This window comes from Chenopodium album, chromosome 11 (assembly GCF_948465745.1).
Source record: "Chenopodium album chromosome 11, dcCheAlbu1.1, whole genome shotgun sequence".
NCBI classification, from domain to species: domain Eukaryota; kingdom Viridiplantae; phylum Streptophyta; class Magnoliopsida; order Caryophyllales; family Amaranthaceae; genus Chenopodium; species Chenopodium album.
Window position 1 is genome coordinate 49,853,092 of NC_137844.1, and position 72,089 is coordinate 49,925,180.

At 35.9% G+C, this 72,089-nt stretch overlaps 6 protein-coding genes across 9 annotated transcripts; 4 read left to right on the forward strand and 2 right to left on the reverse strand.

Annotated features, from left to right (window-relative positions):
• The first annotated feature begins 8,443 nt into the window (after window positions 1-8,443).
• LOC145566765 (uncharacterized) lies at window positions 8,444-9,409 on the forward strand. The gene has a single exon (XM_081626082.1). It carries the CDS (start codon window positions 8,444-8,446, stop codon window positions 9,407-9,409), a length of 966 nt encoding a protein of 321 aa, XP_081482208.1.
• Window positions 9,410-9,493: 84 nt separating this feature from the next.
• LOC145566766 (uncharacterized) lies at window positions 9,494-10,216 on the forward strand. The gene has a single exon (XM_081626083.1). The coding sequence runs from the start codon at window positions 9,494-9,496 to the stop codon at window positions 10,214-10,216; it is 723 nt and encodes a 240-aa protein (XP_081482209.1).
• Window positions 10,217-19,507: 9,291 nt separating this feature from the next.
• LOC145567674 (kinesin-like protein KIN-UA) lies at window positions 19,508-33,841 on the reverse strand. 3 transcript variants are annotated; one of them, XM_081627021.1, is made up of 19 exons: window positions 33,401-33,841; window positions 31,416-31,516; window positions 31,210-31,332; window positions 30,876-31,061; window positions 30,481-30,702; window positions 30,220-30,373; window positions 28,580-28,729; window positions 28,310-28,398; window positions 27,790-27,993; window positions 26,111-26,257; window positions 24,181-24,306; window positions 23,952-24,083; window positions 23,162-23,303; window positions 22,975-23,067; window positions 22,770-22,895; window positions 22,553-22,678; window positions 21,576-21,719; window positions 20,547-20,675; window positions 19,508-20,460 (listed from the first exon to the last, which is right to left on the reverse strand). In XM_081627021.1, exons 1-19 carry the CDS (start codon window positions 33,615-33,617, stop codon window positions 20,300-20,302), a joined length of 2,772 nt encoding a protein of 923 aa, XP_081483147.1. In that variant the 5' UTR covers window positions 33,618-33,841; the 3' UTR covers window positions 19,508-20,299. The 3 variants fall into 3 exon arrangements, 2 of the variants coding, with proteins under 2 accessions (XP_081483147.1, XP_081483146.1); XM_081627020.1 differs by having other exon boundaries at window positions 19,509-20,460; window positions 24,181-24,315; XR_014095729.1 differs by lacking the exon at window positions 19,508-20,460 and having other exon boundaries at window positions 21,576-21,708; window positions 24,181-24,315.
• A 9,246-nt stretch (window positions 33,842-43,087) lies between these two features.
• On the forward strand, window positions 43,088-43,789 carry LOC145566768 (uncharacterized). Its single transcript, XM_081626084.1, has one exon. The coding sequence runs from the start codon at window positions 43,088-43,090 to the stop codon at window positions 43,787-43,789; it is 702 nt and encodes a 233-aa protein (XP_081482210.1).
• A 942-nt stretch (window positions 43,790-44,731) lies between these two features.
• Window positions 44,732-51,823, reverse strand: LOC145569057 (uncharacterized). Of its 2 annotated transcripts, none has more exons than XM_081628433.1 (6): window positions 51,690-51,823; window positions 46,738-47,036; window positions 46,527-46,653; window positions 46,127-46,411; window positions 45,328-45,909; window positions 44,732-45,233 (listed from the first exon to the last, which is right to left on the reverse strand). In XM_081628433.1, the coding sequence occupies exons 4-5, from the start codon at window positions 46,385-46,387 to the stop codon at window positions 45,796-45,798; spliced, it is 375 nt and encodes a 124-aa protein (XP_081484559.1). In that variant the 5' UTR covers window positions 46,388-46,411; window positions 46,527-46,653; window positions 46,738-47,036; window positions 51,690-51,823; the 3' UTR covers window positions 44,732-45,233; window positions 45,328-45,795. Both variants share the same exon structure in this region, with proteins under 2 accessions (XP_081484559.1, XP_081484560.1).
• Window positions 51,824-54,199: 2,376 nt separating this feature from the next.
• Window positions 54,200-55,140, forward strand: LOC145566769 (uncharacterized). Its single transcript, XM_081626085.1, has 2 exons — window positions 54,200-54,296; window positions 54,632-55,140. The coding sequence occupies exons 1-2, from the start codon at window positions 54,200-54,202 to the stop codon at window positions 55,138-55,140; spliced, it is 606 nt and encodes a 201-aa protein (XP_081482211.1).
• The last annotated feature ends 16,949 nt before the right edge of the window (window positions 55,141-72,089 follow it).

The window sequence follows — 72,089 nt, forward strand, 5'->3', positions numbered from 1 at the left end:
TTACAATATTATTGGAACGGAAGTAGTTAAGGGGCTCTGAATTTGTTAAGGGGGAAAAATAAAAGAAGAAAGAATAGAATGACTTGATCTTGAGTTCTTGACTTCGAAAGGGGAAGATGAATGAAAATACGCAAACACCCATGCAAAAAGATGCTCTTTGTCGGGCTCTCCTTTAAATCTGGCTTATTTCCTTTCATGGTAGGCCCCACTTTATTATTTTTCCTTTCATTTTTAGCCAATCTTATCCTAAATCTCAATTCTCAAACTCCCTTGATTTTGACAATAATTAAATTTAAGTATTGCTTACACATCCTCAAATGAAGGTCATGGACTTTTGCTCCCCACATCAAACATACATTTGGATATGTGCATGCATATATGCATACTTACGATTCACTTGGATAAGCATCGTAAGTCTTTTGGTTTGTTATTGCTTTTCACTAATATTAAAATGATACATATTAATCAGTATTATATTGAGTTATATATATATAGAGAGAGAATGTTATTCAGCTCCCTATGTTCTCGTGAGTTCTTCATCCCTGTTATCGTAACAAGTTAAACGAATAAACTTTCCCATGTTACAATTTTATTAGTAACAACTACGAGTATCTTTCTCTCTTTCTTTCTTTTTTATTTTTTTATTTTTTATTTTTAAAAACTTCTTTTAATATATAGGACGGTGAAATTAGTCGAAAAAATGGCCTAAAACGAAATAATAAATGAATGCGAACTCAGATTTTGACATATCAAAATAAGTACGTGAACGAATTAAAGATTATGAATTTTTATAAATAATATAGAGTGCAATAAATAAGAAATCAAAGAAACGATTATTTTGAGCAGAAAAAGGAATTAACTCAAAGAAATCAAGGGAGTGCAGAATACACTTTATGGACAGACATTACTCACATTACCTTAATTACATTGGATATAGAACACTGGGGAATTGAGGGTATTAGTTGTCTCTTAACTAAAGATAAAGCATACTATAGGGCATAATAGACTAAAATCACACATTTTAACAAGATAGAAAGATTATAGAAAAGCTACTTTTTTAATTTGTAATGAAAAAGCTAAGATTGTTCCTTTTGATAAACATTTTATAAAGGTAATCAAATTGTTACCATTCTTTTTAGGTAATACCTTATGTTTTAAAATATTATGTTGACTCTCATATTCAAATATAGTTGACTTTAAGCAGTGAGCTAGTAAGCATACTTCGATTGATTGGAAAGATGTTCCTATCAAGCTGATTGATGTTATGATGGATAGATCATGGATATAGCTGGAGTATAGTTGCTATTATTGTCTTGTATAAAAAGTAGGTTATTATCTTATTAGCTATGGTTGAATTATAGGCAGTCACTTGGATCAATAAATCGAACTAAAACTTATTCTAATAGGAGTATCGTAACAAATAGCCTGATAGAGAATATATACAAATATTTCTTTCAGTTTATAGACTGTATATAGGATGAGCTTCATTACAATTTTTTTTTCTAGTCATAATCAAATTTAATCTCGAAAATTAAGCTTAATTCCAAAGTGAACGATTGTTAGTTGTAGACCAGTAGTAGTTAGCTAAAATCTAAAATTTGTTAAGTTTAGCGGTTGGAGCCTTGTTAATTATATGCCTTGATAATAGATTAATAAGTTTAGGAAAAGTTGACTAAAGAAACCGAATTCCAGGAGAGAGCAACCAATAAACAAAGAATACAGTGATAATGATGTGTCACCAATTATTTTCATATCATTCCTTATTATGCACCAATAATATTCCTGGAAACTGTATACAATAAAGTTTTTATTCATTTCAATGTGAACTTGAATAGTGTACGTTACAATTTTCTTCTGGATGGTGAAACCGTGATTTGAGGGTCAATTTCTCTCTCCAAATCTCGTATAATTATATAAGTATCCAATATTAATTAGTGGCCAATGGACACCAACATCTATCCTCAACAACAAGACAAAAAACTCATAAGAACTCTCCTAAGTTTTAGGAAAAAAAAAATTATGTAAATGTCAACTATCTTTATTAGTAAAAATTTTGAATGATTTACATGACAGATTTTTAAATTATATTATTATAACATTGGAATAAAATTAATTATTTTCTAATAACTTATTGTTTATGTAGCATATGGTATGATAACTTTTTTTTTTTTTTTTTAATTTTCAAAGAAAAACCAGTGCTTAAGATAGCGGATTAGTCGCAGTTATACAAAGTAAAATCACTATTTAAGTGAATTTTTACCTTTTTAATAATTTACAAATTTAATTAATCACATTTAAAAAAAAGTTACTAATGTAAATGACAAGTAAATCGCTTTTTAGATAGCGGTTTTACCATACAAAAAAAAAATGAAAATGAACTTCATAACGAGCCTATGCGGACAATAATTAGTTTTGAAATTGAACTTCATAACGAGCCTATGCGGACAATAATTAGTTTTGAAATTAGTTTTACTCCATAGCACAAACGGAAATCATTTTTAGAAGGACACAATTCCAATAATTCTAAGGTTTTGGGGTATGTACGTATGGCATTAACATGAGATTGAATTCCGTATAAATAATTTCTATTATGGCGTATTTTAATTGTCAATGCAGATTTTTTTCATTATACGGAGTAATTTGCAGTACTAAATAGTAAATACTTCGTAATTATTTCATTTCCTCTTGGTTCTCACACAATGGCATAATCTTGATCACAATTTATCATTGATGACAAATAATTATTTTCTAATGGTGATCACACAACTATCATGGACCTATGGATGTCTATAGGCTATGGTTATAGTTTTTGAATATGAAAATCAAGTAAAAAGAGTGTAAAATAAGTAGGCGTGAATCGCATCATAATATTTTAGACTTAATAATTACAAGAATTTACAAATTACAATGAGAGTCAATTGGATTTTTGGAATCCGACCTACTTCAGTATATTAATTAAAGGATAAAGCAAGCTACATCCTTTTGGATGTATAGAAAGCTGAAAAAAAAAAAACTTGGTCAATATTTACCTTCTAAAAATGGCATCAACAGCAACATTGACCAGCCGATTGCCAATCAACATACGTAGAACAAGTATTGTAATAGAATAGTTTCTTCATTTCAAATTAATTGTTATAGTTGGACAATATAGGTATCACCAATACTCAAATTTGACCATTGAATGACCTAAGAATGCAACTATAGGATAGTCTAATTTATTGAAAGTTGATTTATGAAAATATGCATCAACACTAATTTAACAATATTATACTTAGTAATATTCGTTTTTATAGTATGTAAGGTCCCATTCACTTCACCTTATTTTTGTTGAACTAGAATATTTTACTGAACTGAAATTATTTTTGCTGAAATTAAATTATTTTTTATTGAACTAAAATTAATTTTACTAAACGGAAATTAATTTTGCTGAACTTAAATTATTTTTACTGAATTTCTATTATATTCCTTCTTTAAACACTACAAGAAAATAACCTTTTCGTAGCGATTATTTTAACCTTTAGTATCGATTGTAATTGCAACAAAAAGCTTTCCTAACGAATGGTCATTTGATACAATATCCATCGTTGCCTTAGCCTTTAGTAGGTTTTCAATATCGCTGGGGTTGGCCTCAATAATCGATATGAAAAACTACATCTAATCATGGTGATTATTGTAGCAATTATAATCGCTATAAATGTTGAACACATTTTCTTCAAAAAAAAAATCATACATATGATATTTACAAGATTCGAACATGCAACCTCAACTTATATTAAAATGTTTCACCAATAAGCTATGACATATTTTATGTATTCTTTGTCAAACAATATTTATATATCTAATGTAGAAAAGGCTTTTTGTATTGATTTTTAGGATTTAGTGGCGATTGTAAATGATACGATTTCTCATAATTTTATAAATGTGCAAAAATAGTGTGGATATGTATTATTATGTTTTCCGTATCGATTTTATATGGGAAAACTATGGCGATTGTAAAATGATACGATTTCCTTAATTATTTACAAACATACTTGCATATTGTAGCGAATGTACAATCGCTACGAAAAGACAATTTTCTTGTAGTGAAAGTTACTGATTTTTACTGAATTGAAGTTATTTTTACTGAACTGAAATTAATTTTACCGACCTGAAATTATTTTTACTGAACTAAAATTATTTTTACTGAACTGAACTTATTTTTACTGAATATTAAGTTTTAAAGATGAAGTGAACAGGGCCTAAGTCTAAAAAATATAGTCAATGTTAAAATATAAATAATGTAAAAATTATTATTATATGTCGGTAAAGCCTTGACTTTTTAATTTGGGGGGGGGGGGGGAGATTGTGTTATATTTGGACCATCACTTATAAAATCATACGATATTCCATCTAAAACCAATTATTAGTATGAGAAAATAATTGTTATTTTTCTACCATTTTCTTATTATAGATATACACCTGTATGTATAATTATTAAATAATTATAATAACAATACATTCAAAATAAAATAAAATATACATAGTGAATCGACTCACCCAGTATTAAAAGAATATGAAATATAATAATAAAAACAAAGAGTACGAAAGAAAATAATTAAACGTGTAATAGTTATAATGGACAACTTGATAGTTTAGAAAGTTTACTTTTAATTTATAGATTAAAAGTCATAATAATATAGATGTATTATGTATACAATGAAGCTTTGTAAGTATTTAAATTCAGAGGAATTTTTTTTAATATTACATACGTACGTTGTTAAGTGTCTCTCTTAAGTTTCTCTTTAGTAGTAACAGTATGTAATAGCGCAGCCTAATTAGTATGTGTAAAGTTCATATAAGGTTATTACATCAAATATCTAATATTTTATGTAAATATCTAATATTTAATGTAATAACCTTATATGAACTTTACCGTATCAACTTGTACCACTAGTTAGATTGACACCAACTTTGATTAAAAAAAACGTAAATAACATTAATGATACTTGAGTGGGATCTACTTGCCAGAAATTTATCATTTACTGTATGAAAATCATTTTTAGTGTATAAAGCGGATTATTAAAAAAATAATTAAGTTTCATGTGTTAATTGTTGTTTTACAAAAAAAAGCCCCAAATTAAAATAACAAAACTCCAATTTTTTTCTCTCTCCTCCTTTCTTCTGTCAGTCATCTTCTTTGTTGATTCTTCTTATATTTCCTCTTCATTTGCTTATTTTTCCCATCCTTCATCATCTATTGGTAAAGATTTGAAGTCAATGATAGATTATTGTAAATTAGTATGCTATTTTCACCAAATTTTGAAAAAAAAACAATTTTTTTTGAAGCTGATTATTAGGCTCTACTGCTTTGTGTTTTAAGTTTACATTTTTTTAATTCATCAAACATTGATGAAAGTTTGGTTATTTTAAGTGCAATTGTGAATCTAACGTCCTAAGTTACTACCTCCATTAATGGTTATCTGCAACTTTGGAATATTTTATATCTCACAAATAATACCCCAAAGTTGCAGATAACCATTAACGGAGGTAGTACTTTAATTTGAGGATTTTTTTTTTAAAACACTAAAATTTTTTTTACTGATTATATAATCTATTTCAAAATACTAAAAAAGATTTTAATACATAAATTTCAGGCAAGTGAATTTCACTAAGGCATCATTAAGGTGGGTTTTTTTTTTTTTTTTTTTTCAAAGTTGGTGTCAATCTAGTTAGTATTACAAGTTGGTGTCAATAATTGTAACACCCTTTAAAGTTGGTGTCAATGGTTGTAATTTTGCCTTGATAATAAACATGCATGAATTTGGTTCATACATCACATTTAATTAATCTTCCATCATCTTATATGTTTATCTAACCTACTTGTATTGAATTCTCATATTGTATATTTGTATACGTACATTTATCACAATACATAAGTTTTTAAATCACATTATGTCATTATTCATAATGCAACTTCAACCTCTTAATCATTAAAAAGATGATCACCTTTTCGAATAATACCTAAATTATAAAAGCACTTCAATAATTAATTTGCTTTCCTTCTAAATTTCTGTAAAATATATCTAAATTAATCAATTTAAACAGAAATAGAGGCAGCATTAGCTGTTTTAGTTGGTTAATTAATTTTATATAAAACCAATTGCGTGCAATTGACAACCCTCTGGCATTACATCGATTCAAGGCGGCTTAATTATTTCGTACACAAAAAGGTCAAAGCTTCACAATATATATCAATAATATCAATAATTATTCTATGGGTTTAAGGAACAAGGTTTTTACCTACCAAATTTACAGGTTATTGAATTGACTTTTTCAAATGTTTATATTCAAGTTAAAGCTCACGTTATATACTTTTATTATTTTAATCCTAAAGTTAATTAAGCTTATGTGCGTTTACTTTTCTTGCATGTAGGTTTAACCTATGCATGCATGCTCAATTATGCTTCATTTTTTTTTTTTTTTTAGTTAAGAGGGTTTGTTCCATCTATATTATACACTTCACTTTGCTTTATTCCTCATTTACTTTACATTTTCATTTAAATTTTTGCTTTAATCTATTCGCTTTCTCTACTAAAATTGTGCGCCTATTTCTAAATCTCATTGGATGTGTTGTGTGCATGCCCTAGGTATACATATATTATATCTAGTACTATATTAGTTGCAATTCTGGGTATTATTTGTGAGATATAAAATATTCCAAAGTTACAACTAATAAGAAATGGAGGTAGTATATAATGTCTTAGGGTCGATTCTGATTGACTGAAGTGAGCTGAACTGAACTGAATATTTTATGAGAAAAGGAAATTAAGATAAGAACTGAATTGAACTAAACTGAACTGAACTTATTGGAATTAAACTGAACTGAACTGAACTGAAAATAAGCTGAAGAGAACAGACCCTTATATAATGCAATTTTTTGACCAATTTTTAGGTGACTTATGTCTCATATCAGGATTACTTTTGATAGCTTTTAGAATAATTTTAATTAGACCCTTCTTATATATTGCAACATTTAATATTAATGTACATCCGCATGCCTTAATTAAGAGTTTGTGTAGATTGTGATGTAAAAGGTGAAACTTACTAATAACAAAGATGTATGTATCGATATCTAACTAAAATAAAACTTCTCGAAAAAAGATGCATATATATGTTAGCTAATAAGCTAATAAGAAATTGTGGTGATATAGTACATATAACAGTAACTCATGAATTACACATTGTCCACAAGGTAAGCATTAACTCTTATCTACGTAGAATATTTATTACTGTTTAGCAACAAATTTTAATTAGTTTATTAAAATAGAATCGTTAATTAAAGATTATTTACTTTTAACTAATTAATCCTAATCATCAAATACTTTTTTTTTAAATTAAAGGAAACAGTTAAATCACCAATTTTTTTAATTATTATTACTCCTGTTTGGGCCAAGTCCATTGTTTAAGCCCATTGACTTGAAATTACAAAAATGCCCCTCCATTGATCCGGCCCATCATTGATCAGAGTAAAGTACGGATTTACCTCTAATTTGTCCAAATTAGTACAACTTATGCCACCTGAAAGTACATCTATAAATAGCTCTTCAATTATTAATAATAAGGACTTTTTTTCCTAATTCTCTAACCTTCTCTCTCTACTTTTTCTCTCTAGAAAATACATTTGTTGACTTAAGCATCGGAGGGGCTTTCCCGGGTCACACCCCCGGGGTAGTTAACCTTCTCTCTCTTTTGCAAGCCTAGCTCTCAGACAACCCAGACGTAGCTGAGGGAAATTCAGACATTCGTTAGACTTAGGACATCTTGATATCATTACCTTAACACCGAGGAGAATTTTGTTTCCCGAAACAGGTGGCGCCGTCTGTGGGGATTACTAACAAAAAGTCATGGTGAACACTAGGCGTCCCCGCAGCACATATCAAGATGCTACTAGACAAGCTCCAATTCTCTCGGCTAGGCATGCCCGTATAGTCGAGGAGATAGAGCCCCAAGCTCGTGATGACCTCGCTGGAGAGGTGAATAGCCCCCAGGTAGTCACTCGCCGAGACTTGGATCAGCTGGCGGCCCAGATCAACAGAAACCTTGAAGAAAGCCTAAGGGCACTTGTTAACCAGGGTGTGGGGAAAAGCAGGCAGGGGAACGCTCCACAGCCTAACCCACCACCTCGCGTGTCCCATCTCCGTCAAGCCTCCTCTCAGCCTCAGCATCAGGAATCCCGTCGCTCTCAACCGTATCAGTCCCCAACCCCCAGCGGGAGACAGGGCAGCCAAGCCGACCAAGAGATGCTAGAGAGATAATCAATGATCGAAGGCTGAGGGAGGGAACTCTAAACGCTCGAGAGATAATCAACTCCAGGCGGGAGAGCTCCAAGGAAGAGAATGATTCCCCCTAGAGAGGTCGAACTAGAGTTCACTCTCGGCGTGGATCAACAAGGTATAGGGATAGCATGATCCACTCAGCCACCTCCAGGCCCAGGAGGAGGCCCGCTCAGCCCGCTCGTTCAGCAAGCAGAAGTCCCGAGCGTCCTTCCTCCCCCAGGCAAGGGAGGCTTGGGATTGTCAAGAACATCACCCCTTTCAACCAGGAGATAATGAATACCCCTATTCCTCCTAAGGTTAAAGTCCCTACGTTGGACCCTTATGATGGAAAGACAGACCCGACGGACCATCTAAACGCTTACAAAGCACAGATAGGAGTCCAAACTGGGTGTGAAGCCTCATGGTGTAGGTTCTTCCCCACTACTCTCAAAGGCATAGCTCAGACATGGTTCAACAACCTTACCCCAGGGAGCATAAGAACATTTGACATGTTAGCTACCCAATTCAAAAAGCACTTCATTGCCGGGAGTAGGCAATCAAAGACTAGCGTTCACCTGATGACGGTGAAGCAGGGAGAGAACGAAAGTCTGAACGACTATATCAAAAGGTTCAACACCGAGTCCCTGCTTATCCCCGACCTCCAAGATAATGTTGCTTTTACAGCTCTTCTCTTCGGGCTCAAGTCCAACAAGCTGAAGTTTGAGCTCGTGCATGACAAAGTAAGTACCTTCTCTGAAGCCATGGATAGAGCTGAGAGAATCATTGAGGCAAGTGAGGTGTGCAAGGCACCCGTGGCAAACAATAAGGGGAAGAGAAAGCAAGAAGATAACTATCATGAGAACAAGAATAGAAGGCCGAGGAGGGTTGAGAGTAATGATGAGGGACTCAAGTACAATGCTGATAGGCGTGAAATCTACTTGGACATAAAGAACAAGGCTATCCTCCCTAAGCCCAACCCAATGAACACGCCGATAGAGCAGAGGAACAAGAAGCTCTGGTGTGAATACCATATAGAGTGCGGTCACACCACCCGCAACTGCAGAGAACTCAAGAGAGCCCTGGATAAGCTAGCAGAAGAAGGAAAGCTTAATTGATATCTCAAGTCCCTCCCGAAGGATAAATAAAGGAGCAAGGCTTCTAAGGTTGTGCAGGAAGCTCATAGCTCAGCTGACACCAACATGAGCATCAATGTCATAGACGGAGGATTTGCCGCCGAGGGTTTGTCTAACAGGGCACGTAAGAGTCATTTGCGGTCGCTTGAAGAACCTATCTACGATATTGGTACTCCATCATCCCCCCCGAAAGACCCTCTCATGGTGTTCGGTGATAACAATTCTAAGAAGATTCAAAGGCCCCATGATGACCCTCTAGTGATTCATATGAAGGTGGCCAACGCTAAGGTCAAGAAGATCTTGGTGGATAGCGGGAGTTCAGCCGACATTATTACTTGGAAGTGCATTAAGAAAATGTGTTTTGGCAAGGGAGACCTCACACCCTTGGAGAAGCCATTAGTTGGCTTTGGAGGGCAACATGTTTACCCCCTAGGAACGATCAAGCTACCTGTCCGTTTAGGAGAAAAGAAGAAAGGGAGCTTGGTACATACGTACTTAGTGGTGGATACCCCCCTGCCATACAACATGATTATTGGCCGGCCACTACTCAACAGGGTCAAGGCCGCAATCTCGACCTATCACTTGCTCCTTCAATTCGAGACCGATGAGGGCTCGGTGGGGAAGATATATGGAGATCAGTTCGAGGGGAGAAAATGCTATGTAGATAGCTTGAGGCAACCCGGGAACTCAGTCAATCAGGAAGATAAGGGGGCCAAGCGGAAAGCAATGGATGTTGATAAGCCCCAACTCCCCATAATGAACATCTACATGGCTGAGAACCCTAAGTAATACGGTAGGCCTCGGCCTATTGAGGAGGATGAGAGCATACCTCTGGGGGATGACCCTGCTCAGACTGTGAGAGTGGGAAAGAACCTAGACCCCCAGCTCAAGGAAAAAATCATTCAAGTACTCAGAGAATTCAAATACATCTTCGCTTTTACGGTAGATGAAATGCCGGGCATACACCCCGAGGTGATGACCCACGAGCTGAATATCAAGGAGGGATACAAGCCTGTCAAGCAGAAACTCCGACACGCCGGGCCGGAGAGAAACAAAGCTGCAGCCACTGAGGTCAAAAAGCTTCTCGAAGCGGGTTTCATTCGAGAATGTCAATACACTGAGTGGCTATCCAATGTCGTGCTTGTTAGGAAGCCAAATGGCTCATGGCATATGTGTGTAGACTTCACAGATTTGAACAAAGCATGCCCGAAGGACGACCATCCTTTGCCCAAGATTGATAGGTTGGTGGATTCGACCGCTGGTCACGCCCTCCTAAGCTTCATGGATGCCAATGCGGGGTATCATCAGATACCCATGTCGGAGAAAGACCAAGACCACACGGCCTTCATCACTAGCCAAGGGGTGTACAGCTATAACGTGATGCCATTCGACCTAAAGAACGCCGGGGCTACATACCAGCGACTGATGAATAAAATCTTTGAAAGACAGTTAGGCCGGAATGTTGAGGCCTATGTTGATGATATGATTATTAAAAGCAAGGAAAGCCCAGACCATATAGCAGACCTAAGGGAAACATTCACCACCATTAGGAAATATAAAATGAAGCTTAATCCCAGCAAGTGCGTCTTCGGGGTACAAGGTGGAAAGTTCCTGGGCTTCATGGTTGATCAGCGTGGCATTGATTCCAACCCGGACAAAATCCAAGCCATTCTTGATATGGAATCCCCTAGGAATGTGAAAGAAGTGCAACGCCTTATAGGTTTCCTAGCTGCTCTGGGACGATTCCTATCCAGGTCAGCTAATAAAATTTTATCCTTTTTCAAGGCGCTCAAGAGACCCAAGTTCTTGTGGGATGAGGAGGTTGAGAAAGCCTTTCAGCAATTAAAGGAGCATTTGATGAACACCCCAAAACTTGTTAGCCCCCTCCCCGGGGAAACATTATTTGTATATTTGGCCATATCAGACTATGCCCTCTGTGCGGTCCTTGTTGCTGAGAGAGAGGAAGGTCAAATACCCGTCTACTTTGTCAGCCATGCCCTAAGGGGGGCTGAAGCACGATATAATATCATTGAGAAGGTGGTGTACGCTTTAGTGATGGCCAGCAGGAAGTTAAAGCCATACTTTCAAGCACACCCGATCAAAGTTCTTACCAGCCAACCAATCAAGAAAGTGTTAGAGAGCAAAAACCATTCCTCCCGGATGACTGATTGGTCAGATCAATTAGCTGAGTTTGGAATTGAATTTGAGCCCCGGAAGGCCATCAAAACCCAAGCCCTGGCTGACTTCATAGCTGAATGCGCTCACAGGCCTATCCCAATAGACACTTCCACCCCCTGGGCTTTTTACGTGGATGGGTCGTCTAGTAAGGCTGGAAGTGGGGCCGGGCCGGTAATCACTTCCCTAGAAAGAGAGAAATTTGAATATGCTGTTAAGTTTGCCTTCCATGCTTCCAACAATGAGGCTGAGTATGAAGCACTCATCTTGGGGCTAAACTTATGCCAATACATGAAAATCAAGTCAGTTCAAGTATGCTCAGACTCACAGCTCATAGTGGGGCAAATGGCAAAAGAATTTGAAGTGAAAGAGGAAAACATGAAAGCCTATTTTGAGAAGGCCGAAAGCCTAGCAAAATGGTTTGACAATTTTGAGATCAAGCACATTCCCCGGTCAGAAAACCAGCAAGCTGATGCTTTTGCCCGCCTAGCAAGCTCGGCTGAGGGGATAGCCCCCCGAAACATCATGTGGGAAGTCCTAGAGAAACCAAGTACTCTAAGGCCCGCCATCATGGAAATTGATAGAGGCGAGACTTGGATGGACAAAATCATTCTCAGCTTGAAGGGGGAGACTTGTTTTGGGGTTTTTTGTACGTACCCGAATGGAGGGTGTGTACGTCCCTCGGGAGACAGATCCGTAATGCAACACTCGAACGACCCGATCACCTGCAAAACAACGGACCCCGGGGGGGCCGGAGGTCCGCCTCCGACGATCAAGTTAGTGACCAAAATAATGTATTTTAGAGAGAGAAGGGAGAGTAAATGTGGGGGGCATTGCCCTTGGAGAGAGAATTGGATCCCTTGAAACTGATGTAATGATCAGTATTTATAGAGCATTGGGATATGTGCCTCTTAGGTTATTTAACCTAAGTAGATTGGCTTCACACCGTTTTACGGTTTCTAGGGTTGTGGGCTTAAAGCCCATTTTCACCCTTCTATCATTGAGTGACACGTGTCATGCTCTAATTGGCTCATTGAGCGCTGAGCTTGCGGACACGTGTCGCGGTGGCATTGGTCCATATATAGGGGGTATTTTTAACCCCAAACACCCCCGACTTCAAGATGATTAAAAGCGGGCTGAATGGTTCTTACTTCACGACGGAACCCTCTATAAAAAGTCTTTCACACACCCGTTGTTGAAGTGCATAACCCCGGAAGAGGGGAATTATGTACTTAGAGAGATCCACGAAGGGGCATGTGGCAGCCATTAGGGCGGGAGAACTATAGCCGGAAAGGTGCTGAGAGTTGGATTCTATTAGCCCACCCTGAGGAATGACGCCATGAAGATTGTCAAGAGATGTGAGAAATGCCAAATGTTCGCATATATGCCTCATGTCCCGGCCAATGCCCTCGCAAGTATTCAGTTGGTCTTACCCTTTGATCGTTGGGGCATGGACATCTTAGGGCCATTTCCCGTGGCCTTAGGGCAAAGGAAGTTTCTGATAGTAGCAGTGGATTATTTCACTAAGTGGGTTGAGGCCGAGCCAGTAGCAACAATTACCGACAAACAAGTCCAAAAATTCATCTGGAGGAATATCATTACCCGCTTCGGGGTACCCTGTATTTTGATCTCAGACAATGGCCGACAATTCAATACCGGTCCAACTAGGGAATATTGCGGGCGTTTTGGGATCAAGACGAGTCATGCCTTCAGCAAAATACATGGAGTTCAGCCTGGGGAAAAATATTCTGAAAGGGGAATGGCCCTCGGCATCTATAAGCCGTCATCAAGCTTAGCTCTCAAAACTGCTCAATCATCTCAATTAAAGTACTTTCAAGGCATTGCTTGGGGCTGGTTTTCACCCTTGCCATTCTCTTGGGGCTCTTTTTTAGCCATCAGATATACTTGGGGCTCGTTTTAGCTCTCGAGTACGCCTCAAAAATCGCCCTGGCATATGTGACAGCCTCTCTCATCTTCATTCCGCGTGATACCCAAACTTCATACGATCTTGTTCCCACATCACGCGTGGGGCTAAATGTTTGGGCCAAGTCCATTGTTTAAGCCCATTGACTTGGAATTACAAAAATGCCCCTCCATTGATCCGGCCCATCATTGATCAGAGTAAAGTACGGATTTACCCCTAATTTGTCCAAATTAGTACAACTTCTGCCACCTGAAAGTACATCTATAAATAGCTCTTCAATCATTAATGATAAGGACTTTTTTTCCTAATTCTCTAACCTTCTCTCTCTAGAAAATACATTTGCTGACTTAAGCATCGGAGGGGCTTTCCTGGGTCACACCCCCGGGGTAGTTAAACTTCTCTCTCTTTTGCAGGCCTAGCTCTCAGACAAGCCAGGCCTAGCTGAGGGAAATTCAGACATTCGTTGGACTTAGGACATCTTGATATCATTACCTTAACACCGAGGAGAATTCTGTTTCCCGAAACAACTCCGTATTATTTTTTTCATTTCACTGGCCTGTTTATCAAATCAAAGCCTGAAAAATGGAGTTTCAAACTAAATCACTAAGATTTGCTCAAAGCTAGGGTTTTGGCATTACCATGTACTTGTATTTGTCATACCTAAAAACCATCCTAGACTTTTAAGGTTTTGATGACCCCAAAAACTTAAAAGATGTAACCTTTTCCACAAATTTGACGTTTGAAGGCTTCCAAGAACGGAGAAACAAGCAAATTGCCCAAATTGATAGAAGATGGGGACAATGACAATTATGATTGAGACTTTGCTGAAAGTGATATACATGAATTTGTAGTGAATTTTAGCTTGTTATTTTGGAAGACTCATAATCTTTATTTGACCCTTTGTGACTCTAATTAAGAATCAATAATATAATGTATTTTGTCTTAATCCTTACCATTTTTCCTTATTAATTATGTAAAACCCTAATCAATAATTAATATTTTCTGAGTACAAAATTAATTATTATTATAAATTTTTATATGTGGCTGGTCACATGGCGTGGCAGGGATTACTTGTAGGGTGTTACTTGTATTCTGGTGTTATTTATAGGGTGTTACTGGTTTTGGTCAGGGTAGGGTGTTACTTGTAGGTGTTACTTGTATTCTGGGGTTACTTGTATGGTTTTACTGGTTTTGGCCAGTTGTTACTGGTTTGGTATGGGGGTTTGATCATACAAGTAACACCTACAAGTAACCCTAAAATACAAGTAACACATACAAGTAACACCTACAAGTAACACATGGTGTGGCAGGGGTTACTTGTAGGGTATTACTTGTAGGTGTTACTTGTGTTCTGGGGTTACTTGTAGGGTGTTACTGGTTCTGATCAGGGTGTTACTTGTATAGTGTATTATAGGGTTACTTGTATGGTCTTACTGCTTTTGGTCAGGTGTTACTAATTTGGTATGTGGGTTTGGTCAGGGGTTACTTGTAGGGATTACTCAGAATACAAGTAACCCCAAAATACAAGTAACCCCAAAATACAAGTAACACCTACAAATAACCTTTGACAAAACCAGTAACACCCTACAAGTAACCCCTGCCGCACCATGTGGCCTGCCACACTGAAATACCTCTGAATTATTATTATTATTATCATTGTCTTCATCATAATTAATGATATTTAATTAGGCTAAGTATGAAACTAAACTATATAGAGGCTGGACCATTTTTATTGGACTTAAGTCCTTCCCATGTGACATACTGACATGCACCTACCAAAGTCTCGAATCTGCCAATTTATCTGTTGTGTTTTCTGCCTACAATGTCTTTACAAACTCACAAGCTTAATAATTACTTTATTATCTTGTAATTCCCTTAATTACCCTTTTTAACAGTTTGATTAACCAATCAATTAAACCCAATATAGTAGGGATTAAGAGAGATTAATTACGACTTTTAGTATTAATTAAATAAAAGTAAAGGAGATTAAGCTAAGCGACAAATATATAACTGTGGTAACCCATGTGAAATTAGCGATTAATAAGTTGATAATCATGTGTCTAAACTTTGTTTTCTTCATTGACTAGATGCTAATCCAATTAGGATCTTGTTCATTAATTATTTTGTTTTGTGGGGACTTCCTGTCTCTCTCCAATCACCATATTCCAACTATTTTTAATAATACACGAAACGTTTCAACCTCTAATTTGGCGTTATGTAACCCAAGTTTATAGATCATGTTTAAACCAAAGTTTTTGGCTAGAATACATGTACATTGTCCTACCTAGAGTTCTTGGTCAAACTTAGCTTATAGATCATGACTTATTATGCCACATTTTTTAGAGATCAACACCCATATTTTGAAATGCCTAGGAAAACACAATCAATTTGTTTTTCCATCTCTTGCAAATCTTACATGTATTCTTGTCAAGCTATGAAAATATTGAACAAAGAACATATAATGTGTCACCTTTCTTGCCACGAGTTCAGTATCACACTGCTCAAGAAGTCTTGTATGCTGAAATTAATCCCACGACTCGACATGGTTTAGATTCCCAATTACAGATTAATTCAAAAGAGATATATCTAGATTTTATCATCATGATATGCATTTTTTGTTAACCATCTATAGAAACACATGACCACGGCTCATTCTTGATTTTGTTGTAAAATCATTAAATCCTCACAATCTTCCACATTACCACGGTGCAAGCAATAGAATTAAGGTATCTGATAATACCAAAGTTATCCATGATTAAGGCACTAAATGTTATAAGAAGTTATGAATGATTGAAATAGCAAAACTAATACGGAGTACATTAAAAATCAAACTTCTCCCTTAATAAGACCTTTTATTTGTTAAAAAAAATAATAAATAAATAAAACTCAAACTCGTTTGAAATAATAATTTCGAACTTTAATTTCATGCTGTAGGATATTAGTAATACAAGTACTGAAATTGTAAACCTTGAAACTCCATAGCATAATTTGTTATATATTTGAGAAAATTAAGAAAATACGTACTATATAATATGAGATCGATGGAGTAAAGATTTTAGAATTGACCACTAATAACTTCAAATTACAACAACAACAATAACAATTAATACTTGCACACTATTTAACCTAATTTTTTTCGAAACACAATTAATAATTACTACGAGTACATTGTTTTATACGTCTCTATTATTGTACGACTAATTCATTTTCTAAGACAATTAAAAAAACAAACATTGTAAGTATAATTTAAATGGATTTTTCCACTTAATTAAAATGAACTTTTGCAATGAATCAGCAAATTTGATATGAGGCACACATCCCTTACTTATGCTATAACCTTATAAGCATGTACAGTACATAGTTATTAATATAATCCATCAACTATAAAAAAGGTGATCAAATATTGTTATTGATGGATGGATTGAAATACTACCTCATTAAATGTTATGTGCAACTTTGGGGTATTATTTGTAAGATATAAAATATTCCAAAGTTGTACATAATATTTAACGGAGGTAATAAGAGATATGAGTGTTCTCGTCACATTCAAAAGTTGAGAAAGTTGGTACAATTTTTTTTTTTTTTGGGGAACAATAATAATGTAATCTTTGATTAAAAATACAGAATAATTAAAAATTAGACGAACTTTAAGTAATAGCCTGAAACGCAAAGTGAAAAGAGGTTTGTCGAACAAAGAGAGTACGTATAACATAATTATAAGTCCAATCCATATCAACTAAGCTAACTATTAAAACACTCAAAGATTGTTAATTGAGATGAGATAAGATCCTATGTATTAAACACATTAAAAAGTTGGAGCATATCATACCACTTAGATTAGTAGAGAATATTAATTTCCCACTATCTTAAATTAATTAGGTATTTATAGACATTATTCCAACTTACTTGGGAGTGAATCTTTTCTTTATCCTTTAAACCAAACAAATTTAATTTATTTCTCTTTCTAAGAAGCAATTTTAATCAACCAAACACTACACCTATGTTGTACGGACGTGATTAAAAATTGTAGTACGAGATTGAAGTTAGCATTCTTTAATTAACAACATAGTTATTCATATAAAATAACATAATATAGCATATACTCTTACATTATAAACTAATCTATGCAACTTTAAACTTCTTTAGTGAGGGAGAGGGTAGTTTAGAGGGATTCTGAGGTGTACAACCTTCGAGATAATTTCGTTACTCGTGTTTGTTTGTTTTTTTTTTTTTTTTTTTTTTTTTTTTTTTTTTTTTTTTTTTTGGGAATAAAAATAAGAAAAAGGTGTACTATGCAAATATAAATTGTCCAGGTTCTTAATCATTTTGTATAAGATTGAGTGCATCACAAATTTGTTATTCCAATGTTATTGACAACAGAAGATTCATAACTTGGTCATCACAATTTAGTCACCCTATTTATCCTTAATTGAATAAACAATCAATTAACATGACTTTGGGTTTGGGTTTTGATAGCTTGGAATTCCATGGCTTTTAATAATTAGACACTTATTATGCCATGATTTTGGGGTATTATTTGTGAGAGATAAAATATTTCAAAGTTACAGATAACTATTAACGGAATTAGTATATATATATATAGGGGAGGGATCCGGTGAGAATAGGTCCATATGTGAGAATTCATACTTATATGAGAACTGATTTAAAATTTAGAACATGTGAGTAAAAATTTAGAACATGCGAGTTAAAGTTTAGAACATGTGACTCAAACTAAAATTCTGAACATAAATGAGTAAAAATTTAGAACATGTAAGTAAAAATTTAGAACATGCGAGTTAAAATTTAGAACATATGACTCAAACTAAAATTCTAAACATATGAGTAATAATTTAGAACATTTGTGTGAGTAATATGTTTAGAACATCTAATTTAAGAATTTGAACAAGTGATTAAAAATTTATAAAATTAGCTGTATGAAATTTTAAACATATGAGTAAAATTTAGAACATTTGATTTAAGATTATGAACATGTGAATAAAAATTTAGAACAAACTGATATAGAATATAGAAAGTGTGAGTAAAGAATTTAGAAGATACGTGTAAAAAAATAGAACATACGCTTTAAAATCTGGAACATATAATTAAAAATCTTAGAACACACGTTTTAAAATTTAGAACGTATAAGTTGAAATTTTGGAACAAGTTATTTAAAATTTATGACATCAAACTTAACTAATTTATGGTTTAGAACATGTGAATACTAAATTAGAACATTTAATTTAATTTAGAACACCTAAGGAAAAGTTTAGAACATCAGATTTAAAATTTAGAACATACGAGTAAAAAATTAGAACATAAAGAGTGTTCTCACATAAGAAACATTCTTACATAAGAAAAATTCTCACGAGAGCCTTCCCCTATATATATATATATATATATAAAATCCCATTTTCAAATGGTCCGTTGTTATAAGAGTGGAAATAGTTTTCTGTAGTGTTGAATAATATTTTCCATAGATGGATTAATGTTTCTTGTTAACAGAAGAAATGACACAATACCCAATCTTTATCATCTTCTATTCCGTTTTCTTTTAGTTTTTCTAGTGAGAAAATAAACAAAGTTGAAAGACTAGATTATTTGGTTAAATTTTTACATAGACAATACCCAAAAGCTGAAATCAGATACTGTCTACATCAATTTCCCTTCGTGAATGTCTTTACTCGCACATAAATTTTTCTACTCTTATATATCCTCTTTTTTTGAATTATTGCATCAATTGAGATCTCATTTTTATTTTCAAATTATCTATCAATTAATGAAAATCTTAAATAAGAAAAACAGTTAAGTTAATATTATAAAAATATACATCGACACCAATTGAACAAAAACTCGAGAATAAATTTTTCCATACAATTGAAATCACAACAAATTATATTATAGTGTATAAATAGTGTTAAATTCAATTGACGCAATAGTATGGAAGTATTTACTTCACAATATTTTCTTATGTACTCCGTAAATGTAACTTAGGCAACTTAGCTCATAGATAGGAAACTCGGATCACAAGTGACGGACCTTGTTTACATCAAACATAAAAAGGACGGTGAATGTAATCGACCTTTTCCTTGAATTTCCAGACATGAATATATTGTTGAGTGCGATAAAAGATTTCACAAAGGAATAAACATAACGTAAGAAGACAGCCATAATCATAATTATTCCCTAGACTATCACACCAACACTGAATGGGCAGCACTCCTGGCTTTGGATCTGCACAACCTGATCTGAAACCAACAACATCAACCTGTACTCTGGTTTCCTAAATTAGCAGGACCATATGACAGGCGTGAAGAAGAAAGCTGGCTTTCAACAAACATGTCAGAATAATATACTATAATGTTTATAATTTACCTCTTCAAATCGCCGGTCTAATTATAACAACAATTCCTCATACTTTCATACAACTACTTGTAATAAGTTACAACTATGAAGCCTTATACGCCCACATCGAAGACTAGCTCCTTGGCTCGATATGCTCTCCAAGAAACGGGATAAAAATAAACCCACGGTAAAACTCGCTCTTTACAAATAAATCAATTGACCAGTATAACAATGATGGCAAATAACCTTATCTACCTATTCTTTTTTCCCAGACACAGGAAAAAAACACGATTTCTCGAGTAATATGGAAAAAATGAACAACACAAAAAGAAGGGAGAATAAAAGAAATAATAAAGGAATCACCCTACCTAAACCCAATATACAAATTCTACGCTTCTGTTGTCCGTGCTTGAATATGTACGAGGCAGCAATCAATGATCTACATTCAGCCGCCTCAGCTCAGCTTGGAAAGAGGGACTAGAACCAAGTGTGCGGCGTGCAAGACTCCTAATGTCATCGCGAGAACAATCACGTGATATGCGAACAAGTTCCCACAGAGCACCCCCATTAATCATGTCCTTAGCATTTGCCTCTGAGTAAGGGGGATAAAATTGTTTGTAAATAACATGCAAAAAAGATAGCACAGGTTGAAAAAGTTGAGGTATATAGGAAGCATACCATGTTGAGCAAGGTGGCAGAGTGCCAGTTCAATGTGCCGCCTAATTGATGAGGCTTCATTGTTGGAATTATGTACAATCCAAGGGAGTGCACCATCCTCGATAAGCAGAGATCTTCCAGTTCTAAATCCTGCAATTTAAAGGACAATATTTAGAGTGGGAAGTAGTGAATAATTACAAATTCATTCCTACAATGCATCCACTTGACTGCACCAAGACAGATTTTTCTTCCATCAAAACAGCACATCAATAATACTCTCAATAACGCAAAAGCAGTCCTTACAAAAATATTATTTTGCTGACTAACAATAAGAAGTTAAACAATATGCAGCAAGGTTTTGAAGTCAAAAATTTTAAGTGAAACTCTACAATAAATGTGAAATCCTACACGCCTTTGATTGAAAGAGGAAAGGAAACAAAGAATCTATCGCAATGGATTTTTTTTTGCTTTTGTACGCAAATCCATAGATTGAATGGAGTGGTTTAGGTAATAATTCAGAAACAAGACGCACAGCATCTAAGGACACCTAAAATCTCAACTCCTAATTCCAACACAAACAAATCGTACGATACCATTTTTCTTAAGTTGATCTTTTAGTGGGCAACTGGGCATTATTTCAGGATACGGAAATGAGTAAATTGAAAGTTAACACAGAACAAAACAAATGTAAGAATAAATCCTACAGTGTGTTCAATAAAGAATTAGAAATTCAAGTTCAATTATTCACAGTAAAAATGTGTTGGATCAGTGGTATTGGTATCCCGTAACCCAATAGATTTTGAATTGATACTGCTCAACCAGCTACAAACCCTAAGTAGTTAAATCTTAAGCCAAAACAACCCAAAAACGTAGTCCTGCAGTTTGGTATGAAACTTAATTTAACCATAGTATATACAGTAATAGTGAGAAAGAGACAGAGAGGAAACATGGCTAATATCTTTGTATTCATTAATAAACAATCATATGGGGGGTTAACAAGAAGCAGCAACAGGTAGATGTTTAACATTAAAAATAGTTAATCGTATATACCTTGAGTTGATGCCCTGGATTCACATTTTGCAAAGTTTGCAATCCCACGAGCAACTTGTGCAAGAACATCAGGGTGTCCAAATCTGACCATCCCCAACAATGCCTTGATACCACCTTCACCTCTGAGTTTGGCCTGCAGTTTGTCTGACAGAAATTTGGTAAGTAATACTCAACCAACTTCCTACCAACAAATCAAGTTTTTGACATTCTCAGTATACACACACACACACACTCTGTAGTACATCATAGTTTGTAAGACAAGTTTATTATAACATCACAAGATCTACAAAAACTTAACACCAGCAAATAAATTGCACTATTTACCATGATTCAAAAATTTGGGTGCTACGATTGAAACCCAAATACAAAAATTAGATTTTAGGTGGAAAGACCTTTAGGAAAGGTAATATAGGTGAAAGTCCATCAACCACAACCAATTTTTTTTGGAATCACATTATGATTTCAAATGAGCTTGATAAGAGTGCATGGACTAGCTCACTATATGGACATGGCTTATCCCCTGTTACCTCCCCCCACCCCTCCCTCTGTTTCTCTCCCGCAATCTGCAATCCAAAAAAAAAGAAAATTCATACATGAGCAATACAAAGTAATTTTACAAAACCAGAAACAATTTGCATTCCTGTACCCACTTTCATACCGCAAACTGGTTAACACTGCTTTAAACAAATGAAATTCAGGCATTAAGTAATGCTGTAATGACATCAAAATTTTAATAAGCTATTGACAAGCTGGATTACAATTAAACTGCTTGAGGTCTAATGTCACACACTCCCCCCCCCCCCCCCCCCCTCCCTCCTCTCCTTTCTCTCTTTCCCCACTTACTGTAAAATAGCACAATTAAAATCACTAAAAGACTTTAAAATAGCACAATTAAAATCACTAAAGACTTTAAAATAGCACAATTAAAATCACTAAAAGACTTTTAAAGTCAAATGTTCATTAAAGCCATGGTTTACCATTGCCACAAAGATTAGCAACTGCTCCAGCAATCATGCGAAGGGTTTGAGGATCCTCTGCTTTAGTAGCTGTTACTGATAGCAAACTTACACCTCCTTGGGCCATTATTAGCTCTTGGTTGGTTTCTGAAGTGACAAGAAAAGGAGCAAATATTAACTTAATAGCATAAGTAGGAAAAGATAATGGAGCCTGATAAAGAAAGGTTAACTAATTCACCGTTCATTGCTAAGTTTGCAATAGCACCAGCAGCCACTCGATGTATGGTCTCATCCTCAGAGCTTCTAAGAAGATTTAGCAAAGAAGTAAGCCCACCAGCCTCAACAATCTTCTCCTGGTTAGTTTCTGCAGGATCAAGGAGAGTGAAATCGTCAAATCACAATGAAGCGACGTCAGAGAAGAAACAATTTTCTAAGGTATTTACCTTCAGCGGCCAAATTTGCAACAACTTTCACAGCATGAATTCGTACGTCAGCGTCTTCTGCTTCAAGTAATGACAATATCTTCTGCAAACCAACTGTAAGGAGACTGATTCTTGTTAAAACAGAAAAGTGCAGGAAAACAAGCAGTACTAGACAAATTCAAGAGAAATTTACGCTATGGTTTCTTACCTTGTTCAAAGAGTTTAGCTACTGAACTCTTATCCTCATTTCCTGCATCATCTGTTTGAGGTTGAACACCTTGAACTTGTGTCACTTGAGTATCAACCTCAACATGAACTTTAGAGGTCCCATTGTCAAGTCTTCTTCTAGTCTATACAATAACCAAGATAAATTCTTTAACAATCAAGAAATGCTTTCCCAACTTATGATGCAGTTACAGAGATTTGCAAGTAATTTTTTGAAAACAAGCTTCTGGGACCAATCTCTGATATCAAAGAGATGGCAGCACAATGAAATGAAAATCCTTTGCTTTGTTTTTTATGCTGTTGCTTGTCCAAGTATCTAGCTTTCTTTAAAACAGAACATTATTGCATGTACCAAGGCCAAAAATAATGATAAATGTTTCATTTTTTAGCTTAACATGAGCATCCACAGTTCCACACCAAGAGTAGCACCAGTGCCATGGAAAGTAGACAACAAGTTGATATGAAGTCAGGTGCACTGGTGTCACGAAAGAGGGAACTGTTGTCTTAAGCCTTTGCTTAGGATAAGATTGACAGACAGTTTATAGGATTTCTAATGAATACTGGTAGGCTGGTAGCAACTAGCAACTAGACAAACTCACAAGATAGAGATGTTAAACATCATGATTTTTACCTCAGGAAACTCGAGCTACAATTCAAAATCCCATTTCTGAAAGAAATTTACAAAGATAATAATCTATTACTAGTTTCATTTATGATCTAGACCTACTGTGTATGATTTCTGAGAGTCTTGATGTCCGGAGAGAACACCATACCTCATCAGCTTCAAAGCTTAGTTGCAACAATTGCCCTTGTAGCATAGCTATCTCACGTTCAAGTTTTTCTCGTTGGTTGGCCTCATCCTTCAACATCTGATGAAGCTTTAACATTTCAGAATTTGCAGCTGTCTGAACATAAAGAATGTAGTAAGTCTAGGATTCAGCATCAAGCAATGGAAAAAAGTACACGACATTAACTTAGCTACTTTCAATTGAAGCAACATACCTCTTGTTTCTTTGATTGCACAAGCTGCGTCTTAAGATTGGATGCCTCATCTTCAGCAGCCTTCCTCAGAAGCTTTTCACTCTGAAGCAACCTTTTCACCTCAGCAACTTCTTCATCAGCATGTACCTGACACACCTGGCATATAAACATTAAAAATGCTCCTTGCACTTCATACACATATATGTGGAAAACTACCAAATCAATGATATGTACAGCTACTCTTCAATAGCTTACACAAAGCTTAAGGAAAGGACTGTAACCTTGGCACAATCAATGAAAAAAAAAATATTCCTGAGGTCAATAGACGTATGGAAAGTATCATGAAACAGCATTACTGGCTGATTAATAAGAACATCTGTGGGTTGTGTCCAACAAATTAGCAAACAAAATAATACAAAGCATCAAAGACATGAAAGGTTGGGTTTCTCATACACCAAACAAATTAAACTTAGAGCTATACCCAGTGAGAATAGTTTAAATCAAGCTCCCTATCTATTCTATAAGGGAATTCATGAAGTGGTGTCCACATGAAAATATCATATTACCCCTCGTAGGTCAATATTAAAGTTGGGAAAAAAAAAAAAGAAAAAAAAGAAAAAGTCAATCAGACAAATCAAATAAAACTGACAACACTAAATTACAATTACAATTTAGGGGAAGGGCATGTTAGCAACAATCTATTAGTAGTAACTTGGGGAATAAGCTAGAGGTTTGTTAGGAGGGATTTCCTATAAATAGGTCTCATTAGGAGGAAAGAGGATATGTTATATAGTGTGGTTTGTTATTGGGAGAGAGTGAGCCAGTCAAAAGCTCCTACTAAGGAGATATTCCACCTCTCAAAAGTGGAATTATCAGTCAATTTACTGTAATTTTCATCGCATCAATATAATCATCATTTTCTTCTCATTAGCCGCCATTGTTAAGTGCTGTAAGCTATGTCAGTTCCTAGCAGCAAATCAAACCCTATAACAGTACGACAAGCACCTCAATGGGCTTAATCATCCATGTTTTACGTCCAAAAACCAATCACCTTTCTGGCTTCCTCAGGGTGTTTTATCTTTTTTTCCAAACAAATTAATTATCTAGCACCAAAAAAATATACTTTATAATTCATGTTCGATTAATCACTTCCATTATAATACCTTTATCATATTATAATAACATTATCTCATGAAGTTTATGTGATAATATTTATACGATATGAAAGACAATTATGTTTCAAATATTGATTATTTGTTATTAGTATACCTTTAGATATTTTTTTTCACGACCAATACTACTTCTGTCTTTATAAGTGCAACACTTTTCATAAAGACCGATTTTTTAAGAGCAACAATTCTTAAAAATAGAAATCCTTTACACTTTTTAAATCTCTCTCCCTCTCCAGCCACGGTTCCCAGTTCCCACTTTTACTTTTTTTTTTTTTTAATTCCTTCCTCTCACATAACTTACTTTTAAGAAACTATTCACTCACTTTCTTCTTTCAATAATGATATTAGATTTCCCTTATTATTGTATAATTGATTTCCAAAATATAATTTTACAAACATTCTAAATTTCAATCAAACATTGCGTGAATAAAGAGTTCGTTCACTATAATACCAACACAACAGCAAGTTCCTGAAAGTTATTCTACCATTAAAAAAAATCAATTAGTTCAAGTGTCAAAGCAATCTTAAGATCACATATATCAAGACATGTATCATCCTGGCATCCTAGATGATGCTAAAATTCACATTGGATATGTATAACTAATACAAGGATCAAGGTGCAGCTACATGAGGATTCCATGGTTAGGAAAAGAAGAAAACATATGAGCATTAAAACAAGCCCACTGCTGTAACCAACTTAAGTGAAAAAAAATGAGAGGACTGAGGAAGTGAAAAGGACACTTAATTGGCACATCATGTGAGAAGTGAAGCATGAATACCTCTCTTATGCATGATTTGACTGACATATCATGCTTAGCACCAGATGTACTGGCTTCATTGCTTTGCTTTCGCTGATTGATTGCCCATTGCTCCTCAAGCTTCTTTACTGCCTCCATATAGTCTTTCTGATATTTCAATCTCTCTTCCTAGAGAAGGAAATCATTATCAGTAACTCAGATTTAGAAACAATAGACACAAGTAAACCATAATAACAATTATTTCAGCTCTGTTTGCAACAGATACATGTCTTGATATATGCTTATGGGATTAAGGCTTTGATTGATTGATTTGCAACAGAACCAGAGTAGACATAGGCCATGTTTGGTAATTAGCTAATTGATATAGCGGATTGTATTAGCTGATTCGACTAGCTGGTTATAAATAGCTGATTGTGTAAAAGTGTTTGGTAAATAGGTGTTAATTGTTCAATAAGCTAATTTTAAAAAGCTCTTATAATGAGCTTTTTCTAAAAGAGCTTTTTAAGCCCAAAATGCTCTTTTGAAAAGCTATTTACCATACACCCAAATAGTAAGAGTACAACAGTGTGACTACGCCCACTGTGCTGGACCACAGTTGCTATGGACAAAACAGAAAAAAGTTATGAATCATTGATAGCCTATGATTTCAGAGTTTATTTACCGACTACAAGAGAGGATTCCTGGTGAGGTGCTTTCCCTCACATCCACCCAGGTTGAAGCACCGCCCTACAGCTTACAGAAGTTGGCTTTTCCCTCCCCAACCACCTCAAAAAATGCTTGGATCACACAGATTAGGAAACATGCCAATTTCCCAAGCTTATGCTGCTTTCTCTCTTCATTTTATACTAAATGCCTGCCTTAAAAGCTTGACACAAGGACATGGTGTTGATATCCTTAACGCACCAATTTTCACCCAGAAACCTCAATTCCTTCACATCCACATTTTGGTAGAGGAATGAATATAATGACAACAGGAAAGTTACATTATATATGCTCACAGATGAATTAAATACAAGAACATTAACTGATTAACAAGAATAACAAACATATAAACTTGAAATGTCTTGTGTATAGATGTAAAATACGAGAAGCTTAAGCAAAAGTCTGTTAAGATCAGGAAGGGTTTTTTTCCTTAATATTGTGTCCTGCAACCCTGACAAATTTTTACTCTGTATAATGTGTCCTAGTGTCTAACATTGGACCTGGGTAAAGCAGACCCAATCACCAAAAAAATATTGTAGAGCTCCAGGATGGTTCAGCATTTCCAACTGGCAGTGTATTCCAATGTATGCAAGAAAAAACAGGTATGCAGAGACTGGTAGTTAATGGGCTAAAGGGAGTGAGAAATACTAGAGAAGCAAACAAGCAAGGTTCACCATATGCAAATGAAATGGAACTCATCCAGGACATATTATAAAATTCTAATTTATTACTTGTTCCAGGTTCAGCCTAAACATTACTTTAAATTACTAGAATAATTCTTTATATCCAACAGCAGAAGGGATAACAAAATACAATCAATATTTAAAATTTCTGAATTAGACTTGCTTTCTCACTTAGCAATTTTAGTAGAAATTGATTGTACATAATTGATGACCTTACTAGAACAGGATCTGTTCTATAGGATCATACCTTTATATCCTTGATAGTACATAATTAAATACTGTATATAGAATTACAGACCGGTAAGGCGGAATTACCTCCAAAGCATCAGCGTATTTTCGTTCAGCATCAGATACACGATCTTGTGCCTCCTTGTCAATCTGATCAATCCTGTCTTGGAAAGCCTTTTGTAGCCTTTCACTTTCTGCCATTAATTTGTCTAGTTGTATGTCAAGCTTTCTGGACAGACTTTTGTAATCAAATTCTTCCTTTATTTTCAACATGTTTTCCACCTTCATAGCCTGTAAAATATTATGAACCATCATCATGTGAAGCCAAATATGCAGTAACGCTTGAAGAGACGCTAATTAAGACATAACTTCAATCAATGGCCCCACATGTAACTCAAAATTCATATACCACCTTGGTATATATTTCTTTTCTTATTGGAGAAAATTTTCACCACTAAAAAAACAAATATTGAACAAACGTACCCGATAATTGCAAGTGCATAAAAGATACATCTGTTCTCATGAAGACAGTATGGCAGTTTACACGAGAGTCCATTTTATTATATACAGAGAACAAGATAGTATAGGTTTGTGGTTTGCCACTCACCCTTTGTCCAAACATTATGGTGCTCGCTGTTTCACCTCGGTGACGTGAGGATGGCCCAATTGTAACAACCAATGAAGTCCTAGCAGTACCTGACAGCACGTGAATTGCCTCAGTATACATTCATACATGTTCAACCTTATATTTACTGGCCACTAATTAGGTTGGTAATGAGAATTTAGTCATATATAAATACTCTAACATCCATCATGCAAGATACTGTCTAGTAGATTGAAAAGGAGTCAAACATGAAAGAAAAATAACACAGCTGACCACCAAATGAATCTCGAAGTAACCGAGTAAGCTTTGAATCGCGAACTGGAACATGAGCACTATTTTCTGCAAGAGCATTAATACACTTTCCTAATGCGCTTAAAGAGAGATTGATAGATTTAGCTTCCTCTAGGGCATGACCATCACTTCCTGAAAAACACGAAGCAAGGAAATCTTAGGGCATGTTGTCAATGAGAGGAAATTTGACCCTTAAAGCAGAAAAAATAGCAGCACAAAGCCACAGATAAGAAACATCAAACCAGGATTAGCATAGAAATAGTGAGGCAATGAGGAAAAAAGGTACTAACAAAAACATCTAAAACAAAAGAGATGAGATAAGAATAGCAAAATTTTCAAAACGAATTATATAATCAGACACCATAACACCAAATCCAATCAAACAAAAATGTGGTCTTGAGAAGCAACAGAAATTTTCTTCCATAATTAGCTAAAATATGCTGTGCTTTGGAGAAAAAAAAAAGAAGGTAAAATAGAACATATAGGAATGCAATGTGGAAATGGAAAAATTATCATCAATAATACAACCTTTGGGCGATTGTTTTTAAACAAGACAACCTTTTGATTATACCTGAATAATACAACCTTTGAGGGGTTGTAATTTTAAACAGGTCATAACCGGATATAACCTGATAAACAGGTTACCATGCCTACATGTTGTCGTGTGATTGGCTTAGAAATTATTTCAATCATATTTTATTAAATGAAGAAAAAATAACAGAAAAAAAAAAAAAAAAATTCTCCTTCCCCTACCATGGCCACCAGTGTTCTCCCTTCACTACTCAACCATGTCCACTGCACCACCATTCCCCCACACCGCAACACCACCATTGCCCTGCCACCACTTTACCCCACCTAGACCACTTGAAATCCCTCCTCATTCACCCAAAACCCAACCACAAAGACCGAAATTCAACGGCCACACAATCCAAATTCACCCCACCATGACATTGCCCACCCAAAATCCTTTTTTTTTCTTCTTATAATGCGATATTGTTTCATGGGTAGGGTGGATTAGTATTGGGATTTTTTGCAAGTGGGGTGGGTTCCGATTTGGGTTTTTTTGACGGTGAGGTGGGTTCGTTATGGCTTCTTGGTTGCATGGGGATGGTTTTCAGACGGTGGTTGATAGGGGCGGCTGGCTATGGGCTAATGTGGGGGTTTCTTGGTGGTGAGGTTGATGGTGTTAGGCAAGTGAGGGGAGGGGAGGTGCAGCTTTGACTGATTATGGGGAGGCGGTGGTACGGTGGTGCCATGAGAGGGGAGGTGAAAAAAATAAGTTTTTAATTGTAATTTTAAAAATCAAAGTTTAATTTGTTTTTTTAAAACAAAATTTATTAATGTAGACAAATTATATGGCGACACATGTTATGAGCTACCTGTTTAACAGGTTATAAGTTTTTTAACTTGTTTAAAATTACCCTGAAAGGTTGTATTATTCAAGTATAATTAAAAGGTTGTCTTATTTAAAAACAATCGTCCAAAGGTTGTATTATTAATGACAATTTTTCCATGTGGAAACTGTAAAGTTCCCATTGACCTCTCAAAGAGAGCTTTAAGATAGGAACAAGCAAGTAAAGAAAACAAAATGATCTCTTCAATAAAGTAATTTAGGTAAGCACCTGACTTGTCAATACGCTCAGAACCTGCAAGATCGACTACGACGAGTTTGCCCTTTCGCACAACTGAAGGTTTGAGGTTTTTAACATGAGAGCTACTTCCATTCTCATTTGGTAAAGCTGAATCCCTTTCCTTGACAGATCTTCTCACATGTACCTACATGAATGCAATGGGCAGTATGAGGTTCGATCATGAAAGAAGATGAGAGTAGACATCACAATACAACCAGCTATAAGAACTTATAAAGAGAGAGATTTTATTACCATCAAAATAGCATGACTACGAGAAGATTCTGTATTCAATTTGGTATTTGCAGCAAAGCGGTGTGCTTCCCCTAATCTTAGCAGCTCTAGGAAGCTCTTTTGATCCTTGATTTCAACACAACTAGCACCAGGGAGCGAAACGTCTCCAGACTTTGGATCTTCCATGATGGAGATGTTGTCATTACTAGGATTAAGTAAATCTTGTATCGTTTCCATGTACAACTACAAGGAGTTTATGAAAGAAATGATTTCATGTCATAAATTAAATTATTAAATCAGAGATATTTTATACATGACAAACTTCATCATGGGTCAGAATGACGTTTTAAAACAAAGGATAAGACATGAATTGCTTTTCTTTAGAGATTCTCACAAATGTTTTCAAGGATACAAACCTGGAAATAGGAAATTAAGACAGTATCAGTATCCAGACGAATACCAGCCAAAATATCCTCCATCGCACGCACCATAATTCCACGACCAGCTGTATCTTCCTCTCCAAGTTGTCCTAGTGTGTAAGTTTTTCCAGTGCCAGTTTGTCCATATGCCATAATTGTTCCATTATAACCATCCAAAACACTCTGCAGATAATGATAACACACGGAATCATGTAGTCACATAGATAACATTTTCCCAGCGCACGCAAAATGCATATGGAGCTAGATGTAACAGATGTAGCAGTGCATCAAGTGTTTCACTAATGAAGTGTGCAGAAGAAAGAATACAAACCTCCACAACAGGTTTCGCCACAACCTCGTAAACGCGTTTTTGAGATGCGAATTCGGTCAGAACCTCATCAAACTCATAAGTATCTGAGTCCCAATTGTTCTTACGAAGCTTTAGTCTTTTAAGCTGTGGTAAACAAATCAGTTAACTGACAATGGAAGATTCTATAGGAAACCTAAAAGAATTGGATTCCAGCAAAGAAGTAAAACCTCTGGCTGTAGCTCTACACAGTCTGCAAAATCAGCATCTGCAACCAACTCCTCTGCGTTCCTAGGTCGTAATCTCACAGCAACTCGTACTCTCCCCAAAACTAGTCAAAACAAAGGGCAACATTATAGATTTCTTAAGTCCCAGATGAGCCTTGATTACAAGGTAAATCACATATTCTAAACTTTTTGGCTTGAGAATATACATTAATATAGACAAGACTATGAATCATTCCATACAGGTTGTTACAAACACTCATTGCTTGTCTGGCACAAATTTACAACGACCCACTAATGTAGATAAAATTAGGGAGTTTTTTTTTAAAAGAAACATCCTATGTAATATTCCATAGTAATACATCTTGTTAAATTTTGTGATAATACGAAATGGGCCTGGCAACCCAAACAAGGAGAAGGAGAGTTTGGTCCACAAACAAGACTAAGGAGATTCCATACTAAAACCAATTGGCAATAATAGGAGTAACTCCTCTACCTTATAAAGTGGAACCATCTCTCCTCTTTCCCAATATGGGACACTTACAAGTGAGCTACAATGGGTTTCAACACTCCCCCTCACTTGTGAGTATCTTTAGAAATTCAGAACTAACTGGAAAGGCCAAATCAATAATCCTCTTAGGGGCTGGATATCTTGTCGAGGTAAATCGTTATCCAGTAGCGATTAAATACCCAGTTTAGAAGAGACCCGCAACCCGAGCTCTAATATCATGTTAAATTTTATGATAATATGAAATGGGTCGGGTAACCCGAACAAGGAGGAGGAGAGTTTGGTCCACAAACAAAGCTAAGGAGATTCCATAATTGGCAATATTAGGAGTAACTCATCGACCTTATCAAGTGGAATCATCTCTCCTCTTTCTCCAATATGGGACACTCACAAGTAGGCTACAATGAGTTTCAACACATCTGCACATCAAACACATCATTTCAACTACCTAGACCTAGATATGTGGAATAAGAGATTAAAATAAAGAAACAAGTTCTTTTCATTTTTCTTTCTTTTTTTTTTTTTTTTTTTTTTGATAGATGGGGAGAAGAAGTATTATGTAATAGTGACGTGCTACGTTGAGAACACTCACATGGGATACCTTACAATTACACACAAAATCCATTCCTGCTTCCTTAATTTGTGATCTTGCACAGCACGACACATGTAGGCATAACACAAGGAAATGAATTGTGATAGGTCTTTCGGCTATCAAGTAGCACCTTGCACTAAGGCTGTAGTATAATTCATAGCAAAGTTTGAGACAAGACCAAAAGAAGAGTTCAGAAAAGACAGCACATGTTATATCATGTAAGAATATTCTCAGGGGCAATCATAAGAAGAATACAACATGACACCTATGTAACTATAATTCTTCATCTAGACCCGATAACCCGTGCTCGGCCCTCGGATACCTTAATAACATGACAAAAACAACAGATGATATCAAGTCCCATACTGTAGTCCACCACAGCCAATTGATATTTGTCCTCAAGTCCAAGTAGTCTAGATATATATCACTTCCAAGTTCCAACCTTACATAATCAATGTACAACTCACAAATTCATCCAACAAATATTAACTTCCAATTAATTATTACCAAATTTGGAAACTAAGTTGAAGGCATGTAGCAGAAATAATAAGCATTATATAAACATTAATTAAACCCATAATTTCATCATGGATTCCAAACTTAAAACAAGAAGTATCTAAGAAAATGCATGTACTAGTTAAATAAATTGAGCTAAATTTCCTTGATTAAATGGACCAGCACTCAGCAGAATTCTAATCAAAAGTTCAAGGGGAATAATTACATAAACCCTAATGAATAAATAAGTATAAATAAAAAGCTAAAAGCAGAAACATTAATTACACCAATTGACCCATGATTTATATTCCGAAACTTAATAAATTGAGCTAAATGTCATTAATTATCATCACATTTGAAATAATTAAGACAATTAAAAGGGAAAAAAGAACGAACCACCGGCGCCGTTTTTGGCGGAGGAGAGAGAAGCAGGGGAACTCCGACGAAGCGAAGAGGTAGCAGAAGACGAAGATTTATTAGATTTAACAGAAACATTAGAAGAAGAAAGAGAAGACCTAGGGTTCAAATTAATGGAGGAATTATGAGTTTTATTAATGGAGGATTTGGAATTTCCATTTCTGGAATGATTCCAGCTTCCAGTATTAATCGACATTTTTGAAATTTGTACTTCTTCAATTCAATTAATCGCAGAAAAATTGAAATGATGAAATAATTTGAAATTAGGGTTGAAATTGAAAAGGTAAAAAAAGGAGGACAGTGAAGAGAATTGGAGAAAAAAGCTGGAAATGGAGGAGAGAGAGTGCTGGAGGGGAAGTAAATGTAATGGAGGGAGAGAAAAGAAAGTGGACCAAATCGTGTCCCCGAAGTGGGAGTGTGAGGGAGGAAGAGTATTGTAAAAGTGCGCACATTTTTTACGAAATTTTTGGGTTTCTTTCCTAATTTTGATTTAGGATTCCAGATCTTAAGAAATTAAGGGCCGTTTGGTTGAGGGTAATCATCAAAGGAAATGGGAATCAACTGGCTCGATTCCCTTTGTTGTTGTTTGTTAAGCATATACTTTCATTCCCTTTGCCCTCCCTATAACCCCAAATCCTTCTAACTTCATTCCCCACCCCGCCTATACTTTTCCATTCCCTTTCCTTAGCCACCCCTCCACCACCACACCCACACCTAGCCACCACCCTTTTACCTTACCTCCACCACCAAGTCGCACCTCCACGGCTCCACCGACCTTCGCCGCCCCTTCCCCGACCGACGCCGCCCCTTCCCCGAGCCTCCACGACCATCGAAAAACCTAAAAAACCAACCCTCTTCACTGTTAATCTGTCGCTAGGGTTTCGAGGGTGGGGGAGGGCCGTTCGACAGATTTCACGGGGAGTGGTGAGGTTTTTAAGCGGCGTTAGGGTTTTTCTGGGCTAAGGAGATTTTCGGGGGAGGGACGACCACTGCTGGGTCGATGAGGGACGGGGGAAGGCTGGTGAAGGGCGGCGAATGGTGGGGGAGGTGCGGCGACTGGTTTGGTGGTAGTTCGGTGGTGGTTTGGTGGTGGGAACGTTGGAGAGTGAATGTTACTGGTGGTTGTGTGGTGGGTGGTGTGGTGGTGGGACTAGAGGGAGTGTTTCCCTTTGTTTTAAAACAAACAACATGACAAATTTTAGGTATTTTCATTCCATTCTTCTCCTTTCCCTTTGTTCATTCCATTCCGATTCCCTCGTGCGAACCAAACGGCCCCTTAAGGTAGAGTGATTCGTAGGAGGAATGTAGGATTGCGATTTGCGAATTGGGTTGAGCAGCTCATGAGTGACTAACTCGAGTTGACTCGACTTGATTTAAAACTTTCAGCGAAATTAAAGGAGGTGTACAAGCTTTAATTCGCCTGTATGATTTGTGAATAGTTAGATGTCTATAAAATTAATTAAATTTGACAAAAAGTAAATATATTTTGTCTTTATAGGGAAAGTTGGACACTTAATTAGAAAGAGTAGATAATAATCTATCTAGAAATGACTAAAATTGCAACAAGCAACTTGACTCGAATTGAAATTTTAATTTTGTATGAGTCGAGTAAGGAATTATTGAGCTTAGCAAGTAGCGGACACAAGCAAAAAAGTTATTAAGGCCTTATTTAGTTCATCTTATTTTTGCTTATCTGACCTGGTCTGGTATGGTTTGATCTGATCTGATCTTATTGTCTGATTTGACCAAATTTTGACCTTAAGTGTAAAATAATATGTAAGGAAAAAATATATTAAGTGGCATCTTGTTAGATTCATAATATTGTGTATTTTTATTAATATATAATTTTCATAATTTTTTTCATTACGAAACTAAATATATTTAGCGATAAAAAATTGCACATAAAACGATAATTTTACCTGAACTTATTTTTTCTGATCTAAACTTATTTTTTCTGAAATATGTAAAAATAAAGTGAATTAAACAAGGCCTAAGTGTGAATGAGCAACAATTGGTTCACGTCCTTCACGATCAACTTGCACAATAAAGCGTCCTTGGCCTACACTGTAGCATAAGGAAACTTGATTAGTTTTGTGTGATGTATATATACACCATGTACTGTACTAGGAAATATCATCAAGAGATCAAAGCACGAAGAGCAACTTGCTAAAGAAAGCTCATATAATTCACACGAAAAGAAAAGACTTAAAAGAGTAGTACAAATATCAATCACTATGCATGAATCTTAACACGGTATAATTTAACATAGCTTGTGGACCTATGATGCATTGTTATTAGAACAATAAAGGTATGATATGATGTTGGATTCATGTATTGAAAATTCTATATATCTTCGTGGCCTGTTTTGTTTACTCTATTTGACTTATTTCAAACCTAATAAATTTTATTAAGTTAAAAAAAAATGTCCTAATGAAGGTTACTCAAGTATAAAGTACATCTAAAATAACTCTAATATGTTTTATTTTGAATGTATGATACTATTTCGTGTATAACAAGAGACTTCTGGAAAATTGAATATCTTATAAGTTAAACACAATTATATGCTATGTTAGGATTTTTGTCATTAAAGTTGGGAATGAACTAGGGATTATTCCTGTAGCATGGCAAATTCAATACCCATGCATACATATTGAGGATTTGAGGTCGTCCTCTCCATTTCTCAATTTACTGTAATTTTGTTTAAGCTAAAATAAGCTCGAGCATACTGAAAAATTAACTAAAAAGCAAAACAAAATTGTAAATGAACATAGCCTATCAATAACTATATACTAAAAGACACACCAGTAATGACACGTGTCATTTTCTGGTGTGTCCTTAGTTTATTTATTTTTTTTTTAAAAAAAATATTTTAAAATAAAATCATTTACATATATAAAGTATAACATAAGATTTGATGCATCTTTCCAAAAAAAAAAAAAAAACATGAACAACTATAAACTTAAGAAAATTTTTTTTTTTATCATATTTGTGACATATGGAGTATTTGTTTTAGGAAAGACACATTATATATGTACTTATTATATACGTCTTATGTAGTACATACTAAGTTTATTATAGCAAGATTATATATATTTTCTTGATTTATTTATTTATTTTTTACTCCCTCCGTCCTCCATTGATAGTCACTTTTGCCAATTTTTGTAACCCAAAATATTAGTCACATTTGCTTTTTTCAAGTAATATTAATATTATTTTTTTTTACCAAAATTCTCTCTCATTTGCAAAAATATTTGTGCAAATTTAACTTTCCCATGTACTTTAATTACTTTATCTCTCTACTTTTTTCCATACCCAATGTAAATTTACTTTTTCAATGTACTTTTGCTACTTATTTATATTTATTAATTTCCGTGATTTTCTACAAAAAGTGACTATCAATGGGAGACGGAGGGAGTATTATGTAATAGATACTTCAATAATGAAATGCACATATTAAATCAACTAATGAAACTTTTGTTAATTCCTTGAATAATTCATGATGATTATATTAATCAGTTAATACTCTACTATAAACTTCAAATATTTCAATAAAACTTAACAAGATCGACGCATGTTGATTATTATTATTAGTGTGATTTTTTCTTGCCAAATTTTGTTGTTCCATTCAATTGATATGAATATAACATGCGAAAGTAACTTTTTTTTTTTTTTTTTTAAAATAGTGTTAGTTTAAAATATAGTTATTAAAAACTACCGTGCATGGCACGGAGCTTACCTAGTCTACTTCAATAATATTACCTTGGTATTCATATAATTAACACGTTCCTCGATCACTAATATAATAATGCACGTATGTATAACAATTAACGACACATTTCTAAGAGAGATTAATATTCAATATAGAGCACGAAATTGGCAAGATATCCACCTTATCAAAGGTGTAACACTTTGACGTACTTTTGAATATATTAATTGAGATTAATTAGTTTCACAATCAAATTATAATGACATTCATCTTTACACTTTTTTATTACTCGTAGTAGATAATGTGGATAGTCAATAGAGATTTCACTTTTGTTGACAACACTTCAAACCCTCAATTAGAAATTATGTGCAATTCAATGAACATAATCATTAAAATAATATAATATCCTATAACTTTGCATTTATTGTCAACTTTTTTTACGAAATTTGATATGTACCGTGCTAATGCTCGAATTTTAATATGGAGTATAAAAGGTCATATTAATGTAGCTATTAATAAATGAATAAAGTAGTTGAATTTTAAGCTTGGTACATCTAAAAGTTTACTCAAAATAAATTAGGTCCCATAAACTATTTTCTTGTTCATTCCACCCCTGGTGTTCATTTAATGGCATACACTTCTTTTGCCTTTCTGAACTCACAGTTACTACTACTGTGAACTTGTGAAGTATATAAACGGTATATCCCTACCAACATAAAGTAAAGGTAAGATAGTACATTGAACTTTGAAAAAGAGTGCTAACCAAACTATGATCCATCTCACCTTCCAATATATTTTCTTCTTTTTGATTCATGAATTGAAGAGAAGTGGTAGAGAAAAGACCTTAAAGAATACGTTAGGGGAAAAGTCTTTGAGATGAGCTATCACTCTTGATGCTTGACTCTTTGATTTATGTAATGGCATGATTAAATAGATACTCCTTCTCATCATGCATCTTTTATGATTGCTCGATTCTTCTTTTTGAGTCGAGTTTAAATTAAAGATTTTCTTAATTTCATTTTAGTTAGCATGATCCTTAAAATACACTTTCTATATCTCTAATATGTTTGAAAATATAGAGTTTTCTATCTAATGAATACAACTTCATAAGAATGACATATTAAAATACAACTCCAAAAAATATTCTTTGCAGTCCTGAGTAGTTACATTTCCTCTAGTTCATTACACCAATTTGACTCTTTTGACTATAGTAAAAATAAATAAATATTATAAATAAACAAGTATAAGTCTTTAAGGTCTCGGATTAACTACTACTACTACTCCTCACTCTGGACTCCATACATGTTTTGAGGCCTCTTCTTAATGCCTACTTTCAACATATAAATTTTTACACTTTTTTACTGATATACAAACAATGATACAACATTAAAACTAAATAAACTTACGTATTGACAACTGTGTCAATCAAACGATTGCAATATTATGGAATCAAAATTAGTATATGGTACAATGTGTTACATGCATTTGCTAAATAGTGATCCTTGATTGATCAAACTAATTAAACCAAAACTTTAATAATTACATATAAAAGTAATCTAAAATGTGAAGAGCTCTAAGTAAGGGAGTAAGTAGAAAGGTATAAATATTATGGGTAGGAGGGGTAAGGTAGTAAAAGGGGTTCGCCATAAATGAAATAAAGTAAATTGTATCCTCACTCACTCACCTAAATAAAAAATTATGTTGCATTACTTGGTAAAAAAAATAGCACTATCATGGCCAAACTAAATTGTATCCTCACTCATTAGTTTCCCTATATGTTGGGTTAACAATATAAATGATATTATGATTTCATTTCTCTTTTTTTTTTTACCTGTATTTATGAGCCTTTGTTTAGGATGAAAACCTAACCCAATGTGGCACATTATATAGGTAAACACTAATCTATCTATATTTGGCTACCTCTTTTTTTATCAATGACCCACTTGTCAAGGCCGTAGGCAATGTCAGCAGCTATTGGTTCATTAATAATGCGCATGACATTAACTCCAGCGATTGTACCAGCGTTATTAGTTGCTTGGCGCTGGGAATAATTGAAATAGGCAGGAACAGTGACGACAGCATTTTTCACTCTCGCGCCAAGGTAGGCCTCAGCAATCTCCTTCATCTTCATCAGGACCGTAGAAGATATTTCCTCTGCAAGAAATTGCTTCTATTCACCCTTGTAGGTGATCACAATAACAGTCTTATCTTCTTTACTGGAAGAAGCAATTACCTTGAAAGGCCATAGTTACATAAAAACAGAAATTGTATAAGAATACAAAAGATACAGTGTATTAACCTTTTGACACAGATATGAGATACCAATTGAATGATTAAGTCTACTTCTAATAAATATAACTTGGGTCAGTAGGCTTAACCATCTTTCATCCGGCTCATAAGCCAGTTGGCTTTCTAGAAGACGGAAAAGAGAGCTTTGATTAGCCTATTCACTAAACCATTAGCAAAGCCTTAATCAACTTCATTAACTGGTTGAATTACTAATAGTGAAAAGGGAAGTTTTGGTATACTTAATTAAAAACAGATTCTCTAACGTAAGTGTAATTATCTATCTTACAGCTAGACTTTGTGGACTTGTCTTACAATTAGCAATTTAAGGGTCATCCATGTCGCAGTTGCTTAAGTATACTCGTTTTTGATTGCTTACTCAATTTGGGGTGAGCAAATAACAAATCATATTAGGGTCATGGATCATCATTAATGTGGATCTTATAAATTCAGTACCGCACCACAATTAACTTCTTGTTGTTTTCTGTACGGAGTGAGAAACAAAGCCTTTTCCGAATACTACCAATTACGGAGTACCTACTTAACATATACGTAGTCCGTTTTTATTTAATTTACTCAATTTGACTAGCGACACTATTTATGTATTTTTTTTACTGTCATTCGTGATTTATCCGTAAGGAACAACATGATCACATGGGGTCTCGTTTGATTCGTCTCAACATGTACTTTAAACATCTCAACTTTTTATAATTTATACGAATATATGAGTATGTGTAGATTTATAAAATGAGTGGTAAAAATTAAAACGAGTCTGTAATATTTATGGGAGATGTTTTTGAGGCTTACCTCCCCTTTTTGTTAATTCGGGCCGTCTGATTTGCCGAATAAAAGGAGGGTGCATGTGTATGCTAGTGAGTCGCCGTTCTAATCCAGTTGATTTTTGTTATAGGTAAAAAAACTGCTAGCTTTAGTCAACGACAGTCAACTAAGGTCAAGCGACGAAGGCTGACTGACTTCGACGATCGAAAGGAGCAATGAACTGCTTTCCGACTTTTTAGGAGAAGATAAGCACAAGTGACCAAGTCCATGCGACAGCTGTAGTATGCCGATAGAAGAGTGAGCAGAATATAGATAAGGATGGAGTGGTTCCAAATATTTAGGGGCACCGTTAGTCATCTTGCAACGGCTAGTTAGAAACCCTAATTAGCATCTATATAAAGGGAAAAATCATCCGTCAAGATAATCTAAGCCTAGCAACCGAGAGTATTCCATACATACATTGTAACCCTAATCTTTGATATTCTTTGCATAGTGAAAGTTTGGTAGATCCTCATTCTACCCGCGGTTTTTACCTTCATTGGGTTTTCCGCGTCAACAATTCCTTGTGTCGATTCTCTATTTTTCGCATTTACTTTATTCGTGGTTTTATTTAGTTGATCCGTAGCTTAGATTTTGATATTCAATCCCACTTAACGAAAATTAGCATAAACAATTTGGCGCCCACCGTGGGGCTACAACTAGATAAAATCCAAAAATACCCTAACCCTAGCCTTCAACATGTCTTCCAACGAAATGACCCCGGAGCAGCTGAAAGAAGCTTATGAAAAAGCCCAAGCCGACCTCGTCACGGCCAAGGAATCCAATGAGCGCCTGAGCAAGGAGAAAGAAGCGTCAGAGTCCGACACAACAGATCTTCGTCGGCAGCTAGAATCGACTCAGGGCAATCGTCGTTGCCGACCGAGGCAGCTGGGTTTGATCCCGAGGATGCCGACCTTGGACGCAGTAGAGTCCCCGCATGATACTGATACTGAGTCCAGCGATGGGGAAATGCAGATGGACCCTCCGCTCTAGAATAATGATCAGCAAGGAAATTTCCAGACTCTTGGGGAGCAGCATGCCAACAATCGTGAGCCCAATTAGACTGAGATAGATCTTGCTCCAGAGGCTGGTCGCCTTAGAGAGGCAGAATTCCAAAGTGTTGTCGATGATGAAGAGGATGTCGGGTGTCCCAATTCCTGTCCAGAGAGAAGCTCCCGACGGGTTCACAGCTACTCCATTCAGTGATGAGTTGTCCAGGGCCCGGATTCTCAGAAGATTGTCACTCCCGACGTTTACGTCGCTTTATGATGGGACGACCTGCCCTGAGTAGCACGTCGAGTATTATAAGCAAAGAATGTGGCAAGCTTCGATCCCGTTCGAGTGTTGGGAGGCGTGCATGTGCAAATCCTTCGGCGCGACGCTGACTGGTCCCGCCCTTAACTGGCTAGGCAAGCTTGAACCAGGTAGTATCACTAGCTTTGCTATGTTAATTAACAAGTTTTATTCCCATTTTGAAAGCAGCAGGCAGTTCGACAAACAGACGAGCGACTTGTATAGGATCGTCCAGGGTCCCAAAGAAAGCATCAGGACTTATTGGTCCCGTTTCAACAAAGAGAAGGTGTCAATCAAGAATGTCGACAATCGGACTGCCATCGAAGCCTTTCTCCGAGGACTGCATACAGATTCAGATCTGTACAAAGATATGGTCAAATATCCCTACTCAACATTTGAAGAGGTCCGGACAAGAGCTGTGGCCTAGATGCGTTTCGACGAAGATATCGCCAATCGAAGCTCTGGTCAGCATGTCAAAAGCTCGAATGATCACAAAGCTACAAGCGCCCCTCGAGGATCTTGGCGACATCAGCCCTATGAAACCACAGGTAGATCACGTTCTGTTAATAGTGTGTAGGTAGAACAGATTCTCGAAGCGCCGTAATATCCAGAAATATCCGAATATGGACTGTTTCGCCTGGTCTCATGAAGATATGACTGGCATAGATCCGAGCATCATTTCGCATAAGTTGAACGTTGATCCCAACCATAAGCCAGTGAAGCAGAAGCGTCGAAAGTTTGCTCCAGAGCGAAATAAGATCATCAATGACAAAGTGCAGCAGTTGATCGAAGCTGGCAAAATAAGGGAAGTCAAGTATCCAGATTAGCTCGCTAATGTCAACGTCGTCAGCAAGAAAAATGGTAAATGGAGAGTCTGCATTGACTTCACCGATCTCAATAGAGCATGCCCAAAAGATCCGTTCCTGTTGCCGCACATCGACGCCATGGTAGATGCAACAACAGGTCATGAGCTCCTAACATTCATGGTCGCCTATTCCGGATACAGTCAAATCCTAATGCATTCCGACGATCAGGAGAAGACAGCTTTCATGACAGACAAAGGTATATATTCATATAAAGTTATGCCTTTTGGACTAAAGAATGCAGGTTCGACACACCAGAGACTAGTCAACAAAATGTTCAAGGACCAGCTAAGGGACACGATGGAAGTATACATTGACGACATGCTGGTGAAATCTAAAAAGTCAGAGGATCACGTCGATCATCTCCGACAGACATTTGAGGTACTACGGAAATACGGTATGAAACTTAACCCTACTAAATGTTCTTTTGGAGTATCTGCTGGAAAAATTTTGGGTTATGTAGTAACGCAAAGGGGGATCGAAGCCAGTCCCGACTAAGTCAAGGCTCTAATAAACATTCAATCCCCCCGAAATGTTAAAGAAACCCAAAAATTGACAGGGAGAGTGGCAGCGTTAAATCGCTTCATTTCTTGATCGTCAGATAAATGCCATCTTTTTTATAATGTTTTAAGAAAAAACAAAGGCTTTGAATGGACTGACGATCATGAAAAAGCGTTGCAAAATTTAAAAAAATACCTGATGACGCCACCCCTCCTGTCAAAACCCAAGACTAACGAACCTTTGCAGCTTTATATTGCCGTTAGTGTTGTCGCTATTAGCGCAGTTCTGACAAGAGAAGACGACAATGTTGGGCAGCTTCCGGTTTACTATGTAAGTAAGACCCCTGCTCCCAGCCGAGGTAAGGTACGCTTCCTTAGAGAAATTAGCTCTTGCATTATTACTGCCGTAAAAAAATTGAGGCATTATTTCGAAACCCACCACGTCGTGGTGATGACTAATTATCCACTCAAGTCTATTTTGAGAAAGCCAGATCTGACAGGTCGATTAGGCAAATGGAGCATCTCACTAAGCACGATGGATATCGAGTACCAGCCTAGAAAAGCAATCAAATCACAAGCTCTCGCAGATTTTGTGGCGGACTTCAGCCCCGACCTACAAGCCATAGCCGACAAAGAAGTAGAAGAGATCAACAACGTAAGGAAAGCAAGCAAATGGATTCTGTTCGTCGATGGTTCGTCCAACCAGCGAGGAGCCGGCTTAGGAATGGTGCTGAAATCGCCACAAGGGGACATGATAGTAAGGTCTATATCTTGTGATTTTAAAGCAACTAACAATGAAGCAGAATATGAAGCTTTGATTGCAGGAATGATTGTCGCCAAAGACTTGGTGCGACAGCCCTGGACGTGTACAGTTATTCCCTCTTTATCGTCAGCCAAATAACAGGTAATTTGCTGCAAAAGATTCCAAAATGACAGCCTACCTTGAAGTAGCCAAAGAAAAAGCCAAAAACTTTGATCCATTCACCATCCAACAAATTCCTCGTGACCAAAACGCCCAAGCCGACGCCCTTGCTAACCTAGCCTCTGCTCTCAAAAAGACCACCTTCACGAACATTCCTTTGGTACACCTACAAAAACCATCCGTACCTACAAAAGAAATCCTCCCTGTCGACGACGTCAATCACTACAAAAAAAGAACATTTTAGCAACAATCAAAATTTGTTGCTACACACCTAAAATTCGTTGCTAACTTGACTTGGCAACAAGTTGGAAACAAAAATTGCTAGTTGCTAAAAGGCTTGTTGCCAAGTGATTTTGGCTACCAAATTCTAAAACAAATTTTTGCTATATCGCATCTATTTATATATGGTTGCCACAATAGTTGCTATGTCTTGTGCATGCGTTGCCAACTCTAGGAACAATTTTTTTAAGAGTTGTTGCTAATATTGGTAACTGATTTGTATTGTTGGTTGCTAACAATGACGATGAATTACACGCCAAATAGCAACAAATTAATTAAAAGTGATTGCTAACATTAGCAACAAAGTATAAATAATGGTTGCCAGTAATGGCAACAAATTATTGAGATTGGTTCTTCAAAATGGCAACAAAATTATCACTTTAGTTCCTTAAAATGGAAATGATTTTTTTTTGTTGTTGCTAAATATTAAGACAATATTAGCAACCAATCTATTATAATTGGTTGCCAAATCTAGCAACAAAATTATTATTATTATTATTATTAAACCAGCTTTCGGTGTCAAATAAAATAACTTAAATTTTATTTTTGTACAACAATTAAATGAAATAGAAAATATTATAATAAAGTAAAATCCAAAGACAATAAAACAAAAATCATCTCTATAAAATAAATAACATCAAAGGCAAAAGTTAAAGAAAATGTAAATAAAATAGGCAATACTCAAAATAAACAACCAGATACTTGTTTGTTTAACTAATTAGAAATATGTAGTCTTTAGATGATGATCATCTATAATTCAACGAAGAATTTCATTTTTTGTTAGGAATTGAACTTGAGCTTGAATAGTCTTCATAGCAGCCGCAGAGTCATTAAGCTTTTTTGTTATTTCATTTAGTTGTGTAGTAGCTTGAACAAGACTTGCCTTTGTCTCTTCAAGCTCTTTTGCTTGTTCTAAATTTTTCGTATTGAGTTCTTGAACATGATTTTGCAAATTAGTCACCAACTCATTTCGGCCCTTCGAACTAGGTTCATTACGTGGTTTCACATAATAATTATCTGTAGCACTTCCAAGACCATATATTCTGCCATTTTTCCATCCACCTAAGGCTTCTAGAAGTAACTCGTCCTCCGTTTTGGGATCTTCACTCTCCAAATTAGAGGCTTTCTTGTTCTGAAAATCATCCTAAAAAGTAATTAAACAAATGTAGTTAGTGTGAGTATTCTCTTATATTCCCATAACAAGCATAATTGCATTTTATTACAACTTAAATACTTACCCAAACTTTTTGTGCCGTCTCATCCACAAAACCTTTATTCTCTTTAACATGACATTTGTAATACAACTCAGCTGCAATAGGCACACGCTGTAGTGTTTTCTCCTGTCAAGGGAAAAAAAAACTCAAATATTATTATAACACAAAATAGACTACAAAAGCTAATTGTCTACAATCTTATCTAGTCATATTAGAATTAATAGGAAAATAATATATGCAATTTTTAGGAAAATACATTGCCTGAATAATGTCAAAAATGTTACAAAAACCACTTCCCTAAAATAAATATTGCCCAAAAACACTTATAAAAAAGCATATCGGCATTTCATCAACAATACAACAATGAGTAAAGACAACATTGTAACAACCATAATTGAAAAAAATAAGTGTTGCAGCCACAATGCAGCACTACAACAGCAGCCGCACTGAAGCAGCAGCAATAGCCACACTGCAGCAGCAGCAATAGCTGCACTACAACAACAACAACATCATCTGCAACGTAGACCTTTCCCCTTTTGAAATCAACTCTGCACCAACAGCATTGCAGTAGCAAAACAGTAAAACGCAGCAGCAAAATAGCAACAACTGCGGCAACAAAACAACAGCAATGCATCAGCAAAACAATAGTAACATAGCTGCAAAACAACACTAATACATCACCAATAATACAGCAACAATATAGCACCAATACAACACCAAAATAGCACCAATACAACAGCAATAATAACATAACAATGCCAGCAATAATGAAAGACAAACAACAGCTAGAAAAATCACAGTTTAGATGCAGTTGAGGACAAACCAGTTCAATACTAATTTGCTCAGTTGATTTAGATCCTTGGCAATGGATAGGCATATCTTTCCCAGGCCTCCTTCGATTTAAGGAACATTGAGCAGACCTCTTTTTGAAGGTATCAGTTGCTCTAGTAGCCGCAAGTCGCTTCCTAATGCTTGGGTGACTCCATTTTGCACGATAACCTTTTGTTGTGAACATCTTACACACTACTCCCGAGAGTCTTCTAGAACATTTTTGTTGCCATCCTTTCTTTACCAACTTTGCCATTGAAGGATCTCAAGAGAACTTAGCCTTTGATTGAACAATAAAGCACCATTTGTCAGTGAATATTATTTTATTTATTAATAAAAAAAAAAGATATTTTGTAAAAGTATTATAGAATATCATTTATTATAATGAAAATCACCTTAAAGGCTTTCTACCATATTGCCTTTGCTTCTTTGGGAACCTAGGCCCAGTTGTTCCACGGTCCCATAAAATAAGTCTTATATGAAGTTTCCACAACTTCATCAACAACTTCACAAGAATGGAACCTGTTTCATTAACACTTAGAAATTGCAGATAAATATTTAAGTACCAAAATATATAAATTAATATAGACTAGTAAAATTACTTACCACAGTCTTTCAGTTTTGTGTAAAATTTGAGTAGCATCCGGGTTACCAGTTTCATCCGAAAACTCTACTTCCTCTCCATTTTCATTATGGCCTACATCATCATCATATCCCATCTCCTCTTGATCCCCATGTAGTTCTTCCGTATGAGAATGATAATTTGCTTCTATGGCATTATCATTCATTTCATCATTTGATGTTGTTTGCTGAGAAGAAAGTTGTGATGAAACATAAGGTTGACGCCTAATGACAGGACCCCTCCTATTATAGCCACCTCGGGTTAGAACCATTTTCACTGCACACTATAGAATGAGAGAAAGACAAGGTAATAACGACATTATAACAGTCAAAAGTTTATAACTAAAAAAGCATATATTAAAAAAGCAACAAACTATAAGATATAATTCATATAAAAAAATTTAATAGTTAAAATTACAATAACAAGTATTTAAATAAAGGCACAATAATTATTAAATAAATCAAAGTAAAAAGTAAAATATCTTTATCTAAAACAAACTATTGTCTTCATCTTCCTCTTCATCATCATCTTCCTCTAATTCTTCCTCATCCTCTTCATCCTCCTCCTCATCCTCTCCCTCTTCCACTTCCTCATAATCATTAGAGGATAACTCTTGGGCTTCTTCATCATCAACTTTGAACTCAGATAACAAGGGAGGATTTTCAATGGAAACAACTTGGAATGCATTAGGCTCAACGGGCGCATCAATAACTCCTCTTGCCTTAATGTTGAAAACAAACCACCACTGATTTCTTTCATTGCTACTACTAGGACAAGGGGCATAATATACTTGTTCAGCTTGATATGCCAGTACGAACGGGTCATACTTTGGATATCTTTTTGAGTGATTCACCTCAACAAGGTTATACTTATCATGTATCCTAGTACCATGTCCAACATCAAACCATTCACACTTAAACAACATAGTTGTATAACGCTTTCTTGCTCCAACATAAGTCAACTCTATTATTTCTTGAAGAATTCCGTAATAATCACTTCCTTGGACACTTTTCACACATACACCATAATTCATAGTTGACTTCGCTTTTCCATGAGAAAGAGTATGAAAATGATAGCCATTAATGTGATAGTGATTAAATTTTCGAACTCTTGTTAGTGGTCCAGATGCTAATGAGCGAACAATGTCATTGTTGATGCCCTTTTCCAATAACTATATTAATTAAAGGTTCAGAATGTCATTTGGGTCATTGACTTACATGCTAAAAACACTAGTCTATCATATATTTAATTAGTATTTCATATTAGTTAAGTGACTTACATAATCTTTAAACCAATCAGTATATATGTCTTCATATTTGATCCAAACTTCATCTGAACTTCGGCAATTATGTTCTCTTATCATTTGTTCTTCAAACAAACTGTTAATTATATTAGTATCTAAACATATAGAGGTGTTAAGAAAAATAAATTAGTGTACTTTTATTGAAAGTTACCTTTCATATTGCTGTAAAATTTCACAATTACTCAGAATATATCGGTGAGCAACTTTGTAATCTTTTTCTTCAAGGTAACAAAGTTGACCTTCTGATGAACTATATCCAAAAGTTGAAGAAAACATCTCAGGTAGTTCAGTATTAGGGTTTATTTCACTTTCAGCACTTGTGCCCAATCCTAAATCCTTCACCTTAGTGTCAACATCTTCTCCAAAATAAAAAGAGCAAAAATTCGTCACTTCCTCGAGTAAGTAGGCGTTACAAATTGAGCCCTCCACACGAGCTTTTTTGCCCACTTTCCTTTTTAAATGGTATAAAAACCTATAAAAAAATATGTTTTTCTATCTAATAAAAAAAAAGTTTTATTAAAAGTTAAAGATGAATTAAATGTAATATAATTACCTCTCAAAGGTACATCCACCTATATTGCACCGGCCCACCAATTTTTGCCTCATAAGGTAAATGAATAGGAAGATGCTCCATACTATTAAAAAAACCAGGTGGAAATATTCTCTCTAATTTGCAAATAATTTCAGGAATATTTTCTTCCAAGCGCACTATGTCTGTAACTTTCAAGGTGGTTGAGCAAAGATCTCTAAAAAACTGGCTCAATTCAGTAATAACATTCCACAAATTAAGGGGTAACAAGTCTTTAAATACAACAGGCAGCAACTGTTTCATAAAAACATGACAATCATGACTTTTCATACCGAATAGCTTACACTCCTTTAAATCAACGCATCTACCTAAATTCGAAGCATATTCATCAGGAAACTTTAATTTCTTCACCCATTCACAAACAAGTTTTCTTTTCTCTTTAGGCAACGCAAAAGGAGCATTTGGTTTTAAAGTTCGTTTTTCCCCTTTACTATTAACAACATCTTGCGCCTCCAATTTTCGTCGTTTACAATACTCTTCCAAGTCTCTTCTTGCTTTGACATTGTTTTTAGTTTTCCCCTTGACATCCATTATAGTGTGAAACACATTATCAAATACATTTTTTTCAATGTGCATGACATCAAGATTAAGGCGTATCAAGAGTTTGCTCCAATATGGAAGCTCCCAAAAGACACTTTGCTTTGTCCAATGATGGAACTCTCCATATCCTTCTGGCTCATTGCTATCACCCCTCATTCGCTCAACCGTTTTTGGAAATAAAGATACTCGATTCCAAATTTCCTCACCACTCATTCGTGGTGGTGGGGAGGAATCCTCAACTCTATCTTTAAAAAAAGCACTCTTATTTTTTTGAAAAGTATAATCATGGGGTAAAAACTGAGGATGACAATCGAACCAACTTTGTTTTCCATCATTCTTGAGAGTGAAAGACTTAGTGTTTTCCATACAACATGGGCAAACTAATCTACCAGCCGTGGTCCATCCTGAAAGCATGCCATAAGCTGGAAAATCACTAATTGTCCAAAGCAATGCAGCCTTCAGTTAAAAATTTTGTTTTTGAGAGATGTCGTAAGTTGGCAGCCCAACCTCCTATAGTTGCTTTAACTCTTCAATAAGAGGTTGCAAGAACACATCAAGATTCCCTTTAGGATTCTTCGGACCTGGAATGATCAGACTTAGAAACATAAAAGCTTTCTTCATGCACAACTCGGGTGGAAGGTTATAAGGAGTTAAAATAACGGGCCAATAAGAATATTGTCTTCTTGTATTTCCAAATGGTGAAAATCCATCGGTGCAAAGACCTAGACGGACATTTCTAGGCTCTGCAGCAAAAGAAGGGTACTCTTCATCTAGGTGTTTCCATGCCTCTCCATCACTTGGATGAGACATGAGGCCATGAACTCGAGGATTATCCTTATGCCACCTCATTTGTTCTGTAGTAGATCTTGTTGCATATAATCTTTGTAATCTCAGGCCTATTGGAAAGTATATAAGAACACTATGAGGAGAATTGTTGTCATTTTCTCTAAGTGTCTTATAACGACTTTCTTTACAATATAGACATTCTTTAAGATCTTTGTGTTCCTTCCAAAATAACATACATCCATTTGGACATACATGAATCTTTTGGTGCGGAAGCTCTAGCCCTTTAAGCAATTTTTTAGTCTTGTAAAAACTATCGGTCATTTTATTTTCATCTGGGCACATGTCCTTCATTAAAGAAGCAACACCATCTATAGCTCTATGTGGAATATTATACTCACACTTGATGTTTGCCATCCTTGCAGCAGCAGACAATACAGACAACACAGACAACTTGCAACCATCATACAATGGCTCTTCGGCTGCCTTCAACATGTCAAAAAACTTCTTGTAACTAGGATGTGGTTCTTCTTTAATATCTTCTAAACCACCTTCCAGTCCAAAGGCATCTAATACCATGACTCTGTATGGGTTTGACGCATCCTCGGTGGATGTGGAGCTGCTACTTTGGGATTCTCTTTGGAGGTGTAATTCACCATGAAAAACCCATTGGAAATAGTTAGGCAAAAAACCATGCCTATAGAGATGCTCCTTAATGGTTTCAAGATCTTGATATGGAATATTTCAACACTTTGCACATGGACATTTCATCACACCATCTATCACGACATCGTCTTGTGTGGTAGCAAAAGTAATAAATTCGTTAACCTTTTCAGCAAAGGTTGGGCTAAGGAATTTTCCTTCCAACCGTTTATACATCCATGCTCGATTCTCCCTCATTACGTTGCAAATTCACTTAAAATATAATGATACAAAAATAAAGTCAGTAGAGCCTGAGAAAGAATGTAATGACATTCTTCCATCCCATCTCTCACTTAATTCACAATCACTTGTCATTTCTAAAATACCTATGCAACATTCACATTATCATAGTATCCGAAGTTGTACACATTTAATTAAGCAACAAAAGCGTAACATACTAAGAAAGAGCACCAGGAAAGCATAGTTGTAGACAATTAGTAAACTGGTCTATGCATATACTACCTACCAGCAGGAGCCAGAAATATAATTTTTTTTTTTTATATTTATTATATTAATAGTGAACTAAAGTTTAGACCATTAATAACATTAATTGACATAAACAAGAAGGATAAAACAAACCTCACATAATATGAATCACATAAAACTAAAACCTGAACCTGCCTATCATGTTCATATGTAAATGGTAGCCAATCAAACAAATAATTCTCTATGTTTTATAATCATTACTAGCTCATGCAGAATATATAATCATGGAAAATCCAATTAAGGATCAAATTAAAAACGAAACTGCTATACAAAAATTCAATTGCTATCAAAAACAAGACCCAATTGTGGATTCAAGAAAAAACAAAATCGGCGGCCAATAAACCCAAATTAAGAAAAACATGCTATCCCATTAAATTAAAGCACACCACTAATGTTTCACATAAAACAAATTTCCATATGACAACTTGCAAATATCATGAATAATTACACGGAAAGCTTCATTATATTATGTGCACTAACAATTGATAAAAAGTAAAAGATTAAAAAAAAAAAGTCAAAGATAGAACTCATACCTGGTGAGTATCGACCTCGGCAAATTGTAGAAGATGGTTGTCAGGTGAATCACAACGTCCTTGCGTCGGCAGCCGGTTACAAAGAGCTTATCAATTAGGAGAAGTTTGGTAGTTTTGCTTTTTCTAGGGTTCTGTGCTCTTAATTTTTTATTTGGCTTTTTTACTGTTTTTTTTAATGCTTTTAAAAAAAAATTTAGTTTGTTTGCGCCTCTAATTAAAAAGTTCGCCAAAACTAATTTTGCCACTAAATTTGCAGCGGTGTTAATTTTTAAAACAAAGAAAATTAAATAACATCAACAAACAAAAATAGATTTGAGTATCAAATAATACTTTAACATATAATTTTATTATATTTATCTGACTTTATTGTAATAAGATGTAAAACCCGTACTTGGATTATTAAATTATCATAAGAAACATGTAATCTTAATTAAACATAGGAGTAGGGATCGGAAGAGAGATATAATATTCAAATGTATTATTTTTGTTAAAAATTAAAGTGTAGTACTATTAAAACAAAAAAAAGAGTGTTCATTTACTATAGTCTTAGTAAAAGATCGATCACCTACAACAACAACTGGGAGGGGATTGAAGTCTAACCACACAAAACTAATCCTCGAATCCAAATTAAAGCTTGTTAGATTGTGTATTTTTTTTTTTAAATTAGCTCAATTAAACTCAAACGTTAATAATCTAAATTTATGGTGGTTAAGGGTGTTTCAAAAAGTTCAACCCACTTAAAAATTAGGACATGTTCTGATTTACTAAACTAAACTGAACTGAAATGATTGGAGATGAACTGAACTGAACTATACTAAATAGAGATGAAATGAATTGTTTATGAGGGAAGGAAATACAGAACTGAACGGAATTGATTGGAGCTGAACTGAACTAAACTGAATTGAACTGATTGGAACTGAACTGAACTGGAATTAAGCTAAAGAGAACAAACCCTTTCATTATTCTATTGTTTACAAATGCCTTTTATTACTATTATCTATAATCTATACTTTAATTTACGATTATGACTATTGTTTAGTTGATAATTTACTCACCTTATTTTCACTATTTTCTAATAAGGAGAAGTAAATTAAGACAAGTTGAGATAACTAGCTAGACTTTGAATAAGATAATGAGCTTATTTTTTTAAAAGGAAATAAAAATAAACTCTAATGTTAATTATTAATAATGTATCTAATTAATTATTGTGAATTTATGATGACTTAGGACCTGTTCTGATTTACTGAGCTGATCTGAGCTAAATTGAACTAAGGACCTGTTCACATTTACTGAACTGAGCTGATCTGAGCTAAATTGAACTAAGGACCTGTTCACATTTACTGAACTGAGCTGAGCTGAACTGAACTGAACTAATTGGAGCTGAATTGAAGTGAACTGAACTGAACTGAAATGAATATTTTATGAGAGAAAGAAATTAGGAGCTGAACTAAACTGAACAGAACTGAACTGATTGGAGCTGAACTGAAAATTAAGTTCAAGTGAACAGGCCCTAAGTTAAAAAGAATTGTTTATGAGAGAAGGAAATTTGAAACTGAACTGAAATTAAGCTGAAGAGCACAGACCCTTAATTGCATAGAAATACAAAAAGTAAAATTTATGCTCTTATAATATTGTACTTCATCCGTTATTGTTCGTTGTGATTGAATGATTATTTTTTCCTTCTAATATTTCTTTTGGATAAGACAAGATGTCTTATATATATTTTATTTATTTCAAATTTTTTGTGTAATAAACTAATATACTGACTTTTGAGGTCTCCAAATAAATTAGCAACAAACTATAGCACAACTTGTTTCCAATGGAAACACATTAAAATTTCATGCTATTTTAGCAACAAATAGTAAGACGAGTGTCTCCAAATGGAAACAACTAGAAATTTCATTGCCATGCCTTGTTGTTAAATGGCATTGCTAAATGGCAACAAATATTTAATTGTTGTCATCTACCAACCACAGTGAGACGATTTGTTTCTAATAGTAACAATTTAAAAATTAATTGCCTTGGTTTATTTCTAAATGAGACAAATAAAAAATTAGTTGCCATAGTTTGTTCCTATATAGAAACCATACATAACTATGATGTCATTTAGCAATAACCGATAAGCTATATTGTTTCCAACATCAACAAAGCAATAATATGTTGCCAGCATTTTTTAAAAAACTAAAGTGTAAAGTATCAGTTTTAATTAGGCAACGACAAAATATATTTTCGTTGCTATTTAGCAACAATGTAGACATTTGTTGCTAAAATTTGTTGCTAAAACATTCTTATTTTTGTAGTGAATGATGACGCTGACTGGACCAAACCCATCATAAACTATCTCACCAACGATACCCTTCCCAGTGACAAAGTAGATGCTCGAAAACTAAAATACAAAGCCTTCAGGTATCATATTGTCGAAGGAGTTTTATTTCACAAGTCTGCGTCAAGGTTGTCACAAAGATGCATCTAAAAGCAAGAACAACAGTCCATCCTTAGCCATCTGCACGATGGTGTATGCAGCAGTCATGTTGGAGGCAGAGGACTGGCTAAAATTGCAAAAAGACAAGGATACTTCTGGCCAACGCTTCAGGACGACGCCATGCAGTACGTAATCAAATGTGATAGCTGCCAGTGGTTCGCCAACACCGTCCATAAGCCCTCAGAATCCCTCCATCAAACCTTGTCTCCATGGCCTTTCATGAGATGGGGAATAGACATTGTCGGGAAATTTCCCACAGCACCAGGACAAAGAGTTTATATGTTAGCACTAACTGATTATTTTTCCAAATGGATTGAGGCAATTGCTTTGAAACAGGTGATGGATAAGGAAGTTATTTCGTTTATATGGACTAACATTATTTGCAGGTTCGGCATCCCGTCAGTGATCGTCTGTGACAACGGTACAGTTTATTAGCGACAAAACTCTTTCATTTTTGCAGAGGTTCCGCATAGAATTAAGGACATCGACACCAAGATATCCTCAGGCCAACGGACAAGCCGAATCCAGCAACTAGTCATGAACGCCATCAAGAAAAGATTACAAGATGCAAAAGGTAAGTGGGCCGATAAACTCCCAATAGTCCTGTGGGCCAATCGGACAACGCTAAGAGCAGTAACGGGACAGACGCCCTTCTCCCTTGTATATGGTTGTGAAGTTGTCCTCCCAGTAGAAGTTGACTTTCCGACATCCCGTTTCGGCCTCATGACTGAGGAAAGAAACCAAGAAGAAATGGAGGATAGCATAGATGCAATCGAGGAATTAAGGGAAGCAGCACTAATAAGGATGGCGGCGCAGCAGCAGATTGTCGCAAGAAGCTTTAACAAAAATGTCAAATCCAAGACGTTCCAGTTAGGTGACTGGGTACTAAGGAAAACGTTCCAGAATACAAAGAATCCCGCCGACAGAAAGCTTGCTCCTCCGTGGGAAGGCCCATATGAAATTACCTAAGTCATCGGGAATGGTGCTTATCGCCTGACCGATCAACAAGGTAACCCCGTTCCAAGAAGTTGGAACGCAACTCATCTCAGAAAGTACTATTTTTAATCAATCGTCAAAAGTATTCGTCGACGAAAAGGTAAAACCTTAGCAATTGATCGTGTTCGATTAAACGTTTTATTTTATTTCTTCAATTAAGTGTACTGACTTAAGAATCGGAGGGCTGTTGGCATGGTACTCTAACCATGTTGGTTTTGCAGAATATTGATCGGTAATGCAATCGACAGACACAACGACAAATACAATAAGCTGACTGACGAAAGGAACAACAAACGTCAGCTACACTGACATCCTGGAAAAAAGGTGAGGAAAGCTGCCCTTCAAAAGATTACATTCGAAGCATAATGAAGCTCGGGGCAAATCTGACCTTAGCGTCTGACGCCAAACACCCGATACCTGAACCACGAGCTAGTCTTCTGTGTTCAGCGTCGACGCTGGGACGCAAGGGGCATTGGAAAACAACGCAACGAAAGGCCTTAAAACACAAAGCTCCCGATGAAAGCATTGTACAATTAGAGCAAAGTTATAAATGCTTTTGTACTTATATTCTTAAGTGTGATAAATAAAAGTTTCCTATTTTTTTTTTTTTTTGAGTTTTGACGAAAATTCTTTCACACTCTTGACATGTCACCTTTTCTATTTTGGTTTAAACTTAGCCTCTTTTCTAAGGTTGTCTTCTAAACGCTTTTTGGTTTTATAGAATACATAGAAACAATGACGACAAAAGTAAAGTGTCATAAAATAACAACGTTAAAGCAGCACGAATATGTTAAAGGGAACCACTTGCCATCAAGTGCAACAAAGTACAAAAGCAGAAGACAAAAGAAACCATATCCGTTGAAACAAAAGCAAAGTTAATTAGAATATACAAGCATAAGTTAGAACCATCACAGATGATGGCCTTCAAGCATCAACACTAGCTTTATCAACGATATCAACTCCGTCGACTTTCGACCCGTCGTCGACGTCCTTGGCAATCTCGTCAGCACAAACATTGTCGTCAATACCCTCTTTTGTCGAAGGTAACACCTCGGCATCTCCTCCAAGTTGATCCCTGACAACAGTAGGTTGAACTTCGGCAACGGCAGCAGATAAAGGGGTAGTGGTTAGCAAAGCTAACCCTGAATCTGCAGTCGAGGCTACTGCAACATCGTCCTTTAGTTCGTCAAGGGTACCTCCATTGGCCAAGAAACGATTGACTTCCACTTGAGGAAGCCACTCCGAAGCCTTCCTGTCCATATATTGCTTCATCAGTCTAGCCTTAACCTTAATTTCCAGCTCCGCATAATAATCCAATACATCCTTCAAGTCTTTCTTTACTGACGACAACTCCTCCTTTGTCGACGATAGAGCCTCCTCTATAGCCTTGATTACAGTAACCTTGTCTACCAGTTGCTGAGCTTGTTCTTTCAGTTGCTTGTTCAGATCGTCCAACTGTTGGGCTTGCTCATCCACCTTCTTAGACTTTTCCCCTAACTGACCCTCTAGCTGATCTACCTTCTTCTTTACATCGTCAAGCTCTGTCTTGGTCAGTTGAAACGTCCTCACTGCGGTTTGTCGTTTCGACTCAGCGTCCTTCGCAACATTATCTAGCCTTTTCATTTCCTTAGCCAACCCAATCACCCTCTCCCTCAGAACCAGCGAGCTCTGCAAACACTGAACATACACCCCTCATGTCACAAACCCACAAGCGATTTTCCATAAGTAAAAACCAAGACAAAATGAAAGTCACTTACGTAAAGATGAGCTGTAGCGACTTCCAAAGCTATCTCCAAAGCAGAAGTCCCAGCCAAACTCTCCCGAGATCCAAGAAATAGGAGCTGATCTAGTTGTGGAAATAGAGAGTGTCGCTTCTCCCTGTGCAGACTGAGGAAATCTGCCGGAAAGCGCGCCTCAATGACAGGAACAACGGGGGCGTCTTCAATCTTCTGTTGCTTGCGCGGAGGAGATGGCGACAAGGTAATCGTCGCCGGCGCCTCGTCAACTTTGTGAGGAGACGAAGCATGAAGATGCTCCGTCCTGTCAACCGACGATCTTGGAGTCAGTTCTTTGGGAGCCAAGCCACGCTTTCTCCTCATCCTGAGGTCTTGTTCAGCTTGAGAGACTCCGCGACCACGACGAACTCCCTACGTTGCTGATTCTGACGAAGCAAACGACGACATTACCAAGTAAGTTAGTAAAATGCAAACAAAAGTACTAGCAAATGACAATGACTTACGAGTAGACAATGTATCTTCCGAATCTTCGACTTTCTGATATGGATTCGATGAATATTTGTGCTTGTGTCCCGACAACTCGCCGACCACTTGCTTCGCCTTGACAAAAGTCCGCCTTTTGCTATCGATCTCAAGGAATCGCTGAACCTTGATCTTCGACGATTCCGACGGTTCTAGGAAATCAAAAGACAGATATCTGCAAACGAAAATGACATCAAACATTCAGAAAATCATAGCCCTGTCAAACCAAGCCTTACAAGAAATTTTCTTACCATCCTCTGGCCACCCTTCCTTTAACCATGCACCTTCGACACCTAGCGAAGCTTTCTTGACAAAAATAAAATGGTTGGCCCAACCCCTGTCGTTAACATCAGTGTTCAACACCAATGGTTCCCCTTTCTTAAAAGGACTCACAAACCGATCCTTCCTCATTTTCAAATCGTAAGCTTCTACCAAATCCTCCAAAGCGAAAGGAGTCTCCCAATCCTCCGTAACCTCTTCAATAACCGACAAAATTCTCCACCCCGATGGCATAAGTTGACCCGGACATAACTCAAACAATTTGAAAAACGACCTAGTTAAAGATCTAAAGGGAAACTTCGTCTTCGTTTCCAAGAATGGGTACCTAAAAAACACAACGAAATATGGGAGACAGTCCTCTACCTTCTTGCCCTTCCCCGGAATATGGGCGAAAGTACTATCGGGAAAACCAGCCACACGCACTAGCTCATCTTTCGTCGCTGGAGTAATTAAAGATTCCGCCTTAGTTCCCATCCCTCTTTTTGAAACAATTGACCCCCTTTTTTCAACAATTCGAAGTGAAAACCTAGTTCTATTCTTGGGAATTCTATTGGACATTTGCTAAAAATTGAATTTCGAGAGAAAGAAAGAAAAACAATTACCTGGAAATTGATGTTAACAAGAGCATAAGGTCAAAAGATCGCCACCGTACGCCGCCTTCAAAAACCACCAAGAGAATTTGGAGCGAAGAAGAAAGGAGAATGAAAAGTAAGACAATAACTTTGGAAAACGGGAAACGTATGGCAGTAATAAAGAGAAGAAGTGACGGTTAGAAAGGGAGTAGGGAAGTGAAATAACTTCCTCTGGAGAACGTGCCAGCCAGTGTAAAGACGGAAATGCCCTTTAGAATTTAAAAATTTCAGTAATTAACTTTTCAGTTCTTTGATTTTTCTTTTTTGCTTATTTTCGTTTTTAAATTGCCAAACATGTTTATGGCTATCCATATTTAGCAATTAGGGGCAAATTGTTATGGGTAAAAAAAAACTGCTAGCTTTAGTCAACAACAGTCAACTAAGGTCAAGCGACGAAGATTGGAGGCGCGACGATGGCTGACTGACTTCGACGATTGAAAGGAGCAATGAATTGCTTTCCGACTTTTTAGGAGAAGATAAGCATAGGTGACCAAGTCCATGCGACAGTTGTAGTATGCCGATAGAAGAGTGAGCAGAATAAAGATAAGGATGGAGTGGTTCCAAATATTTAGGGGCACCGTTAGTCATCTTGCAATGGCTAGTTAGAAACCCTAATTAGCATCTATATAAAGGGAAAAATCATCCGTCAAGATAATCTAAGCCTAGCAACCGAGAGTATTCCATACATACATTGTAACCCTAATCTTTGATATTCTTTGCATAGTGAAATTTTGGTAGATCCTCATTCTACCCGCGGTTTTTACCTTCATTGGGTTTTCCGCGTCAACAATTCCTTGTGTCGATTCTTTATTTTTCGCATTTACTTTATCCGTGGTTTTATTTTGTTGATCCGTAGCCTAGATTTGATATTCAATCCCACTTAACGAAAATTAGCATAAACGATTTTAAATTCAAATTCGGGGTTATGACTTATCATGTTTTCCCACAGTTTTTCAAATTGAATAACTCCATGTACTAGTCCACCAACCTAGAGATTGAATTTGGGATAAGCCACTTACTTTCCACTTTTCCACATTAGCAAATGTCATTTTAGTGACTTCGTATACAACACTAGTTCAGTTTTAAGTGAAGTGTGTGAATTAGGCATGCATCTTTGGGTGATCACTTTGATTAAGCAAATTGTTGCAATTATCTCTAATATATAAGCTAACTCCTGAGGTTAGTGTCCAAATTGTATTTTTCCGTTATGCCCCTTATTAAGCTGTTAAATGTTGATTCAAATTTCAAAATGAAATCAATGGAAACAAGATATAAATTAGGAAACTTAATAACACTACAACTAGAATTGAATAAATCTAAAGATACCAGCTTCTAATCTGAATTATATCAAAAATCAAACTTATATTCAATCAAAATATTATACTAATATAATCTACTTATTAATTCATTAATGTTGTTATCAATTATACAATTCAACACAAACAATAATTTAGGGCCTGTTCTCATACGTTGAAATTTAGTTCAGTTCAGTTCCGTTCACTTCAGTTCAGCTCAGTTCAGTTCAATTCAGTTCAGTTCAGTTCAGCTCCTAATTTCCTTCTCTTATAAAATATTGATCGCGTGCATATATTTCTATTAACCATAAAAGCCAACCACTAAGCCAATTTCTTTCCTTCTATTTCTATAATATTTTTTCATTTTCTTTTCCTTAGAAAAAATATGAAGATGGCCATTAATGGTTAACTGTGATAAACAACCACAAGCCAAGTCCTCCCTATACATCTCCTGTTCATTTTCTCTTAAGGAAATATTAGCTTTATCTTCCTCCTTTTTTCTAACAAAAAAAGAAATTCAAATTCCATGCTTTTCTCTATGTTAAATATGACTTGAATCTGGGAATCTGGGCTGGAAAAGGAGTCGGGCCCGATCGGGCGGCAGGTCGGGAGAAGAGTCTAGAGCACGCTGGGGAGCCAGCGTGCAGGTCAGTAGCTTCGAGCAACATCGGGCCCGATCGGGCGGACGGTCGGGCGAATAGTTCCAGCGCACGCTGGGCAGCCAGCGCCCATATCAGTTTCTGGGATGTCGAATGACATTCGACATCGGGCCCGATCGGGTGGCCCGATGCCCGATCGGGCGCTCTTTCGAGTTAGTTCGAGTCGGTTTATTTTAGGGTATAACATAAATACTCCTAGGTTATTTTCTAGGCGCCACTAAGTCTGAAGTCTGACTGATTCCGAAATCTGGTATCACTCTGAAATTTGAGATACACTTTGAAAATCTGTTTACTCTAAAATCTGAAATAATCTGAGATTCCTTAAGATCAATAAAAACTTCTCCTCTCCTTTCCTCTGCCTGTGGACGTAGCCAATTCATTATTGGTGAACCACGTAAATCTGTGTGTTGTTCTTGATTTACTTTTGCACTTTATTTCTCTCATCCGTTATAACAAATTGGTATCAAGATCGACAATTTCACGGGGAGGAATAGTTTTAGTCTGTGGCAGATCAAGATGCGTGCCCTGTTGAAGCAACAGGGGCTGTGGGAACCGTTGGGCAAGAAGTCTTCGGATCCCGTAACCGCTGAGATGGTCGTTCTGGAGGAAAAGGCACACTGGACTATCATGTTGTGCCTGGCTGATGATATTATTACCGAGGTCGTAGAGGAGGACACTACGGCGGGTCTGTGGTTGAAGTTGGAGAGTCTCTACATGACGAAGTCTCTAACCAACAAGTTGCTTCTTAAGCAACGTCTGTTCAGTCTGCGAATGTAGGAAGGTACGCCAATTAGAGATCACTTAGATCAATTAAACACAATTTTTCTTGAATTGCGTAATATTGATGTGAAAGTTGAAGATGAGGATGCTGCCTTAATTCTGTTAGTATCTTTACCACCATCATATGAGAATTTTGTGCAATCTTTTATTGTTGGGAAAGATAATGTATCTTTAGAAAAAGTTAGGTCATCACTTTATACTAGGGAATTGCGCCACAAGGCGACTGGTACTGTTACAGATAATCAGGTTTGGTAGCATCTGGAAGTAATGGACAGGGGAATGCAGGGAAGAAGAAATTCAATAAACCTATTTCTAGGGGTCCTAAACCGAATGACATCTGTAACTACTGTAAAGAAAAGGGATATTGGAAGACTTATTATCCTAAGAAGAAGAAACAGCAAGAAGAACAATCAGAATCTGCTTCTATAGCAGAACAAGACACCAATTCTAAAGATGACATTGCTCTTGTTGCCGGTGAACAAATACATCAAAGTGATGTGTGGGTTCTTGAAACAGGGGTGTAGACACCCAAATGTGTCTCCCCAAAACCAAACCCAATGATGAATACCTTTCATGTCATTGATTATCGAACAAAGCGAAAGTGTGAAAAGTCTAGTGATGAGAATGTTTTTATTAAAATATCTCTTCTTTCTATTTTTGAAAATATTTCTTTTCTCACCCTATTTATAAAAAATGTGCATTCCAGTTTAGTTTGGTCCATGATATGGGTCCAATAATAGTGTAGTTGGATGGGGCTTGAAAAAACCTTTCAAACGATATATTATAAGCCAATTCCGATGAATAATGAGGAAGTTATTGCTAAAATACTAAACTGGACCCAAACCGGATTTTACCTACAACCCAATGATCATGTGGAGGGTCCAAAGGTTTAATCCTATTCCTAAACTAATTAGGATTTATTAGAAACTTCCATAAGTTTCTAAAAGATCTTAATTATCCTTTTTGAAAAGATAAAATCAAAGAGTTTCAAATTGAATAAAACTTTGCTTTTTTTTAAATCCTAATTCTATTCGAATTTAAAGATGTTCAAAGACAGTCAGATATTATTTTTGTGCCTCATAATCTTTATCCAAATCTTATATGGTTGGATAGATCTTGAAATTATCTTTCCAATGATATATTATAATATTAATTCTGAGCTATAATGAAAAAGATATGAAAGGAATACGAAACTCTATCTAAAAGTAACATTCTTCCACTATTTCGGCCATATCTTTTTATCTGCAAAAGATTTTAATCTGATTCCAATTGGGTTGGAAATTAGAATCCAATATCTTTCCAAAGACATATTATATGACTTATTTGGACTTTTGGATCAAAAGATATGATAAAAACAAAATCCGCAAAAATTGTCTTGCATCGCCTAACGACAGATTTGTCGCCTGGCGACAAGTTCGTCGCCTGGTGACGAGCCCTGTCATTGGCGACAGAGGTGTTTTATTCCTTTTCAAACTCTGATTCGTTTCTATCGATTCCGGACTATTTTCTTATAAATAGGGTCCCTAGACCTCCGTTTTTCAATAACCAGAATTCTCTAATTCTTCTCTCTCTCTAAGCTAAAGCTTACTCTCTCTCCCCCTCTTTCTAGCCTAGCCTCTTACAAACACAATTCCTCATACTTTAGCACTAGACACACCTAGCCAAGTTCTAAGTTGCCTTCGCCCTAGACGTGAAAGGTTTGATATTTCTGAGGGTTTGGTCCCAAATCTCTATTTCAATTATTTAATTTAATTCTTTGATTTTATTATATTTTCCTTGAAGTTACTAAAGTGTGTATTTTGTTATTAGAAAGAGGTATGAGGCATCGAAGTAATTAATTTAATTGTTTTATTGATCTTTTGATATAGAAATCATGCTTAGATTGTTTTACTGATTCCTAGTATCATGTTACACTACAACAAATTGACCTTTGTGCCACGTGTAAAATCGTGGCACAAGTTTAAAATTCCCGTGGCTATGTAATTTAGCCACGAGAATTTTGAAATTTACTCCCGTGGCACAAGAGGCCGTGGCTAGGATTTTGCCACGGGAAAACGGATGTCGTGGCAAATTATAAAATTTATGCCACGGGTACTCACGTGGCAAACAAATTCACTTGCCACGAATATTAACGTGGCAAATAAATTATTTGCCGCAAATATTGCCGTGGCTAATTATCTTGTTTGCCACATATATTATCGTGGCTAATTAGCTTGTTAGCCACAAATATTACCTTGGCTAATAAACTTAATTGATATAATTATTACCGTGTGGCTAACAACACTAGGATAGGCACCAAATCAAAGCAACTTAAAGGTAGTGGGTTTGCAATTGATAAACATACATAGAGCATATATAGTATATACACATAAAACTATGATAATTTCATTAATTGCTTGTAAATTATACACACATCATCCAAAAAAAAATCAGTATATACACTACAATAGGAGCAGCAACAATCAGCAAGGGTAGTAACAGCAATCAGCAGAGAGCGGCATGCAGTACTAGCACCCAACTACAACAACAATGGCAAACCGTGGAGCATCTTAAACACCTTGCTTTCTTAGAGCACCCTAGAGCAATGCATTCCTCTTCAAATAGTTTGGCATATAGTGATAGAACAACAGGCACATTAAAGATTCCAGCACATCCATAAGAACATTCTTTTTTCCATCTCTCATGACGAGCACTATCAGTCCCAAGAAAATATCTTTCACTCCCACTAGTTACTACTAAAAGAAGTGTCTTCCCTGCATGTACAAGCAAAAGGTACAATCAGAGCACACAGAGATAGAAAAAATGACAGAAATTCACGTCAAAGACACAACAGAGCAAATTTCCTGGCTTTTCTTCACTTGATTAGTTGTAGCATACTATACACCCTATCTAAAATATCTTCTAAAAAAAAGAAGATTTTTTTACTTTGATTTATTATTGATTTGTAAGCACCTACTATGGATTTCCATTTCGAGCACTAGAAAACAGTAGTGGCTGCAAGCCTCATTGAAGGAGAGAGTTCATATTCAAAACAAGGTGTAGTGGAGTCATATTGGCTATTTCAGTCCCTGTTTTTTTTAATACACAACGAAAAGATACATTAGAGGCCTAACTCGCTATATACGTGTTTACAAAAGCTGCAGTCAGATACTTGGTAGTTTGCTGGTGCTTACAGTCTAAAAATTTGACATTTGAAGAAATGCACATATCATCACATATATATATTGGACTTAGGTACTACCATTGTTCTGAACTAATATAAGCTTAAAACTATTAGACATATTAATAAAGCACACATAGCACATCAACAAACCGTGATGCTTTATGAGCAGATTATGAAGAAAAACCAGCAGCAGAACCAGAAGCACACATATCAGTTTCATAGGCAATAATAGCGCACAAGCAGGCATAAAAAAATGATACTTATAACCAACTAACATAGATATTTTATGAGTATGATTAATAAACAGGTTGATTTCAGTAACGGAAGAAAGTTAGAAACTTAGTTAGATTAACTGAAAAGGATTAACATACCAAGACATGACTATTTTGCTTAGCCATGTCTTAGAGCACAAGCAAACACTTTCCAAAAAGAATTGTGACTAAAGATGGGCACGGGCCGTGCCGGCACGCGGGCGGCACGGGCCCGGCACGACTCCGGCACGGCCCGGCACGGGCACGGTGGCCGGCACGGCACGGCACGGCGGCACGCCGGCGTGCCGTGGGCCGTGCCGTGAACAAATTTTTTGGGACCGGCACGGGCACGGCCCGTGGCACGGCGGGCGGCACGGTGGCCGGCACGTGGGCCGGCACGCCGGCACGACCCGCCGGCACGGCACGTGGCACGGCCCGGCACGGCCAGGCACGGCCCGGCACGGCCAGGCACGGCACGGCACGGCACGGCCCGTGCCGTTGGAATATGGCCGTTTATGGCCGTTTTCCAACAGCTATAAACGGCCATATTTTCCACCCCATTTCCCACCCAAATCCCCTATAAATACCTCATATTTTCCTCCAAAATTTTCACAATTCATCAACTCATCTCTTCTCTCTTATTCTCTAATTTTCTTACTCCCAAATTCTCAATTCTCAAATTCCTAAAAAACATACAATCTTCCTCTCTTTTGTGAAAAGAAAAAAAAAATTCCTACTCTCTTATAAATTTTACATTTTTACTATTATTACTTGTACTAGTCTACTACCAAAAAAAAAAAAAAAAAAAAAATTGTTATATTTACATTCGGGAAATTAAAAATTCGGGAAATTATAAATTTGGGAAAGCATTGAAGCGTCATTGTAAGATCTAACTCAACTTTATTTTAATTTGTTATTGTTATTGTTATTGTTATTGTTACTATTATTAATTTATTATCATTATTACTATTATTATTATTATTATTATTATTATTATTATTATTATTATTATTATTATTATTATTATTATTATTGGAACTACTTAATTATATAAAAACTACTTTCTATTTTAATTGTGGGTTATTTGGATTGTTGAAATCTGTCTAAGGCGGGATTTGGGCTCTGGACAACGTCGCTCCTAACCTCTCCTACCTGGGATCTCATTGATCCAAGTAATCTACTATTATTATAATTATTTTTGAAAATTTAATTTATATAAAAACTACTTACTAATTAATTCTCATTGATCTCATTGTTGTTAATTGTTACTTTGTTATTGTTAGTTGTGTTATTATTATTAATTAATCATGGCATCAAACCCGAACGTTTCCTCCTCCTCTAGAAAAGCCAAGTCAACACGTAGGGAATCACCAAACCCAAACACTTCAATGTCTATGCCCCCCCCTAACATGCCCTTTCCCTCTCCTAACATGCCCTTTCCAAACACTTCCACCCCTTTCTTTCATCCCCAAAACACGGGAGGGCAAGAACAAATGGATGATATGGCTCCTTGGACCCAATTTCAACAAACCCAATTTCAACAATATGAATTTCCTTTTCCTCCTCCTCCTCCTTCCCAAGGTAGCCAAACACAAGCTTGCGGGTCGAGTGAACCATCCACCCATAATCCTAACATATTAGAGTGGTGTACCGAAGAGGATTTTGCTCAAACCAAAAGAAAGAGTGGATGTTGGGTACATTATCAATTAAGTAAAGATGGAAAAAAATGCAAGTGTCGGACTTGTGGTAAAATTTTCTCGGCCGATACCAAGGGAGGGACGGGACACCTTACTAGGCATACAAAAAAATGTGGTGGACCATCTAGTGATCCAACCCAACCTAAAATTTCTCAATTCCATCCACAAGGTTTCATTTACAATTACGAGAGAGATAGGGATGAACTTGGGAGAATGCTTGTACATGCAGAACAACCTTTTCTTTTCGCCGAAAATGATGCCTTCAACAACTATATTAACCGAGCACTACAACCAAAACACAAAAAAATGTCCCGAAAAACCGTTCGATCTGCTGCCATGAAGACTTATCTAGAGTACAAATTGAAATTAGTAAATGAATTAGCTAATCTTCCTTGTAGAGTTTCTTTAACCGCCGATGCATGGGATGGTGGGTACGGACTTCACTATTTATGTGTTACTTGTCATTGGTTAGATAATGAGTGGATGTTACAAAAACGCATCATTCATTTCAAAATGCTTGAATACCCTCATACCGGTCTTAACATTTCACATCATTTAATGGAAGCTATTGATGCATATAGTCTTAGGGATAAAATCATGTCTATGACTTTCGATAACGCAACTTCTATGACATATAGTGCGAATTTGGTTAAACCCCAATTAACCGATTTAGTATTAGATGGAGAAGCACTTCATGTTAGATGCATTTGTCATGTTCTTAACTTGTGTGTGAAGGATGGAACACAAGCAATTGGTCCATTTTATCACAAAATACGGAGTGCTATTTGCACTATTAATAGCTCTAACATGAGATATCAAGAATGGAAAGGTTTTTGCAGGCAACAACGGATTAAAACCATAAAAATAGCACCGGATTGTCCAACTAGGTGGAACTCCACCTATGAAATGTTGAGTCGGGCAATCGAGTACAAGGTTCATTTAACACTTTTTTATAATATGAAATATCCACAAAATGCTTTACTTGAAGATGATTGGGCTAATTGTGAAAAATATATGCAGTTTTTACAATTACTATATGGTATGACACATTGTTTTTCTTCTGTATATAATCCTTGTGCTCATTCTTTTCTTAGCAATGCATGTTTACTTGCACAACTTTTTGCGGAACACCGATCAGAACATGTTTATCGTGGATATCTTCCATCCATGGAGGATAAATGGCGTAAATATTACACCGATATTCCTAAGATTTATATTTTTGCTTCCATTTTAGATCCTAGACAAAAATATGATGGCACCTTTTTATTAATTGATATTTATTATAGTAACATGAATTTTGAAGATGATGTTGAAACTTTTAAGAATAAGGTGACGGATGAGTTTTTTAATTTATATAATGTTTATGAAAGTAAATATGGAACCGTGTCTCGATTTGCCCCTTCTCAAACATCCAAAAATGTAAGTAAACGGGCCAAAGGTTTATTTGCACAAGCTGCTAACTTGATGTCTAAGTATTCAGGTACAGAATCATCATCATCTAGGAGAACTCAAAGCGATGTTTCGGAGTTGCAAATGTACTTAAGTTACGACTTCATGAAAGGCATGGACGATGAAGAGAAGTTTGGCCTCGACATCCTCGATTGGTGGAAATCACAAGCCGTGAAACATCCAATTTTGTCGGCAATGGCTCGTGATATTTTTGCTATCCAAGTCTCCTCCGTTGCTTCCGAAAGAGCTTTTAGTGCGTCGGGAAGAGTTCTAGACGATAGAAGAACAAGACTAAAACCCGAAACACTTGAAATGTGTGTTTGCTTCAAGGATTGGTTGGATGCCGAAACTCGTTCTCAAGATCGTACTTATGCACAAAACGACGACGATGAAGGAACGTCGACTTCTTTTAGTTCTCAATCCACTCAATTGGCGGATGAACTTGAACCTCTAGGAGACGAAGACGAAGATGAAGACGAAGGCGAAGACGAAGGCGAAGACGAAGACGACCAATAATAATTACATGATTACATATTTACATTATACACTATTGTATTCTTTTTGTATTATCGAACTTCGTATTCCGTATAATAAATGAAGTTATTCAATATTCATACACTGTTGTACGATTTTTAATTATCATTACTTATTTTGTAATTTTGTATTATTGAATTATCGTACATTCGTACGGTCGTACCGGCTACCGTCATATAATAAAATAAGTTATTCTTCAATTTTTTGTGTTTTCGGATTATCGCACTAGTATTTTTTTTTTTTATTATATGCATTTTTGTTTTTAATTCGTTTTTTTTTAACATTTATTTTTTTTTTTTAAAAAAAAAAAATAAAAAATAAATTAAGGTCGGCACGGTTTGGCCCGCGGCCCGGCACGGCACGGCCCGCTAGGCACGTGGGCCGTGCCGTGCCGTGGGCTGGGGTGTGCCAATTTCAGGCACGGCACGGCACGGCCCGCCGCGGAGCCGGCACGGCACGGCACGGCACGGCCGCCACCCCGGCACGGCCAGGCACGGCCCGCGGCGGCACGGGCACGGCCCGTGCCCATGTTTAATTGTGACACCGTCTTGCGAGTTAGATGTTATGCCAGCAAGGTACAATTTGACATCATAAACTAGTAACAACCCCACTTCCTCCTGTATAAATAATTAAAGTATTAATCAAAGACAAACTCAGATTTGAAAATTAGAAACCTTATCACCCAACTAATGACTTTGAAAAGGCTAATATACTGACACTAATATTATCTTGGCTAATGCAAGTTAAACAACTTTTTAAAAGGGCATGAGGGGCACCCACTTTGAACCTAGATCTTGACATTAAAGGGATCTGAAACATCTTAAACACCAAATTTGATTCAATTATCAAATAATAAGGAGTCGGTTAAACCAAATTGAGTTCCTTATCTTATTAGTACTTATAGATCACATCCCCTCTCAATTAACATGTTCCTCATCAAACAATTTCATTAGAAGGAGTCGGTTTTACTAAAAGCTCGAATCATCAATCTAGTGACTTAGCTTATCTTGCATTGGCAAGGATCACGGTGACTCTCAATATTCACCCTTCACCCACAATTTATTTTGGTTTCAAATACATAATAATCAAACTAAGGTATCAAACTAACATTTTACATATTGTTTCAGAATACATTACAGTCAAACTAATGTCACAAACTCATAAAGTGTACAATGTGAAGGCATGATTTCTAGTTTTCAACAATAACTACTCATCAACAACCACTTATATCATAAATGACCATAATTTATATTCAATATGCAGGTATACATAACAAACATCCATCAAATTCAGGAAACTTAGATAATTTGAATAAATAAAAAAATTTGCAGAGATAAAAAAGTAAAAAAAAAAAAAAAAAGACAAAAATGCTTAGAATTGTATACATTAATCCAGTAGATACGAATTCAGCAAGAACCTAATAAAATAACCCAATTTAAGAAGAAAAAACAGGGAATTCTGCCCTTAAAAAAGAATTGTTAGTTCAATTGCGAATAGTGGAACTAATTTGATATCAAATAACCATTACAAAGAAATCAAATCAAATTAAGCCCAAGAAATCAAAGCATTTAACGTGAATAATTGGACCAAAAAGCCAAAATATAATGCAAAGCTAAATAACCCAGAAACCCTAACCTCAAATTTCTGATTTTTTATTCGAAATTGATTTGAATTTGCCGTTTCTTGAATTATTGCATGAAAAACCATTTAAATTGGCTCAAAATTTAGTGTCGAATTTTTCGAATTTTCTCGAATTAAGGCTGGATATTTTAGTTCTTGGGGAAAATCCATCGAATTCTACCTTATAAATCGCACAAATTGAATCTAGGACTTGTAGACGACGGTGGAGGATGATGAATCGAAAGCCGAGAAATGGAGGATGCCATTGAGCTTTGTTTGGAACCCTCAATTTGTGTGTAATGTGAATAAAATTTAGGATATATAAAACCCTAGATTGAGAAATTGAAACTGGATGATGAAAAAAAGAAATAAAATTTTTTTACCTTAGAAGTTGCTTCAATGGAGAACGTTGAGTGCGCTTCAATGGAGAACGATGGGTGCGCTTTAATGGAAACTAAAGAGAGAAAGAAGGGGAAATACAGCAAGAGCACAGATCATTTGGGGGGTTGTTAAACTGAGGTAGTTTTTTATTTACTCAAGTTGACTGTTAATAAAACTTTTATAGATTTATTACTCGTACATTCAAGGGAAGTCATTTGGTTTCCAAAAAAAAAAAATAGAAATAAGGGAATTTACTTGTGAATGCAGACGAATAAAATAAAAAGAGAAAACAATTTTAAAATTTCTTACAGTATATTTTCTCTATTGAAATTTTATGAAAACTTATTGTTTTATTATTATTGATTGAAGCTAAATTCCCTTTTTTTTTTAAGTTTGATTGGTGTAATAAACATAATTTTCTATAGGGACTTTATCACGCGACTGCTGATATGACTAATAATATAGATTATCGAAGTTGAGGTTTTTATAAAACTAATGCATTCGTTAGGTGACTTTAAATTTCTACTAATAAATAAACCAAGCATATTTATAAAGAAAATATAAGTGTGTATTAGAAATATAAATATATTTGACCTCTAATTTGTATTATGGTTTTATATAAACTAGTTATAGTATGCTATGATTTCCTCCTTTCCATGTCATGAGTAGATCTAGTTACAAAATTTTTTACGTAGTACATTTTTAGCAAAAATCATGGCATAAATATTGTATGCTTGTGACGAAAAAATTATAACATGTAACACGAGTGTAAAATTTGCCACGAAAAAAAATAACTCGCAACACTAATGTAAAGTTTGCCACGGGAAGATAGCTGTTTGTGGCACAAATATAAAGTTTGCCACGGGAAAAGCGCTACTCGTGGCACAAGTGTGATATTTGCCACGGGAAAATAAATACCCGTGGCATAAATTATTCTTCTTATTCAGGTTTTGTGTCATAGTTTTTTTCCCGTGGCTAATCGAAATTATGCCACGAATTTGGAATTCCCGTGGCATAATTCGTGGCACAAGTGATGATTTGTTGTAGTGTTAGGATGTTTTATTGCTTCCTAGTATCATGTTTAGGGTAATAATTAAGTTTCTTATATCAATTATGATCTCTATGATGCTTCCTATCTTCTTTCCTAATATCATGTTAGGGCTAAAGCTTTGATATTTAATGTTTAGTGACATGCTAGGGTTTGTTATTAATCATGTTAGTATCATGCCTAGATCTTGCTATTAATACTATGCTTTATTGAGATTGAGAATATTATTATTTTTATGATGATGATTGTTATTATGTTGCTTGATGATTGTTATTGCTTGATCACACCTTTTATACATGTTTAAAGAGACTTTATACTTGTAATCACGCTTAATAAGATAATTAATAATCTTATTTAGGATAAATATGATTATAATTCAAGTGATCACCAATAATAGATTTATTTGTGCATTAATATTCAACCAACATAGATAAACAGGTTTAGGGTTAACCTAATGATTGCATGTCAGTCAGAAAGCGCACATGAATACGAGTAGAATAAAGTAGAGGCCTATTTGATAGGGCGAGTTCTTTCTCTTTTAGATTGGATTCGTACCCTCATCCCCGAACACCAGTCATGGTTCCAGACCTATTGGAGTTGACGATCTCATGGATCATGAAGGGGTGTAACCTTCACCCTGTGAACGGTTTACAAGTTCCTAAAACTTGTTGGCGACTCTTTTGCTCTACCTTCTTTCCCTTTGGACGCCACCATGCTTTAGTGTATTATCCCAGTGGGGTTTTGCTTGAAATATTCCCTACAAGGGGCATCTTATCATATGTGTGTGTACAGGGAGTGGTTTACTACCTATGAGCAGATGGATGGAGGTAAGGTCACCATGGCTAATGGCGATGTCTATGATACGGTTGGTATTTG

Bases quoted from the DNA above. Each gene is read 5' to 3' on its own strand.
- LOC145566765 (XM_081626082.1), top strand. From the start codon at position 8,444: ATGATCCACTCAGCCACCTCCAGGCCCAGGAGGAGGCCCGCTCAGCCC.
- LOC145566766 (XM_081626083.1), top strand. From the start codon at position 9,494: ATGAGCATCAATGTCATAGACGGAGGATTTGCCGCCGAGGGTTTGTCT.
- LOC145567674 (XM_081627020.1), bottom strand. From the start codon at position 33,617: ATGTCGATTAATACTGGAAGCTGGAATCATTCCAGAAATGGAAATTCC. The intron at 31,517-33,400 runs GTTCGTTCTTTT...TGTTTTGACTAG, and splicing joins CGCCAAAAACGGCGCCGGTG to TTTTGGGGAGAGTACGAGTT. The intron at 22,679-22,769 runs GTGAATTAGTTA...TTGTCACTTCAG, and splicing joins TGCAAACTTAGCAATGAACG to AAACCAACCAAGAGCTAATA.
- LOC145566768 (XM_081626084.1), top strand. From the start codon at position 43,088: ATGACGCCACCCCTCCTGTCAAAACCCAAGACTAACGAACCTTTGCAG.
- LOC145569057 (XM_081628433.1), bottom strand. From the start codon at position 46,387: ATGGCAAAGTTGGTAAAGAAAGGATGGCAACAAAAATGTTCTAGAAGA. The intron at 45,910-46,126 runs GTTTGTCCTCAA...TTGTTGCCGCAG, and splicing joins AGCAAATTAGTATTGAACTG to TTGTTGCTATTTTGCTGCTG.
- LOC145566769 (XM_081626085.1), top strand. From the start codon at position 54,200: ATGGTGTATGCAGCAGTCATGTTGGAGGCAGAGGACTGGCTAAAATTG. The intron at 54,297-54,631 runs GTACGTAATCAA...TCATTTTTGCAG, and splicing joins CTTCAGGACGACGCCATGCA to AGGTTCCGCATAGAATTAAG.